Source organism: Coregonus lavaretus (assembly GCF_964263955.1).
Source record: "Coregonus lavaretus genome assembly, chromosome: 14".
In the NCBI taxonomy this organism is placed as follows: domain Eukaryota; kingdom Metazoa; phylum Chordata; class Actinopteri; order Salmoniformes; family Salmonidae; genus Coregonus; species Coregonus lavaretus.
In genome coordinates, this window is record NC_140001.1 from 34,833,278 (window position 1) to 34,896,764 (window position 63,487).

At 41.9% G+C, this 63,487-nt stretch overlaps 1 protein-coding gene across 2 annotated transcripts; it reads right to left on the bottom strand.

The window, feature by feature from the left end:
- Positions 1-1,472: 1,472 nt before the first annotated feature.
- On the bottom strand, positions 1,473-59,922 carry LOC311141936 (hexokinase-2-like). 2 transcript variants are annotated; one of them, XR_014614254.1, is made up of 19 exons: positions 59,639-59,922; positions 47,241-47,403; positions 32,495-32,643; positions 32,040-32,159; positions 31,824-31,919; positions 29,248-29,347; positions 26,241-26,424; positions 21,724-21,885; positions 20,766-20,999; positions 18,252-18,556; positions 17,507-17,655; positions 17,276-17,395; positions 16,850-16,945; positions 16,497-16,596; positions 16,159-16,342; positions 7,852-8,007; positions 7,286-7,522; positions 2,273-3,333; positions 1,473-2,102 (listed from the first exon to the last, which is right to left on the bottom strand). XR_014614254.1 is itself a non-coding variant. In XM_084177452.1 (18 exons), exons 1-18 carry the CDS (start codon positions 59,699-59,701, stop codon positions 3,189-3,191), a joined length of 2,763 nt encoding a protein of 920 aa, XP_084033578.1. In that variant the 5' UTR covers positions 59,702-59,922; the 3' UTR covers positions 1,473-3,188. The 2 variants fall into 2 exon arrangements, 1 of the variants encoding a protein (XP_084033578.1); XM_084177452.1 differs by having other exon boundaries at positions 1,473-3,333.
- Between the last annotated feature and the right edge of the window lie 3,565 nt (positions 59,923-63,487).

The following is a 63,487-nucleotide window of genomic DNA, read 5'->3' on the forward strand; positions in this document are numbered from 1 at the left end:
CCATGAGAAACAAGATTCTCCGGTCTGATGAAACCAAGATTGAACTCTTTGGCCTGAAGCGTCACGTCTGAAGGAAACCTGGCACCATCCCTACGGTGTAGCATGGTGGTGGCAGCATAATGCTGCGGGGATGTTTTTCAGCGGCAGGGATTGGGAGACTAGTCAGGATTGAGGGAAAGATGAACGGAGCAAAGTACAGAGAGATCTTTGATGAAAACCTGCTCCAGAGTGCTCAGGACCTCAGACTGGGGCAAAGGTTCATCTTCCAACAGGACAAAGACCCTAAGCACACAGCCAAGACAATGCAGGAGTGGCATCAGGACAAGTCTCAATGTCCTTGAGTGGCCCAGCCAGAGCCCGCACTTGAACCCGATCGAACATCTGGAGAGACCTGAAAATAGCTGTGCAGCGACGCTCCCCATCCAACCTGACAGAGCTTGAGAGGATCTGCAGAGAAGAATGGGAGCAACTCCCCAAATACAGGTGTGCCAAGCTTGTAGCGTCATACCCAAGAAGACTCGAGGCTGTAATCGCTGCCAAAGTTGCTTCAACAAAGTACTGAGTAAATGGTCTGAATACTTATGTAAATGTGATATTTTTAATAAAATGTGCAAAAATTTCTAAAAATCTGTTTTTGCTTTGTCATTATGGGGTATTGTGTGTAGATTGATGAGGGGAAAAAATAAATTAATCAATTTTAGAATAAGGCTGCAATGTAACAAAATGTGGAAAAGGTCAAGGGGTCTGAATACTTTCCGAATGCACTGTATGTACCTGTAGGCAGGGATTAGGAGAAAGTGACTGGTAGCAGGATAAATTATAATAATAGTAAGCAGTATGGCAGCAGCATAAGTGGTGGGTGGGTGTGAGAGTGGTGGTGAGTGTGTATGTAAGTGTAAGTGTGTGGGCGTTAGTAAGAGTGTCAGTGTGACATGATATGCGGATATGTAAACAGGGCTGAAAAGTGACTGGTAGCAGGAATATATAAATACTTGTGGTAACGTATACATGTAAACAGGAGTAATAGTGACCAGTAGCAGGATAAATAGGTACTAATGGTAATGGCAAACAATGTACAGTAGAGTAATAAATCGCATAAATAATCATTTTAGCAGCAGCATAGGTGTGAGGGGGAACAGTAGTTGTAAGCCATGCCCAGAAAACTAGCCAAGATGCAAGTTTTCTGGGCGTCTGTGGCTTCACATTCTTCGAAGGAGCCAGATGCAGCCAACAATAGCTGAATATAATTTATGTTTGGCTGAAAGAAGATCACAGACATGACAGCTTTTACAACAAAAAAAAAGTTCCTGCCAAAGGTTCAATGGGAATCTTTGCACAATTCATCCTGTAACAATGGTGTTTCAAACTGGGTGCATGTCACATAATAAAACAAGATTTTACAGAACCTTTTAGACAAGGATATACGTAGTTGAGCTATTTTGCTATCAAAATATGATGCCTAAGTCGTCAAATAGTGAGCAGATGGGAATTCATTCTCATCCAGAATTTATTGTACAAGAATACCCAGTTTGTAAGAGATGCACAAAACACAAACCTAGCCAAGGCTAAACATCTCAAACTTACCAATGTCATATCATTATAAAACATGATCTCTTGCAACTCACAAAAAATACATTTCTAACCCTGCACTGCGACCCTCGTTAGATTGAGTGTGGCCCTGAGTTTCTGTGCATATTGAGTGTGGCCATTGGTCTTTATTGAGTAAGTGATCATTAAAACATTCCCAGACTCCACACAAATCTTAAGCATGTAACAATGAATGACAGATATCAGTTGGTTAGAAAACATTTCTCATTCCCCCCCAAAAATACCTGGTAGTGTAGTTCCTCTTAAATTAGGTATACTGTAAGTAGCTCATTTGTAAGAGGAAAACACGTCTACGTCCACTCTCAATATGGCACACAGTATAAATGGTTGGTAATTTAACAATGTCAGGGTATACCACGATACTGCTTTGTATTGATTCCTTTCACGGTTATTACGGAGTTTGGGACTCATACAGCACTATCCTTGAGAAACAGTGTAGACAAAGGAAACACAGTGAACTTGGGGATTTTATTCCTTTCAGTCCTTTTTCTATTCTGTTGCAGAATGGAATCTATGGTATTGGTATACTGAATGGTAAATCTTTGTTATGACGGTGTCTTGTTTACCCCGGCCCATCATAAAATATTTACCATTCAGGATACCAATACCATAGATCCAATTCCGCAACAGAATAGAAAAAAAAGTGTCTACCATTCATTCTGACTGTTGTCTCTTAAAGAGTTTGTTAAACGTTAATTTCTCTAAGGTGAATTTGTAATGTTCTTTCAATAATGTAATGTTCTAACAGTCAAGGACAAGCTCAGAGTATATACTGCTTCAAATGGCATCTCCCACAATAGCATTACATTTTTATTTAAGATACTCTACATGCCAGATGGTGCAAGCGCGCTTAAAAATGAAGTAGGCCTACCACTTTTAGATGATAGCCTTCCTACAGTATATATACACACAAGATCACCATGCGCAATGCCAAGCATCGGCTGGAGTAGTATAAAGCTTGCCGCCACTGGACTCTGGAGCAGTTGAAACGCATTCTCTGGAGTGATGAATCACACTTCACTACCTGGCAGTCCGACGGACGAATCTGGGTTTGGCGGATGCCAGGAGAACGGTACCTGCCCGAATGCATAGTGCCAACTGTAAAGTCTGGTGGAGGAGGAATAATGGTTTGGGCTAGGCCCCTTAGTTCCACAAGTATGTGTGAATATGTGCCTAGAGCCACAGCTGTGGCCATACAAACAGTGGTACCTGCAGGACATACTGGCCCTGAACCTATCATGTGTAACTAGAGAAAACCATGCACACATTAAAGAAACCATACGCTACTTATCCTAGTACCTATAAAATGTCTCGCACAACTAACTCCATTATATTTTGGGATTCATCCTCTAAACGTTTGATGCACTAGTGGAGAGGAGGAGTCATTTCATACAAGCACATTTCATATATCCCTTTGTCATCCTGTGCTGTCCCTGTTGTGACCCTGCCCTTGGTTGTTACCCAAATGGCCCCCTATATAGTACACTACGTTTGAGCATAGGGCCCTGGTCAAAGGTAGTGCACTATATAGGAAATAGGGTGCCATTTGGGACGCAGACCTTGTCCCCAGAGCACCTCGCTCAGCGCTGCCCGGCGTCTCGGATGCGACAGGCCACCGCCGTGATGAGAGCCGCCCCCTTTCCACTTCCGTCCTCTGATTGGAGGAACGTGACCTCGCACTGCGGCGCCAGGTCCCTGACCGTCTCATGCATGATGCTGGAGAAGCTGTGAAGAGGAGAGAAGGAGAGCGATGAGGCAGAATGTTTTTTTGTTTGTTCGTTTTTTTGTCTTTTTATATACACACTGCTCAAAAAAATAAAGGGAACACTTAAACAACACATCCTAGATCTGAATGAATGAAATAATCTTATTAAATACTTTTTTCTTTACATAGTTGAATGTGCTGACAACAAAATCACACAAAAATTATCAATGGAAATCAAATTTATCAACCCATGGAGGTCTGGATTTGGAGTCACCCTCAAAATTAAAGTGGAAAACCACACTACAAGCTGATCCAACTTTGATGTAATGTCCTTAAAACAAGTCAAAATGAGGCTCAGTAGTGTGTGTGGCCTCCACGTGCCTGTATGACCTCCCTACAACGCCTGGGCATGCTCCTGATGAGGTGGCAGATGGTCTCCTGAGGGATCTCCTCCCAGACCTGGACTAAAGCATCCGCCAACTCCTGGACAGTCTGTGGTGCAACGTGGCGTTGGTGGATGGAGCGAGACATGATGTCCCAGATGTGCTCAATTGGATTCAGGTCTGGGGAACGGGCAGGCCAGTCCATAGCATCAATGCCTTCCTCTTGCAGGAACTGCTGACACACTCCAGCCACATGAGGTCTAGCATTGTCTTGCATTAGGAGGAACCCAGGGCCAACCGCACCAGCATATGGTCTCACAAGGGGTCGGAGGATCTCATCTCGGTACCTAATGGCAGTCAGGCTACCTCTTGCGAGCACATGGAGGGCTGTGCGGCCCCCCAAAGAAATGCCACCCCACATCATGACTGACCCACCGCCAAACCGGTCATGCTGGAGGATGTTGCAGGCAATCACAGAGGTCAGACGTTTCTTGTAGTTGGCCACCAGGTTTGCACACATCTCAGGAGGGATTTTGTCCCACTCCTCTTTGCAGATCTTCTCCAAGTCATTAAGGTTTCGAGGCTGACGTTTGGCAACTCGAACCTTCAGCTCCCTCCACAGATTTTCTATGGGATTAAGGTCTGGAGACTGGCTAGGCCACTCCAGGACCTTAATGTGCTTCTTCTTGAGCCACTCCTTTGTTGCCTTGGCCGTGTGTTTTGGGTCATTGTCAAGCTGGAATACCCATCCACGACCCATTTTCAATGCCCTGGCTGAGGGAAGGAGGTTCTCACCCAAGATTTGACAGTACATGGCCTCGTCCATCGTCCCTTTGATGCAGTGAAGTTGTCCTGTCCCCTTAGCAGAAAAACACCCCCAAAGCATAATGTTTCCACCTCCATGTTTGACGGTGGGGATGATGTTCTTGGGGTCATAGGCAGCATTCCTCCTCCTCCGAACACGGCGAGTTGAGTTGATGCCAAAGAGCTCAATTTTGGTCTCATCTGACCACAACACTTTCACCCAGTTCTGTTCATTGGCAAACTTCAGACGGCCCTGTATATGTGCTTTCTTGAGCAGGGGGACCTTGCAGGCGCTGCAGGATTTCAGTCCTTCACGGCGTAGTGTGTTACCAATTGTTTTCTTGGTGACTATGGTTCCAGCTGCCTTGAGATCATTGACAAGATCCTCCCGTGTAGTTCTGGGCTGATTCCTCACCGTTCTCATGATCATTGCAACTCCACGAGGTGAGATCTTGCATGGAGTCCCAGGCCGAGGGAGATTGACAGTTCTTTTGTGTTTCTTCCATTTGCAAATAATCGCAGCAACTGTTGTCACCTTCTCACCAAGCTGCTTAGCGATGGTCTTGTAGCCCATTTCAGTCTTGTGTAGGTCTACAATCTTGTCCCTGACATCCTTGGAGAGCTCTTTGGTCTTGGCCATGGTGGAGAGTTTGGAATCTGATTGATTGATTGCTTCTGTGGACAGCTGTCTTTTATACAGATAACAAGCTGAGATTAGGAGCACTCCCTTTAACAAACTGAGATTAGGAGCACTCCCTTTATTAAAGGGAGTGCTCCTAATCTCAGCTCGTTACCTGTATAAAAGACACATGGGAGCCAGAAATCTTTCTGATTGAGAGGGGGTCAAATACTTTTTTCCCCTCATTAAAATGCAAATCAATTTATAACATTTTTGACATGCGTTTTTGTGGATTTTTTGTTGTTGTTATTCTGTCTCTCACTGTTCAAATAAACCTACCATTAAAATTATAGACTGATCATTTCTTTGTCAGTGGGCAAACGTACAAAATCAGCAGGGGATCAAATACTTTATATAATATATATATATATATATATTTTTTTTTTAAGGGGGATAGATCAGCATCACCTCCAATCCCCCATATTTTTTTCTCTCGCAATAAATAAATACACATACATACATACATACATACATACATACATACATACATACATACATACATAGCCTTTAAAAAAATATATTTCCCTTTATAACTTTCCAACCCCACCACCCCTTCCCTAATTGGAGTAAACTAGTGAACAACAACGCTTAGGCCTCTACTTCTAGCTTATACATACTATATACATTTTATGGAAACTTACAATAATTATATTTTGTTTGTTTTTTACTCCTGAACTTCTACCCTCAACTGATCATTTTCATGATGTCCATCCGGTTTTCTTCTATATGCCATATCTTTCTAACTGTGCTCTTTCACAAAAGCTCTCAACCTATAACCTATATACTTATTATGGACACAGTATGCTTAACATTAGCTATCTTGTTGTTAGTTATTAGTCCCATCCTTCAGCTCCATTCAACACGTCCCAGGTTAGAATGTTCTTACTGAGAATAGACAATGGACCAGAAGCTGCAGGGAATGAAGGGGAAGTGAGTTCACATGGCCAGGGACAAGCGAATCAGGCAAACCCATAGGCAGGTGTACATGCAGTAACTGTAAGAAGGTGCTGTTAAAAGGTATTTGAGGATAGACTTTAGGATTCCCAGATGCTTATTATATATGGGTAAAAGTTTTAGAACACCTACTCATTCAAGGGTTTTTCTTTATTTTTACTATTTTCTACATTGTAGAATAATAGTGAAGACATCAAAACTATGAAATAACACATATGGAATCATGTAGTAACCCCCCCCAAAAAAGTGTTAAACAAATCAAAATATATTTTCTATTTGAGCTTCTTCAAATAGCCACCCTTTGCCTTGATGACAGCTTTGCACACTCTTGGCATTTTAGATATATGCAGTGTCTTCGAAAAGTATTCAGACCCCTTGACTTTTTCGACATTTTCCACCTGAGCTCAATTTCGAGTCTCGTAGCATACTTATGTAAATAAGGCATCTGTTTTTTGTTTTTAATAAATGTGCAAAAATTTCTAAAAACCTGTTTTCTCTTTGTCATTATGGGGTATTGTCTGTAGATTGATGAGGAAATTGTTTTCTTTAATCAATTTTAGAATAAGGCTGTAACCTAACAAAATGTGGAAAAAGTTAAGGGATCTGAATACTTTCCGAAGGCACTGCATATATCTATATCTCACTCCAATTAAACTCCATACATCACACCGATTAGGTTTGTAAATGCATAAATAAACCCTGCGTAACATTTTCATTAACTTGATTGATGTTGGCATTTACACAATTCTACCTACGTAACCACGAAATGGAAACCATGGAAACAGAGCATCGCAGAAGAACTTAGGTTAGAGTTTCTCATTGTTTCTCCTTTTGGCTCATTTTATTCATAGATTCAGTAAGATAATAAAGAAAAAAGTATGAGCAAAGTAAAGGCTATAAACTAAAACTACCAGCTGCCTACAGTTAAATGTGCAATTAACGTCTGGGCCCGTATTCAAAAAGTGTACGAATAACAGTGCTGATCTAGGAGTAGGAGAGTACACCCAGTCTATATAATGTTTTTCATTGTAATCGAAAAGGCTAAACCCTATATCAGCACTCGTACTCTGAGATGATTCATGAATACAGCCCATGGAGTATAGCTTTAACCTGACTGTCTTTTTGTGATAATACTATCTAATAACCACTCACTGTGGATGTAGTTTGTAGAGTGTTCCATCGACACCCACTGTGATTTTGAGCTCGGGGAGGTTGCGGTTCTGCCGGATCTTATCGACCACAGCGGCCAGGCCGGCACCACAGAGCTGGGCTGCGCGGCGAGCCACCACGCTGCACACCTCCTTCACCAGGATACTGTCGTCACACGTAGAGCTGGTCAGACCCAGGTGCTGCAGGATGGAGCGCACCTGCCTCAGGGCCAGACGGTCACTGACAAGGGGGGAGAGTGAGGGAGAGACAGGCACTGACTGTTAGACAACAGTCAAGTAAATATCAACATCTATATCAAATCAACACATTTTGTGAACATGAAGTGCACACATTGCTCTCCATCCTATGCTAGACATTTTGGTGTCAAATCCAATAGCTTTGATACCCAGAAAAAGGGATTCACACGTTGCTCCCACCATGACTGTTAACGTCTTTAGTGACACACTTTCCCAAATCTTCCTTTTGCTCATCAGACATCAACACTAAAAATTTACTGAAGGTGTAATTGCCACAAACATTCCCAGACAAACAAACTGACACAGACTCACCTCTCGATCTGGGAGAGGAACTTGGTTTCAAAGATGCCTCTGGTCTTGAGCCTCTCAGAGAGTTTGCCTCGGAACAGAAGTCCCTTAGCAGTGAACTCCAGCAGTACGCTCCTCACTATCTCCCCAAGGTACATCCCACTGATCATCTTCTCATACCTGAGAGAGAGAGAGAGAGAGAGAGAGAGAGAGAGAGAGAGAGAGAGAGAGAGAGAGAGAGAGAGAGAGAGAGAGGTAATTTACTAAAGTTACCGGATTCTTCTGCAATTTTGGTAATTAACATAATAACTTTAAAAAAAAAAAAAAAAAAAAAAAAAATATTATATATATATATACATATATATACACATATACATACATACATACATACATACATATATATACACACACACACACCCGGTCAAACGTTTTATAACACCTACTCATTCAAGGGTTTTTCTTTATTTTTACTATTTTATACATTCTAGAATAATAGTGAAGACATCAAAACTATGAAATAACACATGGAATCATGTAGTAACCAAAAAAGTGTTAAACAAATCAAAATATATTTTTTATTTGAGATTCTTCAAATAGCCACCCTTTGCCATTATGACAGCTTTGACACTCTTGGCATTCTCTCAACCAGCTTAACCTGGAATGCTTTTCCAACAGTCTTGAAGGAGTTCCCACATATGCTTAGCACTTGTTGGCTGCTTTTCCTTCACTCTGCCGTCCGACTCATCCCAAACCATCTCAATTTGGTTGAGGTCGGGGAATTGTGGAGGCCAGGTCATCTGATGCAGCACTCAATCACTCTCCTTCTTGGACAAATAGCCCTTACACAGCCTGGAGGTGTATTGGGTCATTGTCATGTTGAAAAACAAATGATAGTCCCACTAAGCCCAAACCAGATGGGATGGCGTATCGCTGCAGAATGCTGTGGTAGCCATGCTGGTTAAATGTGCCTTGAATTCTAAATAAATCACAGACAGTGTCACCAGCAAAGCACCCCCACACCATAACACCTCCTCCTCCATGCTTTCCGGTGGGAAATACATATGCGGAGATCATCCGTTCACCCACACGAGTCTCACAAAGACATGGCGGTTGGAACCAAAAATCTCAAATTTGGACTCATCAGACCAAAGGACATATTTCCACCGGTCTAATGTCCATTGCTCGTGTTTCTTGGCCCAAGCAAGTCTCTTATTATTATTGGTGTCCTTCAGTAGTGGTTTCTTTGCAGCAATTTGACCATGAAGGCCTGATTCACACAGTCTCCTCTGAACAGTTGATGTTGAGATGTGTCTGTTACTTGAACTCTGAAGCATTTATTTGGGCTGCAATTTCTGAGCCTGGGAACTCTAATGAACTTATCCTCTGCAGCAGAGTTAACTCTGGGTCTTCCATTCCATTCCGGTCCTCATGAGAGCCAGTTTCATCAAAGCGCTTGATGGTTTTTGCGACTGCACTTGAACAAACTTTAAAAGTTATTGAAATCTTCCAGATTGACTGACCTTCATGTCTTAAAGTAATGATGGACTGTTGTTTCTCTTTGCTTATTTGAGCTGTTCTTGCCATAATATGGACTTGGTCTTTTACCAAATAGGGCTATCTTCTGTACAGCCCCCCACCTTGTCACAACACAACTGACTGGCTCAAACGAATTAAGAAGGAAAGAAATTCCACAAATTAACTTTTAAAACGGCACACCTGTTAATTGAAATGCATTCCAGGTGACTACTTCATGAAGATGGTTGAGAGAAAGCCAAGAGTGTGCAAAGCTGTCAGCAAGGTAAAGGGTGGCTATTTGAAGAATCTCAAATATAGAATATATTTTAATTTCTTTAACACTTTTTTGGTTACTACATGATTCCAAATGTGTTATTTCATAGTTTTGATGTCTTCACTATTATTCTAAAATGTACACATACAAACACAGCGCATTCGGAAAGTATTTAGACTCCTTCCCATTTTCCACATATTGTTACGTTACAGCGTTATACTAAAATTGATTACATATATTTTTTTCCTCAATCTACACACAATACCCCATGATGACAAAGCGAAAACAGGTTTTTAGAGTGGCCAGACGGAAGCCACTCCTCAATAAAAGGCACATGACAGCCCACTTGGAGTTTGCCAAAAGGCACCTAAAGGACTCTCAGACCATGAGAAACAAGATACTCTGGTCTGATGAAACCAAGATTGACCTCTTTGGCCTGAATGCCAAGCGCCACGTCTGGAGGAAACCTGGCACCATCCATAGTTTTTCAGCGGCAGGGACTGGGAGACTAGTCAGGGTCGAATGAAAGATGAACAGAGCAAAGTACAGAGATCCTTGATGAAAACCTGCTCCAGAGTGCTCAGGACCTCAGACTGAGGCAACGAACCTAAGTGCACAGCCAAGACAACGCAGGAGTGGCTTCAGGACAAGTCTCAATGTCTTCGAGTGGCCCAGCCAGAGCCCGGACTTGAACCCAATCGAACATCTCTGGCGAAACCTGAAAATAGCTGTGCAGCGACGCTCCCCATCCAACCATCCAACCAGACAGAGCTTGAGAGGATCTGCAGAGAAGAATGGGAGAAACTCCCCAAATACAGGTGTGCCAAGCTTATACAGTGGGGGAAAAAAGTATTTAGTCAGCCACCAATTGTGCAAGTTCTCCCACTTAAAAAGATGAGAGGCCTGTAATTTTCATCATAGGTACACGTCAACAATGACAGACAAAATGAGAAAAATATTTTCCGAAAATCACATTGTAGGATTTTTTATGAATTTATTTGCAAATTATGGTGGAAAATAAGTATTTGGTCAATAACAAAAGTTTCTCAATACTTTGTTATATACCCTTTGTTGGCAATGACACAGGTCAAACGTTTTCTGTATGTCTTCACAAGGTTTTCACACACTGTTGCTGGTATTTTGGCCCATTCCTCCATGCAGATCTCCTCTAGAGCAGTGATGTTTTGGGGCTGTTGCTGGGCAACACGGACTTTCAACTCCCTCCAAAGATTTTCTATGGGGTTGAGATCTGGAGACTGGCTAGGCCACTCCAGGACCTTGAAATGCTTCTTACGAAGCCACTCCTTCGTTGCCCGGGCGGTGTGTTTGGGATCATTATCATGCTGAAAGACCCAGCCACGTTTCATCTTCAATGCCCTTGCTGATGGAAGGAGGTTTTCACTCAAAATCTCACGATACATTGCCCCATTCATTATTTCCTTTACACGGATCAGTCGTCCTGGTCCCTTTGCAGAAAAACAGCCCCAAAGCACGATGTTTCCACCCCCATGCTTCACAGTAGGTATGGTGTTCTTTGGATGCAACTCAGCATTCTTTGTCCTCCAAACACGACGAGTTGAGTTTTTACCAAAAAGTTCTATTTTGGTTTTATCTGACCATATGACATTCTCCCAATCCTCTTCTGGATCATCCAAATGCACTCTAGCAAACTTCAGACGGGCCTGGACATGTACTGGCTTAAGCAGGGGGACACATCTGGCACTGCAGGATTTGAGTCCCTGGCGGCGTAGTGTGTTACTGATGGTAGGCTTTGTTACTTTGGTCCCAGCTCTCTGCAGGTCATTCACTAGGTCCCCCCGTGTGGTTCTGGGATTTTTGCTCACCGTTCTTGTGATCAATTTGACCCCACGGGGTGAGATCTTGCGTGGAGCCCCAGATCGAGGGAGATTATCAGTGGTCTTGTATGTCTTCCATTTCCTAATAATTGCTCCCACAGTTGATTTCTTCAAACCAAGCTGCTTACCTATTGTAGATTCAGTCTTCCCAGCCTGGTGCAGGTCTACAATTTTGTTTCTGGTGTCCTTTGACAGCTCTTTGGTCTTGGCCATAGTGGTGTTTGGAGTGTGTCAGTTTGAGGTTGTGGACAGGTGTCTTTTATACTGATAACAAGTTCAAACAGGTGCCATTAATACAGGTAACAAGTGGAGGACAGAGGAGCCTCTTAAAGAAGAAGTTACAGGTCTGTGAGAGCCAGAAGTCTTGCTTGTTTGTAGGTGACCAAATACTTATTTTCCACCATAATTTGCAAATAAATTCATAAAAAATCCTACAATGTGATTTTCTGAAGAAAAAAAATCTCAATTTGTCTGTCATAGTTGACGTGTACCTATGATGAAAATTACAGGCCTCTCTCATCTTTTTAAGTGGGAGAACTTGCACAATTGGTGGCTGACTAAATACTTTTTTTCCCCACTGTAGCATCATACCCAAGAAGACTCGAGGCTGTAATCGTTGCTGAAGGTGTTTCAACAAAGTACTAAGTAAAGTGTCTGAAAACTGATATTTCAGTTTTTTATTTTTAATAGATTTGCAAAACATTCTAAAAACCTGTTTTTGCTTTGTCATTATGGGGTATTGTGTGTAGATTGATGAGGGGGGAAAAAACAATTTAATCCATTTTAGAATAAGGCTGTAACGTAACAAAATGTGGAAAAAGTAAAGGGGTCAATACTTTCCGAATGCACTGCACACACACACACACAGAGAGAGAACAAAAATATAAACGCAACATGCAACAATTTCAAAGACTTTACTGAGTTACAGCTCATAAAAGAAAATCAGTCAATTTAAATAAATTCATTAGGCCCTAATCTATGGATTTCACATGACTGAGAATACAGATTAAAAAATATATATATATTTAACCAGGTAAGCCAGTTGAGAACAAGTTCTCATTGACAACTGCGACCTGGCCAAGATAAAGCAAAGCAGTGCGATAAAAACAACAGAGTTACATATGGGGTAAAACAAAACGTACAGTCAATAACACAATAGAAAATCTATATACAGTGTGTGCAAATGTAGTAAGTTATGGAGGTAAGGCAATAAATAGGCCATAGTGCAAAATAGTTACAATTTAGTATTAACACTGGATTGACAGATGTGCAGAAGATGATGTGCAAATAGAGATACTGGGGTGCAAATGAGCAAAATAAATAACAATGTAACAATGTAAATAACAATATGGGGATGAGGTAGTTGGGTGGGCTAATTACAGATGGGCTGTGTACAGGTGCAGTGATCGGTAAGCTGCTCTGACAACTGATGCTTAAAGATAGTGAGGGAGATAAGAGTCTCCAGCTTCAGAGATTTTTGCAGTTCGTTCCAGTCATTTGCAGCAGAGAACTGGAAGGAATGGCGGCCAAAGGAGGTGTTGGGTTTGGGGATGACCAGTGAGATATACCTGTTGGAGCGCATACTAAGGGTGGGTGTTGCTATGGTGACCAATGAGCTAAGATAAGGCAGAGATTTGCCTAGCAGTGATTTATAGATGGCCTGGAGCCAGTGGGTTTGGCGACGAATATGTAGTGAGGACCAGCCAACAAGAGCGTACAGGTCACAGTGGTGGGTAGTATATGGGGCTTTGGTGACAACGGATGGCACTGTTATAGACTACATCCAATTTGCTGAGTAGAGTGTTAGAGGCTATTTTGTAAATTAAATCGCCGAAGTCAAGGATCGGTAGGATAGTCAGTTTTACGAGGGCATGTTTGGCGGCATGAGTGAAGGAGGCTTTGTTGCGAAATAGGAAGCTGAGTCTAGATTTCACTTTGGATTGGAGATGCTTAATGTGAGTCTGGAAGGAGAGTTTACAGTCTAACCAGACACCTAGGTATTTGTAGTTGTCCACATACTCTAGATCAGACCCGTCGAGAATAGTGATTCTAGTCGGGTGGGCGGGTGCCAGCAGCGTTCGATTGAAGAGCATGCATTTAGTTTTACTAGTGTTTAAGAGCAGTTGGAGGCTACGGAAGGAGTGTTGTATGGTATTGAAGCTCGTTTGGAGGTTTGTTAACACAGTGTCCAATGAAGGGCCAGTTGTATACAAAATGGTGTCGTCTGTGTAGAGGTGGATCTGAGAGTCACCAGCAGCAAGAGCGACATCATTGATATACACGGAGAAAAGAGTCGGCCCAAGAATTGAACCCTATGGCACCCCCATAGACACTGCCATAGGTCCAGACAACAGGCCCTCCGATTTGACACAATGAACTATCTGAGAAGTAGTTGGTGAACCAGGCGAGGCAGTCATTTGAGAAACCAGATATGCATCTGTTGGTCACATATACCTTTTAAAAAAGGTAGGGGCGTGGATCAGAAAACCAGTCAGTATCTGGTGTGACCACCAATTGCCTCATGCAGCAGGACACATCTTCTTCGCATAGAGTCGATCAGGCTGTTGATTGTGGCCTGTGGAATGTTGTCCCACTCCTCTTCAATAGCTGTGCGAGGTTGCTGGATATTGGTGGGAACTGGAAAATGCTGTCCTACACGTCGATCCAGAGCATCCCAAACAAGCTCAATGGGTGACATATGTTTGGTGGGTATGCAGGCCATGTAACTGAGACATTTTCAGTTTCCAGGAATTGCGTACAGATCCTTACGACATGGGGCCGTGCATTATCATGCTGAAACATGAGGTGATGGCTACAGATGAATGGCACGACAATGGGCCTCAGGATCTTGTCATGGTATCTCTGTGCATTCAAATTGCCATCGATAAAATGCAATAATATTCGCTGTCCTAGTTTATGCCTGCCCATACCATAACCCCTCGCCACGATGGGGCACTCTGTCCACAACATTGAGATCAGCAAACCGCTTGCCCACACGACACCATACAAGTGGTCTGCGGTTCTGAGGCCGGTTGGACGTACTGCCAAATTCTCTTGAACGACGTTGGAGTCTGCTTATGGTAGAGAAATTGACATTCAATTCTCTGGCAACAGCTCTGGTGGACATTCCTGCAGTCAGCATGCCAATTGCACTTGAGACATCTGTGGCATTGTGTTGTGTGAAAAAAAACTGCACATTTTAGAGAGGCCCAGCACAAGGTGCACCTGTGTAATGATCATGCTGTTTAATCAGCTTCTTGATATGCCACACCTGTCAGGTGGATAAATTATCTTGGCAAAGGAGAAATGCTCAATAACAGGGATGTAAACAAATTTGTGCACAACATTTAAGAGAAATAAGCTTTTTGTGTGAATGAAACATTTCTGGGATATTTTATTTCAGCTGATGAAACATGTTCGGTTTATATTTTTATTCAGTGAAGTTAAGGGGAGTTTAATTTTATACTGAAATTATAATTTAACAACATTTACTCTGGTACTTACTATGGTATTTAAAGTGTTACGGTGTTGACCTTTTTGAACACTTTCAGTCTCAACCTTCAGACCAAGGAGTTGCAATAGCAGTAGTTCTGATTTTATTATGTTTGAGTAACCATAGTATGACATCACAACTGTTGATGCTGGGATGAACATCTGGGTCAGGTATGGGAGTTTGCTAGATATTTCTAGGTCTAACTCTGTTGGGTAAAGACAATGTGTGACTGAATTTAACCGGAATTTAGGTAATTTTTTCATTCTTAAAAAGAAAATTGACCAATGTTGGTTCAATTGGTTAATCTTTCTGGGGTTTTCTGTGAGCTCAATGTGCAATTTTTCTGGAAATGCTCACTAAAAGGGATGTAAACAAATTTGTACACAAAAATTGAGAGAAATAAGCTTTTTGTGTGTATGAAATATTTCTGGGATCTATTATTATTATTTCAGCTCATGAAACATGGGACCAACACTTTACATGTTGTATTTATATTTTTGTTCAATGTATTATTCATTTCTTATATCTCTGTCCATATTGTCCATGGTTTTCTAGTAAATAGCCCATATGTTCGAGAAAATAGCATAATTAATAATAAAAAATAAATCAACAATGTCATTCTTTTCTATTAACTCTGCAACTCTTCCAACTATTTACTAGTTTCACAACTGCCACCAGTTTAACTCCAAAACATTAACAAATACATTGACATAGTAAAATACATTTACAAAGTGTGTAAATAAAGGATATTTCATGCTAAAACCCTCATATTAAACACCAATGGAATTCACTAAATTGATGGTTTATATTTAGAATAATATTTTACAGCTTTGTCATTCTATTTTTTGTTTTAAAATCATCTTATTTAATAGATTTTACATGTGATAAGGCCACACAGAGGGCCAGAGATAATTAGACACCTGTGATAATCTGAAGTACACTAACGGGCCACTAGATGTCCTGTGATAGATTACATACTGGTATACTGGTACAATTAGAAAGTTTCCATTAATATACCCTCCCTTTGCAACCCTAATCCCAGTCTCCAAAGATACATACATCAACTTTAACAAACAGTCCAATAGACCACAGGAAGGAGAGATTTAATTTAAATCAGCACCCCACCTAAAGTCTTTCTTTCTTTCTTTCTTTCTTTCTTTCTTTCCAATTGTAAACAAACAGTAATAGCCTACCTCTGTTTGCCAGGGTTGGTGGAGCAGTCGTCCACGGCTCTGTCGAAGTCTGTGCTGAAGTCGTCCAGCTCCCCGTGGTCCCCAAAGGCCCCCCACTCCATGTTAACACACATCCTCCCCTCGTCCCCCTCCACCAGCTCCACATTCTGCATTTCCTCCATGTAGCAGGCATTGGTGCCAGTACCTGGAGTGACGGGAAATGTGTGAGTGAGTGTGTGTATGTGTGTGAAAGAGAGAGCGACAGACACTCACTTAAATAAAAGGAAGGCAGTTGTTGATTTCTTACAGCCTGTGCTTGTGGTCCAGAAGGCACATACAGTAGGCTATCGGAGACTCACCTACGATGAGGCCCACCTCACACAGTGGGTCTTCGTAGCCACAGGTCATCATGGTGCCCACCGTGTCATTCACCACGGCAACCACGTCCAGGTCAAACTCCTACAAAAACATCAACACAAGGACTTACGGATCACTAACATGGAACCCTTTTCATAACCAAAGGATTTCAGATTTGAGATTGGTATACTTTAATATGAAATTCCAAAAAGGTTACGGTTGGTGTACTTTCATGGTATCATATCCCATTTTTAAAGGATTTGACATCCTACAGGTACTGTAATATGTAACAGCGTTTTGATTCTGGGCAGTGTCGGATTGTGACTAAGCCCAGTGGGTGGGTGTGACCTCTAACCTCTCTGCGGTGGATAGCATCCTTCAGTAGACACACAACATCCTCTCCCTCGCAGCCGGTAGCTTTGAAACCCTTGGTCCACTTTATCAGGATACCCTGAGGAGGAGGAATGGACATCACATTAGGAGGGCGGGGGATGGGCATCTTTACCTGGTCCTGAGCAGAGTGTTGGTTAGTCTATGCTATGTCAGGATCGCAGGCTACAGGCGCCTATAGAATGTGTGAATAGACCATGTGATGCACTTCGCCCACTCCTGTCAACACTTGTCCTTCCTAGCTTTGCCCTTTCAATGAACAGGTGCAGACAGAGCACGTTGACTGTTCAAGTGTTTTCAACGTTTTGTCTGAGAGGTTCAGCACTGGTTCAATCCATACAAAAACTATGTAAATGCATTGAGTTTTGTGTGTGCGTGTTTGCTTTGTTACCTGGTCCAGTTTGTTCTGATGGCAGGGGAAGGAGAAGGTGAAGCCGAGGGGCAAGGAAGCTCCTTTCATACCCATGTACTCCAGGAAGTCAGCGATGCAGTGCACTATGTGGTCAAACAGCTGACAGAGAACAGACAGACAGAGAGTTGTCAAATGACCAATGCAGTGGGACTGTGTGCTCTACCTATAACACAACTTTATTGTCCATCGAGACGGACATTTACGGTTTACCTCCTCTCCAGTGCCCTGCATAGCCTCCTGGGGGATGGCGTAGATCTTGTTGTGCATCTCCACGCTGCGTCTCTTCCCTCCCCGCACGCGCACCAGCAGAACTCGGAAGTTGGTCCCACCCAGGTCCAGGGCCAAGAAGTCACCATGCTCTGATAAGTTCAATGAGTCAGACAATGAGGAGAGTAGCTAAGCAAGCACGATAACACTCCTACATGTTTTAATATTATACTTATAGTTTGGGGATTATGTGCCTTGTTTAAGGACACAACGGCAGTAGGTGTTCACATCCTGGCAGACTTTTTGTCAGCCCTGAATTTCCAACCGGTAACCCTCTGATTGCTGGCTGACCACCCACACATACAAATCCTAGGTACAGCTGGACTGTAGAATTGGTGTATTGATTTGGTAAATTCTTAACTACATGTAACAGCTTAAGGCTTCCTACTCCTCAGTCTCCTGCTATAGTCCTGCCAAGGACATCTGTCTATTTTCCAGGATGTTCAATCAAGGCCTTTCTAAAATCCTAAAACTTTCAAGGATTATCAAGGCCCATGGTGGGTACCCTTCAATTAACATCTTATGGCTCTATCTCCTCCCAGACACACATACTCCTCCCATCTCCCTCCCCTCCAACCTTCTAATCCAATGGTTTTTGAGGAGGCGAGAGGACACAAGGAAATGCAATTGAGATTCTCCCGCAGATACCACCCCTTCCTCTTCTCTCCCCCTCCTCTCCTGACCTTACCTGTGCCGTCGGGGGTGGAGCGGACGTAGGTGGGCAGCATCTTGACGGTGGCCTGGTCATGACTCTCCTTGGCCAGGCCTCTGTTAATCTCCTCTCCCATCCTGCACTTCACCTCCAGCAGCTGCTCCCGGCTCAGACGCAGGGTGTCCAGTATACGCTGCCGCTCGGCATGCTGGGTAGCTAGCCGGTACGCCACCGCCGTCACCATGGCCGCGCCCTTCCCGCTGCCGTCCTCTGAGCGCAGGAAACGTACGTCGCAGTCTGGCACCAGCCGCCGCACCATCTTGTGGAGCCGCCGCGCAAACCTGGGCGAAGAGAGGCACAACTTTACTTTAAGCATATACAAATGTTATTAAAAGTTTTATTAGCTATCAGTAAACTGTTCGTAAATTAAATATAATTTATTCATGTTTCTTATTAGTGAATACATGCATGTATAAACCATTCATTACTTGGTCCTGTCACTAACTGGCACTTGAGGTTTAAGGGTCATTTCCATTGTAATTCCCCTCACAGATATGCAGCTGTTGGTCACAGATACCTTTAAAAAAAAGGGCCTCACAATAGGCCTCAGGATCTTGTCACAGTATTTTTGTGCATTCAAATTGCCATTGATAAAAAGGCAATTGTGTTAATTATCTGTAGTTTATGCCTGCACATACCATAACCCCACCATGGGGTACTCTGTTCACAACGTTGACATCAGCAAACCGCTCGCCCAAATGACGCCATACGCGATTGTGAGGCCGGTTGGACAGTGCCACATTTTTATAAAACGACGTAGAGAAATGAACATTCAATTCTCTGGCAACAGCTCTGGTGGACATTCCTGCTGTTAGCATGCCAATTGCACACTCCCTCAAAACATGAGACATCTGTGACACTGTGTTGTGTGACAAAACTGCACATTTTAGAGTGGCCTTTTATTGTCCCCAGCACAAGGTGCATCTGTGTAATGATCATGCTGTTTAATCAGCTTCTTGATATGCCACACCTGGATTATCTTGGCAAAGGAGAAATGCTCACTAACGGAGGTGAGGAGGAGGATTATTTAAAATACTGTTTGAAGAGGTAGGGTTTCAGATGATTTTGGAAAATGGGCAGGGACTCTGCTGTCCTAGCTTCAGGGGGAAGCTAGTTCCACCATCGGGGTGCCAGGACAGAGAAGAGCTTGGACTGGGCTGAGCGGGAGCTACCCTCCTGTAGGGGTAGGAGCCCAGCCAGCAGTGAGTTGCAGTAGTCCAGACGGGATAGAAGTGCCTGGATTAGGACCTGCGCCGCTTCCTGTGTGAGGTAGGGTCGTACTCTACAGATGTCGTAGAGCCTGAACCTGCAGGAGCGGGTCACTGCTTTGATGTTTACAGCGAACGACAGGGTGTTGTCCAGGGTCACGCCAAGGTTTTTTGCACTCTGGGAGGGCGACACTGTGGAGTTGTCAACCGTGATGGAGAGGTATTTGAGTGGGCAGGCCTTCCCCGGGAGGAAGAGCAGTTCCATCTTATTGAGGTTGAGCTTGAGGTGGTGGGCCGACATCCAATTTGAGATATTTGCCAGGCACGCAGAGATGCGTGTCGCTCCCTGGGTGTCAGAAAGGGGGAAGGAGAAAAGTAGTTGAGTGTCATCCGCATAGCAATGATAGGAGAGACCATGTGAGGATACGACAGTATAGTTTATTCTAGGAAAATTCCTATACTTCACAGTGAGTCATGGCTCTGGTGTGAAACTCAGGGAGTTGTAGATTGAGTGTCAAATTGAGTCTGAATACATTTGAATGAAATGTTTTGCAATTGCATTTCATTTTCGATGTGATGAAAGGACTGGAGTAGTAGTGTATTTGAGCCTTGCTCTGCTTGAGATCTACAGTGTGTCCACAAGGGAGAGAGGAGAGGAGGGAAATGGTAGCACTTGATTTGAAGGTCTTATTTTACATAAAGGCGTAGGATCTTAATTTGACCAGTTTCTCACAGCAGGAAAATAACCCTGCAGCAACAGGAAATCTGAATTAGTGTGTGGATTATAATTAATGGACATTTTTGTAGGGATGGATACATTTTTTGTTAGGGGAAATCAAGTTAAGTGGAAATTACAAAGCCTTTTAAACTAATACACTAAAAGTTTGCAGCAGGGAATTTCCTGGAACAACAGGGTGATCAAATTAAAGTCCAACATCTGTAGAAGAACAGGATGAACTGAAAAACCAACCAAATTCTTGACTGGCACTTGAGATCCGAGGGTCAGTTCCACTGTAATTACACTGTGCACTCTAGTTTAGTTCATTTTAATGCCATTGAAGTAAGAGCACTTCTTCTATACTTCAGTGAGTAGTAACCCGGAGTGGTGTGTCACAGAGAAGATGTAGATTACCTGAGTGTCTAGTAAAATATGTTAAGTGCCATGTCAAGTGCAACACTTCATCTGTTCTATTCTGAATTGGCGGGAACATCTCAAAGCTCACACACACTTGGGCTAAAACACACGCGACACACACTTGTCCACAAAGACTGCTCCACTCACTGTGGGTGGTTCTTGTAGACAGAGCCGTCCACTCCTATGGTTGTCCTCAGCCTCTCTGCAGCCTTGTTGTCTCTGATCTGTCTCAACACAGAGACTAGCGTGGCAGCACACAGGTGGGCGGCCCGCATCGACACCACCTGACACACCCTCTGAGTGGCCACGCAGTCCTCCCCAGATGGGTCCAGGCCCAGCCCCCTTAGCACCTTCTCTGCACTCACCAGACCCTCCTGGTCTCTGTCAGAAAGAAACCACCACCTCAGTTACATACCAGCTTAAAAAGTATAACATTAGGTTTGGTACTTGCTCATCATCATCATCCTCAGCAGCATCATATTCATTATCATCATCAGCAGCATCATCATATTCATTATCATCAGCAGCATCATCATCATATGAATTATCATCATCAGCAGCATCATATTCATTATCATCAGCAGCATCATCATATTCATTATCATCAGCAGCAGCATCATATTCATTATCAGCAGCATCATCATATTCATTATCATCAGCAGCAGCATCATATTCATTATTATCATCAGCAGCAGCATCATATTCATTATCATCAGCAGCATCATCATCATATGAATTATCATCATCAGCAGCATCATATTCATTATTATCATCAGCAGCAGCATCATATTCATTATCATCAGCAGCATCATCATCATATGAATTATCATCATCAGCAGCATCATATTCATTATCATCAGCAGCATCATCATATTCATTATCAGCAGCATCAGCATCATATTCATTATCAGCAGCATCATCATCAGCAGCAGCATCATATTCATTATTATCATCAGCAGCATCATCATATTCATTATTATCAACCAAGTTATATCAAGACACAAGACAGAGTCAAAGAAAGTTCCACGTCATCTATTATTTTATACTTTGATTAAATAGGCCCCCAGTCTCACACATATATTGTACACACACTCATACTACTGACTTGTCGTTTTCTATGGCAGAGACGAAGCTGGTCTGGAAGTGTCCGGTGGTGAGGAGGTCTGGAGTGGTGTGACCCTTGAACACCAGGTCCTCCTTGGCCATCTTCACCAGGATGAGACGCACCAGCTCCCCCATGTACATCCCACTGATCATCTTCTCAAACCTACACACACACACAAATCCTGTCATACTTGGTTGGTACAGGCGAGCACATCAGTGGTGGAGCTCCAATGATTGCTCTCTGTCTCATGGAAATAGTTGGTGTTTAGCTGTATATAGTCAGCTAACTAGTTGGTTGTTTAGTATTGATTCTACCGATGTAATTCATATGGAAACAGCCCAAGCTGCTTGCTATAGCTTGCTAGCTAGCTGGTCTGGCCAGAAAATATGTTTGGTGGTAAATTTGGCCTGCGCTCGCAGTGTGTCAACCTCAGCTGTCACTTTCACTAGCTAGCCGTGCAGACAATCAGTTAACTAGCTGCCGAAATGGAGATCAGGGAAATGTTGTGTTTATCTGTTGGGCTTAAGTTATGGTTTGTCATGTTTGCTAGGTACAGATATGCATTGTTTTCCTCAAATTTGACATCTTAGCTGTCGTGTTATGGTAGAAGCCCGCACAGTGGAGCTCATATGATATTGAGTTGCAGTGATATTTGTTTGCATAGCCAGCTAACAAGTTGCTTGTTTTGTCCTGTTTCTACCGATGCTATTAATTTGGAAACTGTCCCAGCTTCATAACTAATCAGCTAACCCTGCTGGTCATCCATGAACGTCTTTTTGTGTGCTCTATCCTGTCTGATTATCCATCAGTCTGACATATACAGTGGTGTGAAAAAGTGTTTGCCCCCTTCCTGATTTCTTATTTGTTTGCATGTGTCACATTTAAATGTTTCAGATCAAACAAATGTAAATATTAGTCAAAGATAACAAATAAACACAAAATGCAGTTTTGAAATGAAGGTTGTTATTATTAAGGGAAAACAAAATCCAAACCCACATGGCCCGGTGTGAAAAAGTGATTGCCCCATACAGCCTAATAACTGGTTGGGCCACCCTTAGCAGCAACAACTGCAATAAAGCGTTTGCGATAACTTGCAATGAGTCTTTTACAGCGCTGTGGAGGAATTTTGGCCCACTCATCGTTGTAATTCAGCCACATTGGAGGGTTTGAGAGCACGAACTGCCTTTTTAAGGTCATGCCACAGCATCTCAATAGGATTCAGGTCAGGACTTTGACTAGGCCACTCCAAAGTCTTCATTTTGTTTTTCTTCAGCCATTCAGGAGGTGGACTTGCTGGTGTGTTTTGGATCATTGTCCTGCTGCAGAACCCAAGTTCGCTTCAGCTTGAGGTCACGAACAGATGGCCGGACATTCTCCTTCAGGATTTTTTGGTAGACAGCAGAATTCATGGTTCCATTTATCACAGCAAGCCTTCCAGGTCCTGAAGCAGCAAAACAGGCCCAGACCATTACACTACCACCAACATATTTTACTGTTGGTATGACGTTCTTTTTCTGAAATGCGGTGTAACTTTTACGCCAGATGTAAATGGGACACACACCCTCCAAAAAGTTCCAACTTTTGTCTCGTCAGTCCACAGAGTATTTTCCCAAAGGTCTTGGGGATCATCAAGATGTTTTCTGGCAAAAATGAGACTAGCCTTAATGTTATTTTTGCTCATTAGTGGTTTTCCTCTTGGAACTCTGCCATGCAGGCCATTTTTGCCCAGTCTCTTTCTTATGGTGGAGTCATGAACACTGACCTTAACTGAGGCAAGTGAGGCCTGCAGCTCTTTGTATGTTGTTGTTGGGTCTTTTGTGACCGCTTGGGTGAGTCGTCGCTGCGCTCTTGGGGTAATTTTGGTCGGCCGGCCACTCCTGGGCAGGTTCACCACTGTTCCATGTTTTCGCCATTTGTGGATATGGCCCTCACTGTGGTTCGCTGGAGTCCCAAAGCTTTAGAAATGGCTTTATAACCTTTTTCAGACTGATGGATCTCAATTACTTTCTTTCTCATTTGTTCCTGAATTTCTTTGGATCTCGGCATGGTGTCTTTTGAGGATCTTTTGGTCTACTTCACTTTGTCAGGCAGGTCCTATTTAAGTGATTCCTTGATTGAGAAGAGGTGTGGCAGTAATCAGGCCTGGGTGTGGCTAGAGGAATTGAACTCAGGTGTGATAAACCACAGTTGAGTTGTGTTATAACAGGGGGGGCAAACACTTTTTCACACAGGGCCATGTAGGTTTGGATTTTGTTTTCCCTTAATAATAACAACCTTCATTTCAAAACTGCATTTTGTGTTTACTTGTTATCTTTGTCTAATATTTACATTTGTTTGATGATCTGAAACATTTAAGTGTGACAAACGTGCAAACAAATAACAAATCAGGAAGTGGTCAAACACTTTTTCACACCACTGTATATGTACACCATGAACTGAGAAACAATCTGGACACTAAGGGCTTCATAAAATAATTTTGATTGATTGACTGAAAGTGCTGTATAACATCATGATGATACTTTTTACTGTGAGTGAGTGGAATGGGAGGCGTGTAACTCTACCACACAAGATATTATGGAAACCCCTAAGAGGTGATTATTAGGAAGAGAGTATGTGTATAGTTGAGGGAAAAAAAGAGAGGAAGGGAGAGAGGGACAGAGAGTGGTTCCTGACCACAATAGTATCCTATTTGTTGTTGCTGCTCCCCCCCCCCCCCCCCGTTACTCTGTTCCTCTAGGTCCGTGACAAGAGCGAGGGAAGTGATTGGGAGAGTCAGGGCTCAGCACCAGAAGGCAGGGATGAGGAGTTGGAGATTATTGGAGGGAGGATGAAGAGGAGGGAGAGGGGAATGGAGGGAGAGAGGAGGTGTACTTTCTACGTTCTAACAGCTCAGGGAATGACACCCTAAAACCAGTATCAAAATACAGGCAGAACGAACTCCTATCTGTTCCAGAGCTGGTCCTGGATTACAACAAGAAAATGGGCAGGGTTGACCATCTCAACCAGCTCAGGAGCTACTAGAATATTTGATGGACCGGCAGGAAATGGTGGCAGTGTGTGTTTTGAGGGATGCTCAAAATTGCAAAAAAGGTGCGTGTCCCTGAAGGCATTCAAAATGCAAACTGTGCATGCGCTTTGTGATGGATACAGTGGCGGGGAGCCAAGAGTGTGGCACCAAGGGGAGTGGACCGAGTTGTAATACATAATTTGAAAGCAGGCCACTCCCTGGTGCAGTTTGAAGGGCGCAAGAGAGGGTGTTTGGTGTGCATCCAGAGTGGACGCAGGGCAAAGAGTGGGAGGTGTGTAGAAACTTCCTTTGGGTGCTCTGTGTTTTGTGCCACTTTGCAGGATGGGGCCGTGCTTCCAGAAGTTCCATGACATGTTGTAGGCTAAAAGCAAACACTAAGGTGACAGTATAAAATATGAATTTGTCCTACTAATCTCGGCAAAAAATTCTGAAGCTAGCCTAAAACGTAGTGTTTTTTTAATCTTCTCTCTTTATCGGCCTCTATCTAATACTTGTTGCATTTACTGAATTGTTGTCAGTATTATTTTTTACATTTTGTGCCACTTTGTAGAATGGGGCCATGCTTCAACAACTTCCATGAAATGTTTGGTGTAGGCTAAACACAAAACACTTGTGTGAGTGAGTGTGACATTCATTTCTACTACAAATCTTATAGGTAAATTGTGTATGTTTTAAAATAGTATCTGAACAGTTGTTGTGTTTCTGAATCTTTCTCGAGCTAATACTTGTTTAATTCACTAAATTGTCATCAAAGTACTATTTCTACAAGTTGTGTCAGGCCTGGCCTCTACTAAATTGTATTGAGAGAGGTTATCTAACATTTTGAAATTGTCTCTGAATAGTTGTTTGCATTTTTATATTGTAACAGAAGTAAGAATCTTTGCCAATCCAATAGCTTACTTTGTGTGGGTTTCGAAATAATTTCTGAATAGTGTCCTCTGGTCAACTTTTTGATACATTTTTGACGAGGTATATGTAAATAATATTTCAAAGTATAACATATTATAGTTTGTACATTTTTAGAGTAATTTGGTCAAATTTACTACAATTTAAATACTCTTAGAGTTCTTTGTTGTTTTGAGTGTTAGTTCTTTTTATAGTGAGTGTGTCTGTACACAATGGGAGATGAAATTAGTGTTATTCCTATTGAAATGAATGTGGTATCATATTAAAGAGTTTGTGCTCTTTAAAACAGAGTTAACTTGTAATTGTCATTTATTCTTTGTTTTTGAGCTATGTCGGTTTGAAATGTGATAAAATTAGCTTTATTGTGAAAATTCTCAGTAATCTACAGCAGCATTCTTGAATTCTATTGGGGTCTAAAGAGTTAACAAGCTGAAAATGACAGTTTCAACATCAAGCCGGATCTACAAGGCAGCTGGAGGTTGATATCTTTTCCAGGTGGCATTGGGCAACAGACAGAGATGACTAGTGTAATAGACGGTATAGTAGAAGTAGAGGGCGGGCCATGTGTCTGCCTGTCACTCACAGCTGTTTGCCGGGGTTGAGGGAGCCGGCGTCGATCTCCCGGTCGAAGTCTGTACGGAGGTCATCCAGAGCGCCGTCGTCCCCGAACGCCCCCCACTCCATGTTGACACACATCCTTCCCTCGTCCCCCTCCACCAGCTCTAGGTGACGCATCTCCTCCATGTAGCAGGCGTTAGTGCCGGTACCTGGGGGGCAGCGATAGACAAACATGGTCATACTGTTGGCAACAGGCACATAAGGCCTCCAAAAGGTCCCCCCCCCCCCCCCCCTCCATCTCTTCTTGTCCTGAGCCATTTTAGATTCCTCTTTCCAAGCCCAGGTGAGCCCTACAGTAGTTTGGTCTTGAGCTCAGCTCCATACAGGGATACTCTCAAATCTGGAAACCAGCAGTACTCTGTCCCACCCTCCAGGCTTGGATACAACCGAGTATCCCTGCTTTACTATGTGCCAGCTACTTTTTTCCAATGATCAGCAAAAGAGTGTTTATTTTGTTGAACAATAGATGCTGGCTGTTTATTTATTTAATCTGTTGTTTTTTTTAACGGGGTGTTTTAAATTCAATCATTTGTATATTTAGCATGCATGACTAATCTGATGACAAAGAAAATGAATCTCTAAAGAGCATATGTGGACATTGAATCATCAACAATCACGCTTCAAAATCTAATTTCAAGGTTTAGATTTGTACAGAGGTTTCAATGCTAAGCCTTTCTTACCACAACACCAAAGCACGATTGAACATGTCACAATAAACCCAGAGTAGTTGCATTATTTACATACTGATTATACTCCCCTCCACATGTATTTGGACAGTGAAGCACATTTTGTTTCATATGAGGCGACAGTAGAGAATGTCAGCTTTTATGTGAGGGTATTTTCATACATATACACTGAACAGAAATATAAACACAACATGTTAAGTGTTGGTCCCATGTTTCATGAGCTGAAATAAAAGATCCCAGAAACCTTATTTCTCTCAAATTCTGTGGACATATTTGTTTACATCCCTGTTAGTGAGAATTTATCCTTTGCCAAGATAATCCATCCACCTGACAGGTGTGGCATATCAAGAAGCATGATCATTACACTGGTTCTGGGGACAATAAAAGGCAGGAATGTCCACCAGAGCTGTTGCCAGAGAATTTAATGTTCATTTCTCTACCATAAGCCACCTCCAACGTTGTTTTAGAGAATTTCGCAGTACGTACAACCGGCCTCACAACCGCAGACCACGTGTATGTGGTGGGCGAACGGTTTGCTGATGTCAACGTTGTTGACAATTACTCCAGTCGCCATTCAGTTACTATTGGGTAAAACATAACCAAAACAAACTGCAAATGCATCCAACGAGTTTGTTGAGTCACAAACTTTATGTAGTCATTTCGTGCATTAATTACCATATAAGTGAATTTGTCCAAATACTTATGACTTCACATGGGGGCGATTAAATATAATAATAATAATAATAATAATAATAATAATAATAATAATAAAAATTGCCATTTAGCAGACGCTTTTATCCAAAGCGACTTACAGTCATAAACGCATAAATGTTTTACGTATGGGTGGTCCCAGGAATCAAACCCACTATCCTGGCGTTGCAAGAGTCATGCGCTACTAACTGAGCTACAGAGGACTTTCATTTCTAAACAGTAAAACATATGTATGAAAATACCCTTAAATAAAAGGTGATATTTTGTACTGTCGCCTCATATGAAACATTTGATCTCAAATGCAAAATTGTGCAGTACAGAGCCCCCCCAAAAAAATGCTTCACTGTCCAAATACATATGGGGGAGAGTGCATGTATGGACTGTATTCACACAATGAAGGCCTCTCAGCACATCAGTTTTTAGAAACATCAAAACATTGAAAGTGACCACCAAGAGATCCTATAATAATTCAGTGTTCTATATGTAATTCTATGTTGAGAACATACAGTGCATTCGGAAAGTATTCAGACCCCTTGACTTTTTCCACATTTTGTTACACTACAGATTTTTCTAAAATGGATTAAATAGTTGTTTTCCCCCTCATCAATATACACACACACACAATACCCCATAATGACAAAGCAACAACAGGTTTTTAGAAATTTTAGCAGCAAAATAAAAATCTGAAATATCACAATATTGAAGTACTCAGTACTTTGTTGAAGCACCTTTGGCAGCGATTACATCCTCGAGCCTTCTTGGGTATGACGCTACAAGCTTAGCACACCTATAATAACAAAGGCCCTTCTCCCCCGATTGCTCAGTTTGGCCAAGCGGCCAGCTCTAGGAAGAGTCTTGGTAGTTCCAAACTTCTTCCATTTAAGAATGATGGAGGCCACTGTGTTCTTGGGGACCTTCAATGCTGGAGACATGTTTTGGTACTCTTCCCCAGATCTGTGCCTCGACACAATCCTGTCTCGGAGCTCTACGGACAATTCCTTCAACCTCATGGCTTGGTTTTTGCTCTGACATGCACTGTCAACTGTGGGACCTTATATAAACAGGTGTGTGCCTTTCCAAATCATGTCCAATCAATTGAATTTACCACAGGTGGACTCCAAGTTGTAGAAACATCTCAAGGATGATCAATGGAAACAGGTTGCACCTGAGCTCAATTTTGAGTATCATAGCAAAGGGTTGAATACTTACTTATGTAAGTAAGGTTTCTGTTGTTTTGTTTCTAAATGTGCAAAAATGTCTAAACCTGTTATCGCTTTGACATTATGGGTACTGTCTGTAGATTGATGAGGAAAAACATTAATGTAGTCCATTTTAGAATAAGGCTGTAACGTAATAAAATGTGGGAAAAGTCAATGGGTCTGAATACTTACCCGAATGCACTGTAGGGAGCCAGAATATTGCAAGTGAGTCCTATTGATTGTGTATGGATTGCATTCATGATGGAGTGCTCAGTACCTCGCTCAAAATACTGGGATTGAGAACATTGTGTTGGATTACACAAATCACAGAAATTCCCACTAATCCCCATATATGTTAGGATGGAGAGGGACTCACCGACAATGAGGCCTATTTCACAGTGATGGTCGTCATATCCACAAGTCATCATTGTGCCCACAGTGTCATTGATTACCGCCACAATGTCAATGTCAAAGTCCTGGGGAAAGATAGAAACAGGTCATAGTTAACTATTTAGTTAACAAGTGACTCACTTGGCCAGCGTGCGGTGACTGAAATCATTACGCATGATGCAACTCCAAGATGCAGGGTGTGATCAGGGCCCGTATTCAGAAAGTGTCTCAGAGTAGTAGTGCTGTTCTAGGATCAGGTCCCTTCTGTCCATATAATCTTATTCATTATGATCTAAAAGTTTAAACTGATCCTAGATCAGCAGTCCTACTCCGATGTTATTAGCAGCCAGTTTAATCTGTTTTATATTTTTTGGGGGGCCTACTCCAGTCTCCTTTTCACCTCATTTAACACTTGATTGACTTAACAAAAGGCATATCTCAATAGGTGGTTCAGGTATGACATAACACAAGCGGGGGGATGGGCCTTTCCTCTTTTGTTCTCTATTGCTCCTCTATTGTTCCTTAAGAAAAGGGGGAGGCCGATGACATCACATCAGACCAATTCCTTGAAAGCCCTACTCAATGAACTTTGCAGTTGTGTAAAAAGTGTATTACAAAGGATATATATTTTTATTTATTTTATGTACCCTTTCGTGTGTGTACTTTACTGTATTTATACTTGGGATATTGCTTTTCAACAGGAAAACTCAAACTAGCTTGCAATTTTGCTAGCAAACTAACTGGTTATTACTTTTCAAGTGGTAAAAGACAGGGAACGAGCCACAGCAGTTCTGCTTCATACATGAATGTAGAAAAGATACAAGTGCAACAGAATAGGTCCGGACCCTGTCCAGCACTGGGCGCGAACCAGCAACTCTCTAATCCCAACAACACCGTCACAAAGCAGCATTAACGTTCCATAGTTCCAAGGGAAACAAGCCTCTGTCCTGAATTGACACTGAAATCTAAATGAAACAGTGGCACAACATGTTGTCAAAGCAACAAAATGTGAACCTCGGGGTTGCATTTAAGAGAGAGCGAGCAGCTAGCTAGTTCAGCCAAGAAGTCTCTGGCAGAGCTGGTACTTCTGCTACATGCTGTGAAAGCAGCTGTGTTTTAGCAAATCTCTCTTTAGAAATCAACAGCTTATGTTAGTTCGAAATCCGTGGATGACACAGTTCACAATATAATGATGACCTATTCAACTATAATTAGGTGCTTTTCTTGGAAGGATGAAAACACATAGTAATTCCATTATAGATCAGTGCAGCGGTCAGGACATGAGCAAAGCACAAGAAAAGACTACCATCCTATTTTTCCCGCCACGCTTTTGGAAAGCGTAGTGTGGACTTAGCAAGACATGTGGACGGTGCATGCCCTGCATTCAACGAGCGATCGCCCCTGGACTCACCACTGACTAGTTCATCATCAGACAAACAACAAATAAACAGAAATGTAGGAAAATAAGACAAAACGGCTAGTGAATACTGAATAGCTTAGCAGACAATGGCATTCTCTGCATCTCTAGGGCCTCAAACCAGGCTCTATACACTCCAGCTGCATTCCCATAATTTTCACGTAAATGTACATTTCCATAATATTCTCCAAAATGTTTCTGTAAATGTACATTCCCATAACTTTCCTCCCATAATTCCCACAATTGTCTCACAGTATTGACCAAGGATACTTGAGGCCTGCCCGTTTAAGGCCCCTTGATGTAGGCACTGACTAGGCAGACTGGCCAATAGCTTTTGTCAAACATCCAGACTTTTGTATACAAGGAAAAAAGGAAAGATATGCACATCCAAATAAAACATTATAAAGGAATGTGTTGTGTAACTCTTGTATTGTAAAACAGATTGCATCAATAAAGCAAAAAGTGGGCTACGACTTACCCGAGTGTTTTGAATACACCCTTAGACATGGAAGGAAAACTACTGTAAAGCTCAATATGAAGAGTTAAACTTAATGTTCGCATACAATAATGGGTAAAAACATTATGGATTTTCTTTGTGAAAACAGCAAGCATGGGAACAGACAAACTCAGACATGTCAGCTACTAACAAGCATTATTCCGTGTGTAATATGGTTCCCCTGCCTATTGTTATAAAATATAAATATAATTTGTTGGATTTATTATTTTTATCTTTTAAATCACACAGAAGAACCTTGGGGTATCTGCCTATTGTGTTATAAAAATCTATATAATTTGTTGGATTTATTATGTATTTGTGTGCACGCATCTTTTATTGGGACCGGTTTTAGGCACCAATGAATAACTTCTAAACCCCCAAGCGGGTTGAGTGCGACGGTATCTTTCTAAACTTGAATTAACACTGGGTTTCAGTTAGCCTTGATAGTGCTGGCCTGAAGCCTTCATGCCATACTTTCCGCATAACCTTAGTGGGTCAGATGATATGTGTAGCACACAATATCTGGAAAGCTCCTAGGAGTCCATAAATGATATGTATGGGGGAAACAGCATGATGTGGCAAGGTAGTGCTGCCACTGCAATGGCTACTCAGTGTATAACCTTGGCCCATTAACTTTCTATTGACTCACCCCTCTCTTTTTGATGGCTTTCCTCAGAAGGCTGACCACGTCTCTCCCTTCCACCCCGTGTGACTTGAAGCCCTTGGTCCATGACACCAGAATACTCTGCATAAAGACGCACACAAACAGGCAATGAAAACTTCTGGGGCATTCTGAAATCTCAGTTATTTCTTTCCCTTTAACTTTCCAATGCGGTCTTCAATGGTCACCCTCCTTATTCCTCACCTCATCCAGTTTGGTCTGCTGGCAGGGGAAGGAGAAGGTGAAGCCCAGAGGAAGCTTCTGATTCTTTATTCCCAGCTTTTCCAGGAAGTTAGCTAGACACTCAGCAATGTGGTCGAACAACTTAGGGAGAAACAGAGGGGTGTTCTGTGTTAACATACAGCAGCAAACTGGTCAATGTGCTAGAAAACCCTTCAGCTCATTGATATGATTGGTTGTTTTTCCAACCCCATTTCTTTTGTATAATAGCTAAATGATAATGTTGCGGTAAAATATTACAAATATTACTTCATAGCCCTTATCAACCACAATTGGCATGCTGACTGCAGGAATGTCCACCAGAGCTGTTGCCAGATAATTTAATGTTCATTTTCTCTACCATAACCCGCCTCCAACACAGTTTTAGAGAATTTGGCAGTACGTCCAAATGGCCTCACATGAATCCTCCCCCCTCTCACCTCTGAGCCGCTGCCCCTCATCAGCTCCTCAGGAATGGCATAGATCTGGTTCTCCATCTCCACCTTCTGCTTCCCGTTGTCAGACACCTTCACCAGCAGGACCCGGAAGTTGGTCCCACCCAGATCTAGAGCCAGGAAGTCTCCCTTTTCTGGTGGATAAACAAAAAATATAATCACACTGAAGAAGGTTGGCCCCTAAAACATGTATTTTTCACAGCCTGCTTTAAAGCAATAAAACAAAAAAACGCACACATACCACTCACACACTACAGTGCTAACTGCAATAGAGATGGTATAGAATACAAGTGTGCTACCAAATATTTAAGTGGGAATGTGGTGCTTGTCTAGTTAAATATACTACAAGTCTTCCATATAGCCTGTACCACAACTAGCCCTAATGGTATTTTTAATGTAATAGGGCTCTTTTATAAAAAGCGCATGTAATTCTACCACAGCCTTTATGAAAGCTACATAGCTGCAAACAGATATGACCACAAGCAGCAATAATGTGATTGAAGCAAAGTCTCTCGAGCCAGACGACTTACTTACGCAATCTTTGAAATTCCAGCTTTTTCTGCTTATTGCCCTACCATAAACATCCCCTTAACAACAACATAGAGGAACTAGTAGCTAGCAAGATGGACATGAGGTTGTTTTTAATGACCGCATTTAATGACTATTTTGTGAAGAGTAGTTTTAACACTAGCAGTATTTGAAACCAACCAGTGCCAGGGTTGTCTATCATTTACAATTTTCTATCATTTTCAATTTGTGATGTCAGATACAAACAGCACAAAGTAGGTGGGCAAAATGAGGCTAACCCTGCTCTCTTGCCTAAGCTCCAGCCCCCTGTTGCCCACCAGCCTGACAAGCCAGAGGCTGCTGGAGATGACACTGTCTGGAGCCCATCAAAGTTCCCCTTCATGTCCCGTCCAACAGCATGCCATCCTCAGATAGGTTTACAAACAGCAGGGAAGGGAATACAGTGAAATGATAAGGAATGTCTACAGAAACAATCTGTGTTCAACAAGTAGTGGCAGAGGTGGTTTAGCAAAAACACCTATGCAACCCTTAACACCTATAAAAAAAAAGTGAACCCCCCTCCGTTCTATGTACAGTATGTGTTAAAACAGTACCCGACTCAGAGACTCCTGCAGTGGCACAAACAGAGGCTGCAATGGCTGATGGCTTCTCTCGCTCTCCCTCCCTCCCTCTCAGCAATACTAACCAAATACGAGCCTCAAGAGCCCTCACCAGACATCGGCTTTGAAATGTAATGTCTGTTCTATTTAATCTAATTCTATGGTACCAAAATAGCCAAATTTCTTTGAATGCCCATTGAAGGTTTAAGTAACCCTAGACTCTGGCCCTTCCCTCTCCCCCTCTCCCCAGGTAGCAAGCGTGTGTTTGGGGCACTGCTGGATGTGTCTGGCTCCATGACTCTGTGTCTGGCGGAGCTGAAGACTAAGCAGGCCTCTCATCTGGGACCAGCTGCATCACAACACAGTCAGGTAAACTAATCCCCCTCTCCAGGGATGAAAGAAAAGCGGTACGGTCCGGTACGGCGTCCCAGCATAATAAAGAATGTGGTACGCCGTACCAGTAAAACATGAGCCCATCACTATAATTAAAACAAAATGGTGTAGTAGCCTACAGTTATCATTATCGCATGGCTTCTAAACAGCTTCTACCCCCAAGCCATAAGAGTCCTGAACAGCTAATCATGGCTACCTGGACTATTTGCACTGCCCCTGCACCCCAATCCCCTCTTTTACGCTACTGCTACTCTGTTTATTATCTATGCATAGTCACTTTAACTCTACCCACATGTACCTATTACCTCAATTACCGACTAGCCGGTGCCCCCGCACATTGACTCTGCATCAGTACGCCCCTGTATATAGCCTCCCTACTGTTATTTTATTTTACTGCTGCTCTTTAGTTATTTGCTTTAAAAAATATATATTTAACACTTTTTGTATTTTTTTATGCATTGTTGGTTAAGGGCTTGTAAGTAAGCATTTCACTAACGTCTACACCTGTTGTATTCGGCGCATGTGGAAAATAAAATTTGATGTCAGAGGCATGAAACATTTGCGAATGGACTTGAAAACTGGTGGTATAGCCTACCCTCCAGAATGCGATGTAGTTAGATGAAAACACTGAAATTTGGCCAAGGCAGAGATGAGTGGCCGACACTGAGATGCTCGCGGACAACAGTGGACGCATAAATTCTGGTCTACACTTTTTGGTGTAACAGATGTCTCTTCCATTCACCACTGGAAAGAGTGTTGAAGGGACAGGTGAGCTCCTGTCCAAGTCAAGCACTGGGCACTGCAAGTGGATGAATGTGCACGGGTAGTGCACGTTCACGGGTAGTGCCGTGCTCGACTTGGACTGAAATATGTATGCACTCACTAACTGTAAGTCGCTTTGGATAAGAGCGTCTGCTAAAATGACTAAAAATAAAAAATAAATAAAATAGGTGATGGTACTTTTGAGCTAATATTCTATAAGAGGAACAAGAGCTCAAGTGATAGAAACATTTTAGGTGTCGGTACTCAGGTCAGGTGAGCTCCTGTCCAAGTCAAGCACTGGGCACTGCAAGTGGATGAACGTGCACGGGTAGCCTAGTAAAGGAGACCTTTGAAGTGATTGTTTGACAAATTAGATGAAAACATCATGACTGGTTGTGTTTATGCCACAATAAAATCTTTACGACTAGGCCCTCAGAGATCCTATTGAATTAATAGGGATTATATATGTAATTATATGATTAGGCAGATTTTAAAAAATTCAGGGCACGCATATACAGTGACTTGCAAAAGTATTTATCCCCCTTGGTGTTTTTCCTATTTTGTTGCATTACAACCTGTCATTTAAATGGATTTTTATTAGGATTTCATGTAATGGACATACACAAAATAGTCCAAATTTGGTGAAGTGAAAAAAAAAAAAAAAAACTTGTTTCAAAGAATTCTAAAAAATAAATAACGCAAAAGTGGTGCATGCATATGTATTCACCCCCTTTGCTATGAAGCCCCTAAATACGATCTGGTGCAACCAATTACCTTCAGAAGTCACATAATTAGTTAAATAAAGTCCACCTGTGTGCAATCTAAGTGTCACATGATCTGTCACATGATCTCAGTATATATACACACACCTGTCCTGAAAGGCCCCAGAATCTGCAACACCAATAAGCAAGGGGCACCACCAAGCAAGCAGCACCATGAAGACCAAGGAGCTCTCCAAACAGGTCAGGGACAAAGATGGGTTATAAAAAAATATCAGAAACTTTGAACATCCCACGGAGCACCATTAAATCCATAATAAAAAAATGGAAAGAATATGGCACCACAACAAACCTGCCAAGAGAGGGCCGCCCACCAAAACTCATGGACCAGGCAAGGAGGGCATTAATCCGAGAGGCAACAAAGAGACCAAAGATAACCCTGAAGGAGCTGCAAAGCTCCACAGCGGAGATTGGAGTATCTGTCCATAGGACCACTTTAAGCCGTACACTCCTCAGAGCTGGGCTTTACGGAAGAGTGGCCTGAAAAAAGCCATTGCTTAAAGAAAAAAATAAGCAAACACGTTTGGTGTTCGCCAAAAGGCATGTGGGAGACTCCCCAAACATATGGAAGAAGATACTCTGGTCAAATGAGACTAAAATTGAGCTTTTTGGCCATCAAGGAAAATGCTATGTCTGGCGCAAACCCAACATCTCTCATCACCCTGAGAACACCATCCTCACAGTGAAGCATGGTGGTGGCAGCATCATGCTGTGGGGATGTTTTTCATCGGCAGGGTCACATATGCTGAGCACTTGTTGGCTGCTTTTCCTTCACTCTGCCGTCCGACTCATCCCAAACCATCTCAATTGGGTTAAGGTCGGGTGATTGTGGAGGCCAGGTCATCTGATGCCGCACTCCATCACTCTCCTTCTTGGTAAAATAGCCCTTACACAGCCTGGAGGTGTGTTGGGTCATTGTCCTGTTGATAAACAATTGATCGTTCCACTAAGCCCAAACCAGATGGAATGGCGTATCGCTGCAGAATGCTTTGGTAGCCATGCTGGTTAAGTGTGGCTTGCTTTCTAAATAAAATCAGACAGTGTCACCAGCAAAGCACCCAAACACCACCTCCTCCATGCTTCAGTGGGAATCACACATGCAGAGATCATCCGTTCACCTACTCTGCGTCTCAAAGACACTATTTCTAAAACAAGCCATAGAAAGTTTGGATGCAATTTCAATTTAATCCTCCAGAAATTACAGAACAAATATTGCAACAAATATTGTGGTTAAACTCAAATATACTAATTGATAAAAAAACGTTATTTTTTGAGAAAATGTTTAAAAAAGGTATAATTTTCGTAAATGATATTATCGGTAGGAATGGTGGAGTTGTCGCACATGCAGCTAACAAAAACATATGGAAATGTCTGCTCTACCCAAAATTACAACCAAATAATTGCAGCATTACTGCAAAAATGGAAGAGGAGAAAAAAGTAAGGAACTTGTCTGTCGGCCTTGCATTAAAGAACATAATTGGTTAAAGAAAATTGTGATAAATAAAAAAAAGTTTACCAGTTTCATTTAAGGACCAAAAGATTGACAGCCGTCCCATATAGATTGCAAAATAGTTGGGAAGAGATTTTTGACATACTGATTCCATGGCATAGTGTTTATGAACTGATACGCAAAACGACGACGGATTCAAAACTTAAATTATTATATAAAATTCTTGCTACCAATAGAATGTTATTTGTATGGGGGATACAATCTTCCCAGCTCTGCAGATTTTGCTGCGAAGAGACAGAATCATTAGATCATTTGTTTTGGTACTGTCCATTTGTAGCTTGTTTCTGGACACAGGTCCAGGAATGGCTGAAGAATTTGCAATATTTGCATGGAGCTGACCCTGCAGATAGCACTACTGGGTGATCTGAAAAGCCATAGTCAATCGATCAATAATATAATAATACTTTTAGCAAAGATGTTTATTTTCAATTCACAAACTGTAGAAACAAATGAGAATAGAAAGGTTCAGAACTTTTGTAAAACATCACAGTACAGTTGAAAAATCCAATATGGATGGTGTTAAGAGATAGATGGGAGGTGTTGAATGGAACTGAAGTATGGGACTAATAACAACAACTAATAACAACAAGATAACTAGTGTAAGAAATGCTGTGTCCATAATAAGTATATAGGTTATATATTGTGAGCTTTTGTGAAAGATATGGCATATAGAAGCATACCAGATGGACATCATGAAAATGATCGGAGGAAGTTCAGGAGTAAAAACAAACAAAATATAATTAGTGACTGTGTCCATAAAATGTATATAGTATGTATAAGCATCAAGCAGATGCCTAAGCATTGTTGTTCACTAGTTTACTCCAATTAGGGAGGGGATGGTGGGGTTGGAAAGTAATAAGGGGAAATATATATATTTTTAAAGGATATGTATATATATGTATGTATATGTATTTATATTATTTTATTTCACCTTTATTTAACCAGGTAAGCCAGTTGAGAACAAGTTCTCATTTACAACTGCGACCTGGCCAAGATAAAGCAAAGCAGTGCGATAAAAACAACAACACAGAGTTACATACAGTGGGGGGAAAAAAGTATAACTCCACCCTACCTTGTCACAACACAACTGATTGGCTCAAACGCATTAACGAAAGACATTCCAAAAATTAACTTTTAACAAGGCACACCTGTTAGTTGAAATGCATTCCAGGTGACTACCTCATGAACCTGGTTGAGAGAATGCCAAGAGTGTGCAAAGCTGTCATCAAGGCAAAGGGTGGCTATTTGAAGAATCTCAAAAATAACACTTTTTTGGTTACTACATGATTCCATGTGTTATTTCATAGTTGTGATGTCTTCACTATTATTCTACAATGTAGAAAATAGTCACACAAAAAATAAAACTGGAATAAGTAGGTGTGTCCAAACTTTTGATTGGTACTGTGTGTGTGATATATATACAGTGGGGAGAACAAGTATTTGATACAATGCCGATTTGGTAGGTTTTCCTATTTACAAAGCATGTAGAGGTCTGTAATTTTTATCATAGGTACACTTCAACTGTGAGAGACGGAATCTAAAACAAAAATCCAGAAAATCACATTGTATGATTTTTAAGTAATTCATTTGCATTTTATTGCATGACATAAGTATTTGATCACCTACCAACCAGTAAGAATTCCGGCTCTCACAGACCTGTTAGTTTTTCTTTAAGAAGCCCTCCTGTTCTCCACTCATTACCTGTATTAACTGCACCTGTTTGAACTCGTTACCTGTATAAAAGACACCTGTCCACACACTCAATCAAACAGACTCCAACCTCTCCACAATGGCCAAGACCAGAGAGCTGTGTAAGGACATCAGGGATAAAATTGTAGACCTGCACAAGGCTGGGATGGGTACAGGACAATAGGCAAGCAGCTTGGTGAGAAGGCAACAACTGTTGGCGCAATTATTAGAAAATGGAAGAAGTTCAAGATGACGGTCAATCACCCTCGGTCTGGGGCTCCATGCAATATCTCACCTCGTGGGGCATCAATGATCATGAGGAAGGTGAGGGATCATCTCAGAACTACATGGCAGGACCTGGTCAATGACCTGAAGAGAGCTGGGACCACAGTCTCAAAGAAAACCATTAGTAACACACTACGCCGTCATTGATTAAAATCCTGCAGCGCACGCAAGGTCCCCCTGCTCAAGCCAGCGCATGTCCAGGCCCGTCTGAAGTTTGCCAATGACCATCTGGATGATCCAGAGGAGGAATGGGAGAAGGTCATGTGGTCTGATGAGACAAAAATTGAGCTTTTTGGTCTAAACTCCACTCGCCGTGTTTGGAGGAAGAAGAAGGATGAGTACAACCCCAAGAACACCATCCCAACCATGAAGCATGGAGGTGGAAACATCATTCTTTGGGGATGCTTTTCTGCAAAGGGGACAGGACGAATGCACCGTATTGAGGGGAGGATGGATGGGGCCATCTATCGCGAGATCTTGGCCAACAACCTCCTTCCCTCAGTAAGAGCATTGAAGATGGGTCGTGGCTGGGTCTTCCAGCATGACAACGACCCAAAACACACAGCCAGGGCAACTAAGGAGTGGCTCCGTAAGAAGCATCTCAAGGTCCTGGAGTGGCCTAGCCAGTCTCCAGACCTGAACCCAATAGAAAATCTTTGGAGGGAGCTGAAAGTCCGTATTGCCCAGCGACAGCCCCGAAACCTGAAGGATCTGGAGAAGGTCTGTATGGAGGAGTGGGCCAAAATCCCTGCTGCAGTGTGTGCAAACCTGGTCAAGACCTACAGGAAACGTATGATCTCTGTAATTGCAAACAAAGGTTTCTGTACCAAATATTAAGTTCTGCTTTTCTGATGTATCAAATACTTATGTCATGCAATAAAATGCAAATTAATTACGTAAAAATCATACAATGTGATTTTCTGGATTTTTGTTTTAGATTCCGTCTCTCATAGTTGAAGTGTACCTATGATAAAAATTACAGACCTCTACATGCTTTGTAAGTAGGAAAACCTGCAAAATCGGCAGTATATCAAATACTTGTTCTCCCCACTGTATATACATACACACACTTGCAAAAATGTCAAAAAATTAGTTTTTGCTTTGTCATTATGGCGTATTTTGTGTAGAGTGATGAGATTATTCTTTTTTTAATCCATTTTAGAATAAGGCTGTAACGTAACAAAATGTGGAAAAACTCAAGGGGTCCGAATACTTTCCGAATGCACTGTAGCCTAGTTAATATGAAGTGGAAAAAGTAACTGGCTGATTAGAAGTCTAACCGGCTGATTAGCCGGCAGCCAGCGCTAATATAAAACACGAGTCTGAGGATGGAGGTCTTATATTATGCAAATGCAGGTGTTTAAATCAGAAATATTTAATTCAAAATGACAGATCCAGTCTGAAAGCTGTCCCATCTACATGTCCTTTTACGGTTTACAGAACACCAGTTATCCAGAATCATGCTACTGAGGCTGAACAATAATTGTTCCACTACACCAGGGGACAGATAAAGATGAAAACAGACCACTCACCATAGTGGCAGCCTACCCATCGCCATGGCACCCAGCACAGCATGTAAATTGTAATATCTTCCCCTCTCTTTCTCTCTCCATCTCTACTGCTGTAGGATGCAGAGAAGACGAAGGCAGCATTCAATAAGTTATTGTCACATGCACAAGTACAGTGAAATGCCTTTCTTGCAAGCTCTTTTCCAACAATGCAGTATTCACCTGTGACAGCTCATCTACATCCACGGTAATGTGGATGACGACAGACCCAAGTCAGCCGGCCCCCACTCACAAACAAGTTGTGCCACAAATGCACTCAACTGAATGGTTCTACAAAGTCAACAAGGGTGAGATTCTACAGTTCTACAATGGCATACTTCCACCAGGGATTAGAATGTTATTCTTACATCTAGGTGACACCTTGCCAATGTGCAAACCATCTCTACAGTACATATTCCAAAACTCAATTTCATAAATCAGAAAATGTGCGTGCTTACTAGGTTGAGGCTACACTACTTTCCAGCCTGGTTTGTGAGGGTTAGGAGCCAAACCAGAGTGTTATGCTGAATATGAACATGGCAGATGTGGGGGGGGTTATATTGTGCAAATGCAGTTTAACAAAATATATTTAAAAATGTCAGATCCAGTCTGAAAATGTCCTTTCAATGTTTACAGAACGCCAGCTATCCAGAGTTATGCTACTGAGGCTGAAGAATTGTTCCACTGCACCAGGGGACAGAGAAGGATGAAAACAGAGACACCTTCACTCAATTTCACACAAAAAATGTATGGATTCTTGTACATGCTCTCAGTTCTCTTTACATTAGTAAATGTTGAATTTGATCAGGGGTGTCACTCAATTCATGGAGGGTCGTGTGTCTGCTGGTTTTGATATTTCCTTTCAATGTGTCCACTTAAAGGGATACTTCGGGATTTTGGATACCATTTTTATGTCTCTGTGTCCGGTAAGAAGGAAGTTACAGGGATCATGGGTGAGACTAAAATGAATTTCATTACAGCCACTGAGAGGACTTTGACCATGAAGCAGTAGACTCCTTACCACCACAGTCCTCTTTGAAAAGTGTTTTGTCTTTTCACCTATTGCCAATAACATACCCATGACCTTTAAAGGTGCTACTGATAAATTCTTTCCCCTATGTGGAAGCTACAGTGGGGAGAACAAGTATTTGATACACTGCCGATTTTGCATGTTTTCCTACTTACAAAGCATGTAGAGGTCTGTAATTTTTTCATAGGTACACTTCAACTGTGAGAGACGGAATCTAAAAAAAAAATCCAGAAAATCACATTGTATGATTTTTAAGTAATTAATTTGCTGTACCAAATATTAAGTTCTGCTTTTCTGATGTATCAAATACTTACGTCATGCAATAAAATGCAAATTAATTACTTAAAAATCATACAATGTGATTTTCTGGATTTTTGTTTTATATTCCGTCTCTCACAGTTGAAGTGTGCCTATGATAAAAATTACAGACCTCTACATGCTTTGTAAGTAGGAAAACCTGCAAAATCGGCAGCGTATCAAATACTTCTCCCCGCTGTATGTGAATTGCAACAGCACTAGACTGCATTTATAACAATCTCCCCCTCATCTTACTTCCCCATAACATGGCGGAGACTAGCATTTTGAGCCTTTTACTTTCAGTTTTGGTCTACCAGCTTAAAACAGATGGAAAGACTATATTTTTTGTTATTGAAAATATATTTCACAGCAATTTAGATGGTACAATGATTCCCTACACTATTCAGCGCTTGTATTCTTCAATAAACTGAAATTGAGTGAACAGTGTAGAGTTTTAGCAACCAGGAAATGACGATTTCTACATTGGCAGCTTGCCCCGGTTTACACTAGACAACACAGCCAAAGTCAAAACAGCTTTCCCATTTTGACAACAGAAGCCAGCGGGAGAAATCAATAGGCGAAAATCACAGCCAATCACACATACATACACAGTGAGGGAAAAAAGTATTTGATCCCCTGCTGATTTTGTACGTTTGCCCACTGACAAAGAAATTATCAGTCTAATTTTAAATGGTAGGTTTATTTGAACAGTGAGAGACAGAATAACAACAAAAATAACATCCAGAAAAACGCATGTCAAAAATGTTATAAATTGATTTGCATTTTAATGAGGGAAATAAGTATTTGACCCCCTCTCAATCAGAAAGATTTCTGGCTCCCAGGTGTCTTTTATACAGGTAAACTGAGATTAGGAGCACTCCCTTTAAGAGTGTGCTCCTAATCTCAGTTTGTTACCTGTATAAAAGACACCTGTCCACAGAAGCAATCAATCAGATTCCAAACTCTCCACCATGGCCAAGACCAAAGAGCTCTCCAAGGATGTCAGGGACAAGATTGTAGACCTACACAAGGCTGGAATGGGCTACAAGACCATCGCCAAGCAGCTTGGTGAGAAGGTGACAACAGTTGGTGCGATTATTCGCAAATGGAAGAAACACAAAAGACCTGTCAATCTCCCTCAGCCTGGGGCTCCATGCAAGATCTCACCTCGTGGAGTTGCAATGATCATGAGAACGGTGAGGAATCAGCCCAGAACTACACGGGAGGATCTTGTCAATGATCTCAAGGCAGCAGGGACCATAGTCACCAAGAAAACAATTGGTAACACACTACGCCGTGAAGGACTGAAATCCTGCTCAAGGTCCCCCTGCTCAAGAAAGCACATATACAGGCCCGTCTGAAGTTTGCCAATGAACATCTGAATGATTCAGAGGAGAACTGGGTGAAAGTGTTGTGGTCAGATGAGACCAAAGTCGAGCTCTTTGGCATCAACTCAACTCGCCGTGTTTGGAGGAGGAGGAATGCTGCCTATGACCCCAAGAACACCATTCCCACCGTCAAACATGGAGGTGGAAACATTATGCTTTTGGGGTGTTTTTCTACTAAGGGGACAGGACAACTTCACTGCATCAAAGGGACGATGGACGGGGCCATGTACTGTCAAATCTTGGGTGAGAACCTCCTTCCCTCAGCCAGGGCATTGAAAATGGGTCGTGGATGGGTATTCCAGCATGACAATGACCCAAAACACACGGCCAAGGCAACAAAGGAGTGGCTCAAGAAGAAGCACATTAAGGTCCTGGAGTGGCCTAGCCTGTCTCCAGACCATAATCCCATAGAAAATCTGTGGAGGGAGCTGAAGGTTCGAGTTGCCAAACGTCAGCATCGAAACCTTAATGACTTGGAGAAGACCTGCAAAGAGGAGTGGGACAGAATCTCTCCTGAGATGAGTGCAAACCTGGTGGCCAACTACAAGAAACGTCTGACCTCTGATTGCCAACAAGGGTTTTGCCACCAAGTACTAAGTCATGTTTTGCAGAGGGGTCAAATACTTATTTCCCTCATTAAAATGCAAATCAATTTGTAACATTTTTGACATGCGTTTTTCTGGATTTTTTTGTTGTTATTCTGTCTCTCACTGTTCAAATAAACCTACCATTAAAATTATAGACTGATCATGTCTTTGTCAGTGGGCAAACGTACAAAATCAGCAGGGGATCAAATACTTTTTTCCCCCTCACTGTATTTAGTTTGTTTTTACTCCTGAACTTCCTCTACCCTCAACCTCTCCGATCATTTTCATGATGTTCATCCGGTTTACTAGCTCTGACTTTGCTGATAACTACTTTGAGGAAAAATGTACTTACTATGACTGATGTGTGGTTGTCCCACCTAGCTATCCTAAGATGAATGCACTAACTGTACGTCGCTTTGGATAAGAGCGTCTGCTAAATTAATAAAATGTACTGCAGCTATATCATGGACATTTTCTGAAATTACAACGCAAAATACATTTTGAAAAGCCTGTGTAGCATCTTTAACAGTTTCATGAGATATAAAGTGGTGAATCTTTCAATGGACTGACATTCCGTTTTAATGCATAACAAGCAGACAACCAACATAAAATGTTAATTACCACACTCAGAGGTTTTATTCAACTCAATAAACAAGTATAAAATATGTTTTGAATCGTGTCACATTTGTTAAGTGACTAGCCTAAAATTCAACATTTCAATGACCTTTTAATTTGAATGCCTTTTCAAAGTGAGGAATACTTGATCGATGGTCAGTCTCAACTTAAGGAACACATTTCTGTAGAAAATCGAACCATGACATGAGAACAAAGACAGAAGGGCAGAGCGAGAGAGAGCGAGAGCGAGTTGAGAGAGAGTTGAGAGCGATAATAGCAGTTCAGTTGGATAGACACTTATCTGCTAGGCTGGGGTTTAACGTGCCAATAATGACCTGAGTCAACAGGCTGGGCAAACAGAGGTTTGGCCTGGTCACCTCTACAATTCACATTTACCGTTCCTCTCCAGTCACTAATGACAAATCACCTTCCCCAGTCTCTGAGAGTGTTTTTGATATGCCACCTGTTGTTTCGGTCACAGTCACTAACAGGTCAAACTCAGGGAAAACGCAGCTGGGACTCAAGGCTTCACATCACAATGTTCATGCAGAGTAGGCCTACAGGTAGAGCGCATGCCCAAATCACAGTTTCCTTCTTAGTGGAACGCTAGCGTGGATGGATATTGTAACAGAGCTCGGATGTTATACACTACCAGTCCAAAAGTTTGGACACATCTACTCATTCCAGGGTTTTTCTTTATTTTTACATTGTAGAATAATAGTGAAAACATCAAAACTATGAAATAACACATATGGAATCATGTAGTAACCAAAAAAAAGTGTTAAACATATGCTGAGCACTTGTTGGCTGATTTTCCTTCACTCTGCGGTCCGACTAATCCCAAACCATCTCAATTGGGTTGAGGTCGGGGGATTGTGGAAGCCAGGTCATCTGATGCAGCACTCCATCACTCTCCTTCTTGGTAAAATAGCCCTTATACAGCCTGGAGGTGTGTTGGGTCATTGTCCTGTTTTCTACAATGTAGAAAATAGTAAAAATAAATAAAAACCCTGGAATGAGTAGGTGTGTCCAAACTTGACTGGTACTGTATGTGCCATTCTTCACCAGCATACTCTCATTACCTAAATTGGTCATTGTATGTAAATTATAAAGTATTTTTGTCTGTAATGTCGTTTTAGTTATGCGTCGGACCACAGGAAGACTAGCTGTCCTTATGGCGTCAGCTAATCGGGATCCTAATAAAATTAAATCTAAAGTGGTTAATCAATCAAAAACCTCCCTGACGTCCTATTCATCTCAGCAAATTACAGAACTGTCCATAGTTGAAATATTTCTAAGCATACTCCAAGCAGCTATTCATATCCTAAACAAGTACAACGGCCACCTTGAAAAAGAAAAACTTTCATTCACAATCTGCGCCCATTCAACTTTTCCTAGATTTACATAGTTATTACTTCTAAACAAAAACACTTTCTGGGGTTCTCATAGGCTTACGTTGTTGCTTGAACAGTCGGCAAAATTATATTTGGTCGTAATAGTTGCAAAATACCTATTTTGGATGCAGCAGTTGTTTGCTAAAATGCTAACGCTCATTGATATAGTCCGGTGCCAAAGAGCCATTTTACTGGTTGAAGTGTTTATTTTTGGGGTATAATGCAGTTGATTAGCAACGATAACACAAACATTATATTAAGCAGGACATTCATGAGACTTTCAATCTAATTATAATCCAAAGGTAGTGTGAAATGCACTCATAAGAAACTTTTTTTGCTGCCGGTCTATAGACGGGTTGGTTGTTTAGCAACAAAACCGGCGTGTGTGCAACTATGGGGCAAAACAGACGGGGTTGGCTTAGATTGTTGACAACATGTAAACTACATTTCGCATCCAATGTTTACTGAAAACATAAATACCTTTGCACAATGAGCACTTCTCTCAAATCGTTACAGTTATTGGTTAGCTACCTAGCGAATTTGAACCATATTAACATAGACATGACATCAGTCAAAACAAGACACGGTATCAAGAACAAGATAAAACTCTAGCACCCGCCCTTGCGATGATAACGACACAGCCTTTTTCTAAAATATTTTATGAGAATGGAGAACACGTTGGGAGGGATCTTACACCATTCCCCTATACAGAATCTTTCCAGATCATTGATATCCTTTGTCTGTACTTATGGACTGTCATCTTACATTCAAACCACAGGTTTTCAATGGGTTTCAAGTCTGGATACTGAGATGGCCATTGCAAAAGGTTGATTTTGTGGTCAATTAACCATTTCTTTTTGGATTTTGATAAGCGCTTGGGATTGTCTTGCTGGAAGATCAACTTGTGGCCAAGTGTCAGCCTCCTGGCAGAGCAACCAGGTTTTTGGCTAAAATGTCCTGGTACTTGGTAAAGTTCATGATGCTGTTGACCCATAACATCAAAGATCCACCCCCATATTTGACTGTAGGTATTAGGTACTTTTCTGCACATCTTTCTGTTTTTCGATGCCAAACCTACCATTGGTGTGCGTGGCCAAAGAGCTCTATTTTCATGTCATCTGACCATAGCACCGGTTCCAATCCAAGCGCCAATGCAGTTTATCAAACTCCAGGCAGTGCTTTGATCAGATGACATGAAAATAGAGATCATAGGCCATACATACCAGTGGTGGGTTTGGCGTCTCTTTATTTACGACACAACCTAAAAATAAATTTTAAAAAAATGACTCAACAGCTGTCAGTCAAGCCCCCTCCCTCGACGCTCTCACCTGTCCCATCAGGGGTGGAGCGCACAAACGTGGGCAGCATCTTGACAGCAGCCGTGGGGTTGGAGTCACGGCCCAGACCCTTGTCCATCTCCCGTCGGAATCTCACCGATACGTCCATCAGGTTCTCGTCCGATAACCGCAGGTGGTACAGGTATTTATCCACCTTGAGAGAGAAAAAGAGAGTAATCTAGATGTAACTGGAGGTGGTACAAGTATCTATCCAACTGACCTTAGGAAAGGGAGACAGAGAGAGGAAGATGGATAAGTACAGTGGGGAAAAAAAGTATTTAGTCAGCCACCAATTGTGCAAGTTCTTCCACTTAAAAATATGAGAGAGGCCTGTAATTTTCATCATAGGTACACATCAACTATGACAGAGAAAATGAGGAAAAAAAATCCCAAAAATCACATTGTAGGATTTTTAATGAATTTATTTGCAAATTATGGTGGAAAATAAGTATTTGGTCAATAACAAAAGTTTCTCAATACTTTGTTATACAGTGATCCCTCGCCACTTCGCGGTTCACTTATCGCGGATTCGCTATTTCGCGGATTTTCATAATGCATTTTTTTTTTTTTTTTGGTGCATTGTGCTCTGCATTCTGATTCGCTAAAAACTCACTCCCGCTTCTTGTATCAAAACATGCTACGAATTGTGCTATCATTTTGTCGTCTCGTGCAGTTATGTGTACGTACATAAAACAGCTTGGCAAATTTACATTAAGTTGGCCAAATTATCTTGTAATTTCGAACATCTTCTAAACCCATAATGTCGACGAAACGGCCTACACGTGAGTCACTGTATTTGTATACATGTAATAGTTGCTAATTGTAAAAAAAAAAAAGTTTTCTATTTCGCGGATTTCACTTATCGCGGGTCATTTTCGGAACGTAACCCCCGCGATAAACGAGGGATTACTGTATACCCTTTGTTGGCAATGACACAGGTCAAACGTTTTCTGTAAGTCTTCACAAGGTTTTCACACACTGTTGCTGGTATTTTGGCCCATTCCTCCATGCAGATCTCCTCTAGAGCAGTGATGTTTTGGGGCTGTCGCTGGGCAATACGGACTTTCAACTCCCGCCAAAGATTTTCTATGGGGTTGAGATCTGGAGACTGGCTAGGCCACTCCAGGACCTTGAAATGCTTCTTACGAAGCCACTCCTTCGTTGCCCGGGCGGTGTGTTTGGGATCATTGTCATGCTGAAAGAGCCAGCCACGTTTCATCTTCAATGCCCTTGCTGATGGAAGGAGGTTTTCACTCAAAATCTCATGATACATGGCCCCATTCATTCTTTCCTTTACACGGATCAGTCGTCCTGGTCCCTTTGCAGAAAAACAGCCCCAAAGCATGATGTTTCCACCCCCATGCTTCACAGTAGGTATGGTGTTCTTTGGATGCAACTCAGCATTCTTTGTCCTCCAAACACGACGAGTTGAGTTTTTACCAAAAAGTTCTATTTTGGTTTCATCTGACATTCTCCCAATCCTCTTCTGGATCATCCAAATGCACTCTAGCAAACTTCAGACGGGCCTGGACATGTACTGGCTTAAGCAGGGGGACACGTCTGGTACTGCTGGATTTGAGTCCCTGGCAGCGTAGTGTGTTACTGATGGTAGGCTTTGTTACTTTGGTCCCAGCTCTCTGCAGGTCATTCACTAGGTCCCCCCGTGTGGTTCTGGGATTTTTGTTCACCGTTCTTGTGATCATTTTGACCCCACAGGGTGAGATCTTGCGTGGAGCCCCAGATCGAGGGAGATTATCAGTGGTCTTGTATGTCTTCCATTTCCTAATAATTGCTCCCACAGTTGATTTCTTCAAACCAAGCTGCTTACCTATTGCAGATTCAGTCTTCCCAGCCTGGTGCAGGTCTACAATTTTGTTTCTGGTGTCCTTTGACAGCTCTTTGGTCTTGGCCATAGTGGAGTTTGGAGTGTGACTGAGGTTGTGGACAGGTGTCTTTTATACTGATAAGTTCAAACAGGTGCCATTAATACAGGTAACAAGTGGAGGACAGAGGAGCCTCTTAAAGAAGAAGTTACAGGTCTGTGAGAGCCAGAAATCTTGCTTGTTTGTAGGTGATCAAATACTTATTTTCCACCATAATTTGCAAATAAATTCATTAAAAATCCTACAATGTGATTTTCTGGATTTTTTTTCCTCATTTTGTCTGTCATAGTTGACGTGTACCTATGATGAAAATTACAGGCCTCTCTCATCTTTTTAAGTGGGAGAACTTGCACAATTGGTGGCTGACTAAATACTTTTTTTCCCCACTGTAAGCCTTGTTCGAGCCAGAAAGGCTCATAGGGCAGGAGCATATCTCCTGATTCTGTAGCATGAGGCAGCTTGATGTACCAGTGCACTCCCTGGACAGGACGCTAGCATAAATATTAACCAATATTCCCTATTGATTATTAGCTACGTCTGACGTCTATTCTGACATGATAATTCAATGATCATTAGGGTTGCCATGCAGTGACATTGGTAGCTATGCAAAGGAACAATAATCTGTTTGTTTAGGCCTAGATATGTGGTTATAAGCGTGTCTCTATTTTGTTGCTTTACCACTGAAGTTAGCATACATAATGTTGTGTTCAATTAGCACATTTAGTGTGTGTCAGGGTTTCCGTTAGCTGATAAAACTGCTGCTGGACAAAATGACCGGGGTGGAAGAAAAAAAACATTATAAAATAATGCTTTTTATTCATTGATGGAAATAGTAGTCGATGTAAATACATTTGACCGTCATGCTTATCGGTCTATAGGGAAATTTGCATAATTTATAATTAAATTGCATTGTGTATTTTCGTTAGTCTTCATGCATCTTTTTTATCCAACACAACTATCACACACGCACAGCGTCTATCTTGAGAGGCACATCTCCTGCAACTGCTCAGCTGGTTGCTGTTGTAGTATCCTATATATATATATATATATATATATATATATATATATATATATATATATATATATATATACACTTTAATAAGCCCGTTCATTGCCCAACAATAAATGCAAATCGCATGTTAAAAACTGTTTTAGTGCATGATTAAAATGAGCTACTATTTTTATTTCTCAACTGGTAATTGAAGCGCGCCTCCCATTCACCATTTGTGGAACAGTTTCATTTCAATAATAAATAAATGTTTCTCAAAATCATTGTCACATGGTTAAAGATAAAAATCTGAATAAAATGCAACTAATGCGAGAGCACCAGCCTCTGCCATATGGACACATTGATACTGTGATTCATTGGCAGCTTAAGAAATGAGCGCATGGAACTCATAGCCTATAGACAAATGCAGCAGTATGCCTATAACCTCTATTGTCAACTAAGTAAAAAAAATACAAAGCTAACAAATAAAAACAGTACTAGAAAATGAAAATTCAGATTATTTCTAATCGCAGTCATCTCTCTACTCAGCCATTCTGTTGTAATTGACAATTTATAAAAAAATAAAACAATCAAAGGGCAAACAATTCACACTGACAAAATGAATGTGTAAGAACTGGCGAGAGACAGCTGAGCCATTCTGGAGAGAGACTTGCCTATAGCACACACCCCTCCCCTTCTTCTTCATCTCAACATTTTAAATTATAATCAAGACACATTATCTTCACACATATTGTTAATGCTTTTCACTGACAGCCGCAACTCAAATCAGCTAGGCCTATTGCCACTCCCGCTGCCCAAATAGACATAGGCCTATGAGCTTGTGATTTGAAACAATCCACAGCAATTTTTTTAAAGAAGCAAATTATCCTCAATTCTTCTTTGGCTAAGTCATGCTTTCTGGTGAATTATTTTGAATGATTTAATTCTGTATAGACAGGAGTAATTTTATAATTTAGGCAAATTTATTTCAGCCTAGAGAACCTGCTTCAATGTCATTTATCTCTTGTTCTATTGGTTTTCATATCAACTTTATTTCCTTGTCCAGAAGTCAAAGGAACAATCCTAGTCATACTAGCAACCCATTCTTGTTGTTGCATCTTTAGATTCCCCCTCTTTTTAAGTTTCTAACAGAGAATTTAATCTCTGTCACATATGGAACCGCTGTCATCAGGTACACTGTTTAGAATGGTGTTTTCCCTGCGAATTGCATTTTGGCAAATGTTTTGAAAAATATGTTTTATTGGCTGCTTCATTACAGGAGTTGCATGTCCTGTTAAGATGCATTACCATAATCTAAATGTGATTCCCGGTCACGTTGTCCTAACGGAAACCCTGGTGTGTGTGTGCGCATGCATGCGCGTGCGTAGCTATGGTCCGGAGCCAGTAGGGACAGTGGCATTACATCTTGTCAAAGTTACATCTTATCATACTACAATCTCCCCTGGCTGAAATGCCAACAGTCATCTGATAATGCCCGCTTTGTCATGATAATATTAATGTTTCAGAATCAGAACAGAGTGAATGTTTCCACAGTCTGGGTGACATTACGGACAAGCAGTCAGAGAGACTACACTATGGAAAATCATAATTCTCTATCTTATTTGTTAGGCACGTCGTCTACAATAGGCCTAGATCCATTTGTTTTCCTTCAATCATATCACCATCAAAGCCAAATCTGACTATCTCTGTAGGCCTCTCATCTCAAACATCCTTCCTCCGACAACATTTTATTGTACTGGAAGTCACACTTCCCCAGGGCTAACTAACCCCACCCCCTGCTTTACTGGTTGGCTCCAACTCCAGGAACTGAATGCCTCTGCTAGGCAGCAGCCATATGTACAAGCAGCTGATTTCCCACATGGCCCAACCACACTCATCTAAATACCAGGAACCACACAACCTCACTGGCTTGCGAAACGGGTCCGGCAGCAAGGAGCATGTGACTGGAGGAAGGGGGAACAAATGAGACGAGTAAAAAACGGCTAGCAAACCACAAACCAAATATTTTGGCTTTATTGTATGAGTCTCAATGCCTAGCTGATCTACAGTAAAAGCCTCCAAACCACAACATAGCCTACACATGCTGATATCATTGATAAAAGTGGTAGACTGCTGCCTTGCACAATCACGTGGCCCGGCGCCAGTAAGTAAGGCAAGACCCTGGTACAGTGGCTGCGTCCCAAATTGCATCACACACACACGGGGGAGGGGGGGGGGGGGCAGTAACCGAAAGGTCGCTGCTTCTAATTCCCGAGCCGACTAGGTGAAAAATCTGTCGATGTGCCCTTGAGCAAGGCACTTAACCCTAATTTCTCCTGTAAGTCGCTCTGGATAAGATCGTCTGCTAAATGACTAAAACGTAAAATGTACATACACACAGTTGAAGTCGGAAGTTTACATACACCTTATATATTTAAACTCAGTTTTTCACAATTCCTGACATTTAATCCTAGTACAAATTCCCTGTTTTAGGTCAGTTAGGATCACCACCTTATTTTAAGAATGTGAAATGTCAGCATAATAGTAGAGAGAATTATTTATTTCAGCTTTGATTTCTTTCATCAAATTCCCAGTGGGTCAGAAGTTTACATACACTCAATTAGTATTTGGTAGCATTGCCTTTAAATTGTTTAACTTGGGTCAAACGTGTCAGGTAGCCTTCCACAAGCTTCCCACAATAAGTTGGGTGAATTTTGGCCCATTCCTCCTGACAGAGCTGGTGTAACTGAGTCAGGTTTGTAGGACTCCTTGCTCGCACACGCTTTTTCAGTTCTGCCCACACATTTTCTATAGGATTGAGGTCAGGGCATTGTGATGGCCACTCCAATACCTTGACTTCGTTGTCCTTAAGCCATTTTGCCAAAACCTTTGGAAGTATGCTTGGGATCATTGTCCATTTGGAAGACCCATTTGCGACCAAGCTTTAACTTCCCGACTGATGTCTTGAGATGTTGCTTCAATATATCCACATAATTTTCCTTCCTCATGATGCCATCTATTTTGTGAAGTGCACAAGTCCTTCCTGCAGCAAAGCACCCCAACAGCATGATGCTGCTACCCCCGTGCTTCATGATTGGGATGGTGTTCGTCGGCTTGCAAGCCGCCCCGTTTTTTCTCAAAACATAACGATGGTCATTATGGCCAAACAGTTCTATTTCTGTTTCATCAGACCAGAGGACATTTCTCCAAAAAGTATGATCTTTGTCCCCATGTGCAGTAGCAAACCGTAGTCTGGCTTTTTTATGGCGGTTTTGGAGCAGTGACTTCTTCCTTGCTGAGCGGCCTTTCAGGTTATGTCGATATCAGACTCATTTTACTGTGGATATAGATACTTTTGTACCTGTTTCCTCCAGCATCTTTACAAGGTCCTTTGCTGTTGTTCTGGGATTGATTTGCACTTTTCGCACCAAAGTACGTTCATCTCTAGGAGACAGAACGCGTCTCCTTCCTGAGCGGTATGACGGCTGCGTGGTCCCATGGTGTTTATACTTGCGTACTATTGTTTGTACAGATGAACGTGGTACCTTCAGGCGTTTGGAAATTGCTCTCAAGGATGAACCAGACTTGCGGAGGTCTACAATTTGTTTTCTGAGGTCTTGGCTGATTTCTTTTGATTTTCACATGATGTCAAGCAAAGAGGCACTGAGTTTGAAGGTAGGCCTTGAAATACATTCACAGGTACACCTCCAATTGACTCAAATTATGTCAATTAGCCGATCAGAAGCTTCTAAAGTCATGACATCATTTTCTGGAATTTTCTAAGCTGTTTAAAGGCAGTCAACTTAGCGTATGTAAACTTCTGACCCACTGGAACTGTGATACAGTGAATTATAAGTGAAATAATCTGTCTGTAAACAATTGTTGGAAAAATTACTTGTGTCATGCACAAAGTAGATGTCCTAACCGACTTGCCAAAACTATAGTTTGTTAACAAGAAATTTGTGGAGTGGTTGAAAAACAAGTTTTAGTGACTCCAACCTAAGTGTATGTAAACTTCAAACTTCAACTGTACATATACACACACACACACACACACACACACATACATATAAGTGCACTACTTTTGACCAGAAGGCTCTAGTCAAAAGTAGTGCACTATATGGGAATAGGGTGGCATTTGGGACACATCCCCTTAAGTCACCTTGGCGTGAATGTCCTGGCTAGCACCAAAGCAACAGATTGTGATTAATACATATCTGATACACTGACAGGACACAACGTTCCAGCAGCAACCTGGACAGACTGACTGTACAGCATTAAATCTGAAACTGGAGACAGGCCTAGATAGCAGAACCACACCGGAATAGAAGGGTAGAGGGGAAAAGTAGCGAGGGAAGAATGGTCGAGACATGACACTCCCATAGCCACGAGAATATGTTTTGAGTTGATGGTAGGCCTTAATTTTACGTCATTAATGCCTACATGACAGGATAAATTATCAGTATTTTTTTTTATACTACACAAATGACTGAAATTAGTGGCTACTGACACTGTCAAACAGATAATGAATAAATAAAAAATGACCTGGTCTTGACCTGGCCCAGGGAAAATAAAAAGACAGCTTGTACAGTATTAGGAGTAGAGATATACACATACACGACAGAAGCATGTGGACACCTGCTTGTCGAACATCTCATTCCAAAATCATGGGCATTAATATCGAGTTGGTCCCCCCTTTGCTGCTATTACAGCCTACACTCTTCTGGGAAGGTTTTCCACTAGATGTTGGAACATTGCTGCATGGACTTACTTCCATTCAGCTACAAGAGCATTAGTGAGGTCGGGCACTGATGTTAGGCCTGGCTCACAGTCGACGTTCCAATTAATCCTGAAGATTTTCGATGGGGTTGAGGTCAGGGCTCTGTGCAGGCCAGTCAAGTTCTTCCACACCGATCTCAACAAACCACTTCTGTATGGACCTTGCATTGTGCACGGAAGCATTGTGATGCTGAAACAGGAAAGGGTCGTTGCCAAAGTTAAAAGCACAGAATCGAATGACAATCTAGAATGTCATTGTATGCTGTAGCGTTAAGATTTCCCTTCACTGGAACTAAGGTGCCTAGCCCGAACCATGCCAAACAGCCCCAGACCATTATTCCTCCTCCACCAAACTTTATAGTTAGCACTATGCATTCGGCCAGGTAGCGTTCTCCTGGCATCCGCCAAACCCAGATTTGTCCGTCGGCCTGCCAGATGGTGAAGCGTGATTCATCACTCCAGAGAACGCGTTTTCACTGCCCAGAGTCCAATGGCGGCAAGCTTTACACCACTCCAGCCGACGCTTGGTACCTTCAGGCGTTTGGAAATTGCTCCCAAGGATGAACCAGACTTGTGGAGGTCTACAATTTGTTTTCTGAGGTCTTGGCTGATTTCTTTTGATTTTCCCATGATGTCAAGCAAAGAGGCACAGGGTTTGAAGGTAGGCCTTGAAATACATCCACAGGTACACCTACAATTGACTCAAATGATGTCAATTAGCCTATCAGAAGCTTCTAAAGCCATGACATCATTGTCTGGAATTTTCCAAGCTGTTTAAAAGGCACAGTCAACTTAGTGTATGTAAACTGCATCGCAGTGCTAACTGTGCCACTAGAGATCCTGGTTCGAATGCAGGCTCTGTCGCAGCCAGCCGCGACCGGGAGACTCATGGGCGGCGCACAATTGGCCCAGCGTCGTCCAGTGTAGGGGAGCGAATGGCCGGCAGGGATGTAGCTCAGTTGATAGAGCATGGCGTTTGCAATGCCAGGGTTGTGGGTTTGATTCCCACTGGGGGCCAGTATAAAATATATATATATAAAATTTTGACGTGTGGCTTGATTGAACCATATTATGCGGAAGATGTGGACTGATTGGTTGAAATTGCGAGCCCTCTTTTTGTACTGGGGTGATGGGTCAGTTTCATGAGATATTGTTGCGATGATTTGACTGTTTTATGCAGAAATAATGCACTGATAATATGCAGGGAATTGTTTATTTTGCACACAAAAAATGGTGATCACCGAATCGTGGAATCCTGTAGGGTCTAAAATGTTGCTACTCACTGACAGCGCGAAGAGAAATATAATCCATAGAATGACATTGACCATTCAAGTCAGAACTGGCAGCCATTTTGAGCATACCCATGAGTTTACCAGTCAAATTCCTGGGTGAGAGGTTCCAAAACCCTTCTATGGATTATATTCTTATGACTGCAACACAAGTTGTTTGCTATTTGGCGTGCGTGCTGCCCAAATTCAGTCAGTGTTCAGAGAGGAGTAATTATATAATTTTGGCAAATTTATTTCAATTTATCAGGGGGCGATGCAGCACCCCTACTTCCCGCGGCTATGGACAGGAATCATAATTTTGTCATGGCGTAAGTAGGGTAAAGCAGACTAGCCTAGAGAGAATGGATCAGAAGGGTGAGAAGCCCAAATGTAGCTGCCAGTGACGGAGCAGGCAGATCAAAAAGGACAAGTATGTGACATTTATTGACCTAAGATGGGGCTGTAAAATGTCAATTAAGTCTGATGCTAGTAGTACAGTCTGTGCCCGCACCTTACAGACTTAGCAAGTCAAGCTCACAGCCGGTGAGTTTGTCTGGACTGGTGCGATACCAACAACGAGACAGCCTACAGAGAGGAAGTGAGGGCCCTGGCAGAGTGGTGCCAGGAAAATAACCTCTCCCTCAACATTAACAAAAATGAAGGAGCGGATTGTGGACTTCAGGAGACAGCAGAGAGAGCATGCCCACAGTGAAGAAGGTTAAAAGCTTCAAGTTCCTCGGCGTACACATCACTGACAATCTGAAATGTTCCACCCACACAGACATTGTGGTGAAGGCGGCGCAACAGTGAGGTCAGTACAGGTGCATCAATGCTGGGATCGAGAGACTGAAAAACTGATTCCATCTCAAGGCCAGACTACCACCCGGTTACTCATCCCTGCACCTAAGAGGCTGCTGCCCTTTGTACATAGACATGGAACACTGCTCACTTTAATAATGTTTACATACTGTTTTACTCATTTCATATGTATATACTGTATTGTAGTCAAGGCCATCCTATTCAACTATTGCTGTACATATACTATTCCATCCATGTACTCTTCAGATATACTCCATATTCTATCCGCATACTGTCCATAATGTCTATACATCACACACACACACACTTATACTCCGGACTACGACATTGCTCATCCTGATATTTCTATATTTCCATTCTTTACTTTTAAATGTGTGTGTATTATTAGATATTACTGCACTGTTGGAGCTAGTAACATAAGCATTTCGCTACACCCGCATCAACATCTGCTACAATTTTATGTCACAAAATACCCCTGTCCCGCTACAAGCAACACAAAGCTCTCATAGATGCTGCCCTTGCCACATATGCAGCACAGCTGAGAGGGAGTGAGTGTGTGTGTTTGGGGTAGTGAACCTAAACCTAAAAGGTGAGTGAGAGGGTGATGGGTGAAAGAAAGATGACTTACCAACCTGGTGTCAGAGCATTTCATATTATTCTGTACGTAAAGCCAAGATATTCCATTTAGTGTGATGTGTTACGCTTCGTATGGTATGTATTACTCCTGAGTGGCGCAGTGGTCTAAGGCACTGCATCGCAGTGCAAACTGTGCCACTAGAGATCCTGGTTCGAATCCAGGCTCTGTCGCAGCCGGCCGCGACCGGGAGGCCCATGGGGCGGTGCACAATTGGCCCAGCGTCGTCCAGGGTAGGGGAGGGAATGGCCGGCAGGGATGTAGCTCAGTTGATAGAGCATGGCGTTTGCAACGCCAGGGTTGTGGGTTCGATTCCCGACTGTAAGTCGCTCTGGATAAGAGCGTCTGCTAAATGACTAAAATGTAAATGTATTAATTTGTGGATGTCCCATCACCCATTTCGTATGATATGTTATGAATTACAATTCATATATGTTACGAATTAGCAAAACATGTGTTGTTACGAATTCTAGCTAGGGGTTAGGTTAAAGGGTTAGGATTAGCTAAAAGGGTTAAGGTTAGGGGAAGGGTTAGCTAAAAGGGTTAAGGTTTGGGTTACCTAACATGCTAAGTAGTTGCAAAGTAGCTAAAAAGTAGTAAGTAGTTGAAAAGTTGTTAATTAGCTTAAATGCAAAAGTTGTCCATGAGATTTGAACTCACACCCCGACCAACCAACCTACTTAAGTAACTATATGTCTAATGTAACATACTCATGATCAGAAATGTCTGAGGTTTCCAGGGTAAGAGTAGTGAAGAAGTTGTCATATGCTGAGGCAGTGAAGAAAGTAGAGGAAGATGGGTCAAGGGGGAGGAGTGGTGAGAGTAGTAGGTATGTACCAGTACAGGGGGATAGGCCAACAAGTGATGTATGTTTCAGTAAGATTGGATTTTTAGCATTTATAGCAATGGTTATTAATTGTACTGCAGGGATGGAATGTAAGTCGAAGAAAATTGAGGTTGTGGTGGCAGCTGCAGAGAGGTATTTTGGTGTGCGAGACTTAACATCAGAAGAGTTACAAGGAGTGTTAAGTGGTGATGTCCCATCATTTCAGGTTGAGGGCATGAGGTAGGAATTAATATATTTAAATAGTGGAGTAGGGTGGTGTTAATTATTAATAATATTTTTGAATTTGTGAGTGTAGTGTTAGATGGTAGGGTATTTTTTATTTTATTTTTTCAAGCAAAATATAAAGGAGTTGTACTCCAGTCTAGTAGATGGCGGTAATGCAACAAATTGGATGCCAACCGCCATTAAACCTCATCGAAAAAGAAGTAACATACTAATTTGTGTGTCCCGGATTTAAGTTTACCATGTTACGTCTAGTCTATGAGACCAGGCTGGATTTACGTACCAGCACTTCACCGTAGGCTCAATTTAACAACCATTTAACGTTCGCCTACTACTGATGTAAAGATAAGTGTGCATGCATCCTGTGTCTAATTATGTGGATAGTCCTGTTTAGGTCAGTGATGTAGACAGTATTAAGTTTCTGGTTCAGCCAAGCTAAACTGACATGCCAACAGTCTATTTATCAAAACATTGCTAGGTCAGTGCTGCTATTTCTTGCTGCCATCCATGGACAGGGCCGACGGCTCTCGCTCTGGCATTGAAATGCGGAAACAAGAAGATGCGCTCTTACTGCATATTGAACAAGTCAGTAAAAGTGAATAATATTTGGCCATATCTCGTCAGTGTCTTCAACTTTAATTGAGTTAGTTTTGATAGACATTGACGTGGGGCATTTGACGGAAAATAAAACTATTTAGCTACCACTCCTATGAGTGAATTCGACACAATGGTAAATGGCTCAAAGAAACTAGCAAGACGTTCCACTGACGCAATGCCAACATGATCCGAGTCATCACACGACACGTGTGGCGTACTTCCAAGTAACCTCTTCTTTCGAGTGCTAGCAAACCGGTCAACGAACAAATATCACTTGAAAATATGTTCATTTGTTGTTCTTTAATAACATAAAAAGAGCAAAGACGTGTAGCTATGTTTTCTAGGCACTTACTTGTTGAACTTTGTCATGGTGGAGCTCCGTGAAGTAGTAAGCCAGAAGATGAGAGGCTATCATCGTCGTGGTGAATGTGCTTCTCCTCTACCACTTAGTTAGTTAGCAATGTCAATTTAATTATTTCCTAGAGGGCGTGTTCGTTAAAGTTGTCGGCAACTAGTCATAACGTCGAACAAAATCGCAATGACAACTTTATAGAGATGAAGGCTACCGAAGTCCCATCGATAACTTCCACCTACTTCGAACAAGTAATTCTTAATATTCTTCGCGTCATTGCTGGCGATTGGCCACGAGGAAGGTGTGGCTTCTCGTCTACTTGTCTAATGATAAGCAAATTATCAATTATGAATACTATAATTAAACACTACATATCCTTAGATATTATGATTTGATCTCTCAGAGCAACTTTTAACCTTTTTTATATAATATTAGTATATCTTATTCATAGAGATAAAACTAATCGTGAGCTTGGTTTGTGAGTTTGGTTTGTAATACAGTGAGCTTGGTTTGTAATACAGATTAAACTGATGTGTCCTTCATTTCAGAGTGACTGACAATTCACATTTCTTACATTCATGAACTTCCAGAAGAAGAAAACATCTCATCACAGTAACAAAAAACTGTATGGGGAAAGAATGCAATTTAAGGCAGGAAATTGACAGGTCAGAGATAATTATTTCCACAACAATGTAGCAATATATCCCATTTAGCACAGCTGTAGCCTATTCAGGTGCCTCATTCTATTCTGTAGCCTATCCTGTAGCCCACTTGTGTGTGTGAGTTTGATGTATTATATGCACCAAGTCAAGGTCAGTCATTTTCTGCAACAAGTAACAATTGAAATCATACTGACATGATCTCAGTACTTTGGCTCACATCTGCACTTCCCATGAAGCTGAATGACTAGGCATTACAGTAATCTGAGGATTCTTCTCTATTAGAACAATAGTAGGCTACTGTCTCAGAGGATCAGGGTTGCGGTCAGTTATATTTCAATTCAGGACGTTTTTTGTGATCTTGATATTTCAGCATGTGACGATAGATATAACCTTCAGATAATGGTGTGACTCAGACCGTGTCAGCTGCTGCTAATAGAATCTCTGAGTCGGATAGAACACAAGGTCAGAACATTGGGATCTAACTCCAAACTGCTGCATAGCAGCTATTGTCCAGAAAAATGCCACACCAACAGCCACTGTTGTCACATCAGAGCAATGCAAACCTACTGGTTGAAGTATGCCTATCTCTTTGTCAGTACCTACGCAGTGGTCAGGCAGTGTGCTGGCCATTCTGCCAATTCTCATCCTCATTGTTTCTCTCCATCCATCTGAAACTTTTCCTCCTATATGGCTCCTTGTCGAACCCTATGGCAGTGCACTAGGGAATAGAGTGTCATGTCCAAAGCAGCCCTTGTCAATACTGTGTTCCTTCCAAACACACACAGTACCACATTAAATCACTATTCAATTAACATAAACAAAGCCATTGCAAAAGGCCATTGGTACTGATTATAGCCCTCACACTGTTCATATTGGTCACAATTCAAACAAAGCACTCTTTCAATAAAATTTGCCTTTTATATGAGCCAAAAGGAGTGTAGAAAAGGTCAGCAAATATTATGATGTTTCAAAAAATTTCAAGGTTTGTATATCAGTTGACTCTATTGCTCTTTTCCTTCTACTAATAAAGCATTGCTCATGCAACTCAGAAATACCAGCAACCAGTTTGGCGTAGGCCTCTGTGGTGCCTGTTTTGAGCACACAGATGTAAACATGAATGCAAATAGACGTCACATTGTCATGCTGCCTTTGGTCATGCATTCCACTAATGCTGTACCAAATGATCATATTCCAAACACATGCTCATGTGGCAGAGGGAAATATCTGATCTGCTCCTTGGCTAAGCTCTGATCAGACTGAGGGGTGACTGGGAGTTCAGGGCCTGTATTTATAAAGGGTCTCAGAGGAGGAGTGCTGATCTAGGATGAGGTCCCCTCTGTCAAAGCAATCTTATTCCTTATGATCTAAAAGGCTAAACTGATTTAAGATCAGCACTCTTACTCTGAGAAGCTATATTGATACTGGCCCAGGTTCAGCTATTGGATATAGCCTAACCCACTCCTCAGTATTCTGGTTGTATTCCCTGTCTTCTGCTTGGACAAGAGAGACTAAAAGGAGCAGCAGGATAAACTAGGTAATCCACAATGCAGGTATTAAAGGATTAACTATTTATAACTAAAAGTTTAAAGCCAAGTGCAGTTGGACAGAGTGTGAAATGTTTAGGACAGGAAGCTATCATGGAGAGATAATGTTAAAGTAAAGTTTTATACCATAAATGTATAGTGTTATACATACACCATCGCCTATTCCTCAGTCATGAGGTGACTTTTACGGTGATAAACTCACATCAGGGTCATAAATGGGTTATGTCATTAATTTAGTGATCAGCGATCCACTCACTTACATCCCATTTGGATTGTAGCCTACGAGAGAGAGAGATTACAAATGATGATAGAGCCTAAATGTCCAAAAAACGAATTAAATGTAACTTATGTGCTTCATTGCAAAACACACATATTTCATGCTCTTTTTGTGGACATTTTACATTTACATTTTAGTCATTTAGCAGACGCTCTTATCCAGAGCGACTTACAGTTAGTGCATACATTATTATTTTTCATACCCCCTGTGGGAATCGAACCCACAACCCTGGTGTTGCAAACGCCATGCTCTACCAACTGAGCTACATCCCTGCCGGCCATTCCCTCCCCTACCCTGGACGACGCTGGGCCAATTGCGCGCCGCCCCATGGGTCTCCCGGTCGCGGCCGGCTACGACAGAGCCTGGATTTGAACCAGGATCTCAAGTGGCACAGCTAGCACTGCGATGCAGTGCCTTAGACCACTGCGCCACTCGGGAGACACAGTAGTGGACCTGAGTAAAGATGTAGATAAAGGATATATAAATGCAGACAGAGAAACAAACATGACATACTGTGTACTCTAGTCCAGGTCATATTGAAAGTATGCACTCTTTTTCTGATGTGATAAACTGTAGCTTCTATTTTCCCAAAAATATATTATAGCACTCACGACCTCTAGTGGCTAACATTACAAGTACAGTTTTCGGCGACGCGCAATTGCTCTAGCTAAACGATTTAAAGGGTTAAAAGGGGCGTAATAGCAAGCACGTGACATACGTGGACATGAATAAGCCTCAAGTAATTCGATCTAGCGATGATTTGGTTACGGGGTAAGTGCGTGGTTGTGATGTTGGAGGTTGGCAGGAAGCGAACGTTGGAGAAGGAAGATGGCGGAAGCAGATGATGAAGTGGAATCTGAATACAATGGCGGTAGAATCAAGGAGAATTTGAGTATTGTTCAAAATAATGGAAAAAGGAGAAAAGTAGGGTACAGTGATGAGAATGACCCTTCGTATATAGTAGGAGTACGGTTTGTTAATAAGGAGCAGCTGAGCAGAGTACCAATCTTGAAGAAACCATTTGAGTTATCTAAACTGGTGGAGAGAGTACTGTGTAAAGTGAAGGATGTGAGGATCACGAGAGGCGGGCTTGTTTTGATTTTTTTGTGATTCTGCGGATCAGAAGGGACGTGCATTGTGTCTTAATTGATTTGATAAGTTTGAAGTGTTGTGTATGTCTTTTCGGAACAGGGCACCTCTCAAGGGGGTTATATCAGGCGTTTCGTGGGAAGTTGATTTGGAAGAGATGAAAAATATTCCAGGAGTGATTGAAGCACGTAGGATGAATCGTGTGGTGAATGGGGAAAAGTGAAGAGTTAATGTTTTTTTAAATGGAGTCTCTCCCTAATGAAGTGTGGTTAGGGTA

Coding starts and splice junctions, on each gene's coding strand:
- LOC311141936 (XM_084177452.1), bottom strand. CDS start 59,701: ATGATAGCCTCTCATCTTCTGGCTTACTACTTCACGGAGCTCCACCAT. Junction 16,946..17,275: donor ATCAGAACAAACTGGACCAG/GTAACAAAGCAA, acceptor CCTCCTCCTCAG/GGTATCCTGATAAAGTGGAC. Junction 7,523..7,851: donor TTCCTCTCCCAGATCGAGAG/GTGAGTCTGTGT, acceptor CCCCCTTGTCAG/TGACCGTCTGGCCCTGAGGC.